The sequence below is a fragment of the Coregonus lavaretus genome (genome assembly GCF_964263955.1).
Source record: "Coregonus lavaretus genome assembly, chromosome: 7".
In the NCBI taxonomy this organism is placed as follows: Eukaryota; Metazoa; Chordata; class Actinopteri; order Salmoniformes; family Salmonidae; genus Coregonus; species Coregonus lavaretus.
Window position 1 is genome coordinate 10691858 of NC_139994.1, and position 51036 is coordinate 10742893.

At 42.7% G+C, this 51036-nt stretch overlaps 1 protein-coding gene and 1 pseudogene across 2 annotated transcripts; both read right to left on the reverse strand.

Moving 5' to 3' along the window:
- Positions 1–16465: 16465 nt before the first annotated feature.
- rp9 (RP9 pre-mRNA splicing factor) lies at positions 16466–24666 on the reverse strand. Its single transcript, XM_084165213.1, has 6 exons — positions 24349–24666; positions 23986–24016; positions 23557–23686; positions 19921–20012; positions 18964–19025; positions 16466–17347 (listed from the first exon to the last, which is right to left on the reverse strand). The coding sequence occupies exons 1-6, from the start codon at positions 24492–24494 to the stop codon at positions 17149–17151; spliced, it is 660 nt and encodes a 219-aa protein (XP_084021339.1). The 5' UTR covers positions 24495–24666; the 3' UTR covers positions 16466–17148.
- A 1382-nt stretch (positions 24667–26048) lies between these two features.
- LOC311132048 (UPF0711 protein C18orf21 homolog) lies at positions 26049–29132 on the reverse strand (annotated as a pseudogene). The gene is made up of 3 exons: positions 29030–29132; positions 27493–27680; positions 26049–27270 (listed from the first exon to the last, which is right to left on the reverse strand). The product of its transcript is annotated as a UPF0711 protein C18orf21 homolog (transcript).
- Between the last annotated feature and the right edge of the window lie 21904 nt (positions 29133–51036).

A 51036-nucleotide genomic window follows, 5' to 3' on the forward strand; every position in this document is an offset into this window, starting at 1 on the left:
TACCTTCTTCCATGTGTTTGGGGAGTCTCCCACATGCCTTTTAGCGAACACCAAACATGTTTGCTTATTTTTTTCTTTAAGCAATGGCTTTTTTCTGGCCACTCTTCCATAAACCCCAACTCTGTGGAGTGTACAGCTTAAAGTGGTCCTATGGACAGATACTCCAATCTCCGCTGTGGAGCTTTGCAGCTCCTTCAGGGTTCTCTCTTTATTGCCTCTCTGATTAATGCCCTCCTTGCCTGGTCCGTGAGTTTTGGTAGGCGGCCCTCTCTTGGCAGGTTTGTTGTGGTGCCATATTCGTTCCATTTTTTAATAATGGATTTAAAATGGTGCTCTGTGGGATGTTCAAAGTTTCTGATATTTTTTTATAACCCAACCCTGATCTGTCCTTCTCCACAACTTTGTCCCTGACCTGTTTGGAGAGCTCATTGGTCTTCATGGTGCCGCTTAATTGGTGGTGCCCCTTGCTTAATGGTGTTGCAGACTCTGGGGCCTTTCAGAACAGGTGTATATATACTGAGATCATGTGACACTTAGATTGCACACAGGTGGACTTTATTTAACTAATTATGTGACTTCTGAAGGTAATTGGTTGCACCAGATCTTATTTAGGGGCTTCATAGCAAAGGGGGTGAATACATATGCACGCACCACTTTTCCGTTATTTATGTTTTAGAATTTTTTGAAACAAGTTTTTTTTTTTCATTTCACTTCACCAATTTGGACTATTTTGTGTATGTCCATTACATGAAATCCAAATAAAAATCCATTTAAATTACAGGTTGTAATGCAACAAAATAGGAAAAATGCCAAGGGGGATGAATACTTTTGCAAGGCACTGTATTTGACAGAGATGAAAATCTCCGCTAGAAACGTAGAAAGAGGTGAATCTAAAGATGCTACAACTACGATGGGTTGCTAATATGACTAGGATTGTGCCTTTGAATTCTGGACAACAAAAGAAAGTTATATGAAAACCAATAGAACAGGAGATAAATGGCATATGAGGAAGTCATTCATAGGCAGCGCTAGTGGCAAAAGGCCTAGTTGATTATTTAGTTGCGGCTGTCAGTGAAAAGCATCTAAAACATGTGTGAAGATAATGTGTCTTGAGTATGATTTAATATGTTGAGTCAAGAAGAAGAGGGGTGTGTGGTGAAGATAGCCTATTGGCGCGTCTATCGTCATAATGCATGCGCTCAGATCTCCAGAATCCACTCAACTGTCTCCTGCCAATTCTTGCGCATTCATTGTTTCATTGTGTGAATTATTTTTCATCAATTCCCCATTACATACAGTGCATCCAGAAAGTAGTCACACCCCTTGACTTTTTCCACATTGTTGTGTTACAGCCTGAATTTAAAATGGATTAAATTTAGATTGTTTTTCTTGCTGGCCTACACACACACACACACACACACACACACACACACACACACACACACAATACCCCATCATGTCAAGGGGTGTGAATTATATTTGTATTTATTATTTTATTAATTAAAAATGAAAACCTCAAATGTCAATAAGTCTTCAACACCTTTGTTATGGCAAGCCTAAATAAATTCAAATCAAATTGTATTTTTACACCTAGTCACTACAAAGATACAGGCATCCTTCCTAACTCAGTTGTCGGAGAGGAAGGAAACCGCTCAGAGATTTTGTCATGAAACCAATGGTGACTTTAAACTCTGGCTGTGATAGGAGAAAACTGAGGGTGGATCAACAACATTGTAGTTACTCCACAATACTAACCTAATTGACAGAGTGAAAAGTAGGAAGCCTGCACAGAATACAAATATTCGAAAACATGCATGTTGAGGGAGAGCGCACGCCTGAGCACGCATAGATGTAGACAGGCTGGCCTGCTGTGCACAAAATTTAGGAAAATGCCCATTTGGGGATGTTTGATTTCCGATTGTCTTAACTCACCACATCCACCACTAATAAGCTGAGCTTCTCAGTATATTTTTTTCACCTTACACAGTAAGTCAACAAAGTCTGTTTTTTTAACATCCATTGCAAATAATAGCCTAATAGTTCCTCACAGTAGGCCTATTTGAAAAATCTTTCCAACAATCTCCCCCCTCAGTAATCACCAAGCCATCTGATGATCCCATATATCCAGTGGAAATGTCATAAAATACCTTTCCCTTAAGCAAAAACAGCTATCTGTCCTGTAAAGGAAAATCTGAGAGCCCGGAATAGGCTATAGTTGATACAATGTTGCAAGTTCTCTAGCTACAGTGTGGTGCTGGATCCAGTTGATTGATTTGATACAATGTTGCACTTCACAAAAAATTGCTCAAGTGAAGACAGATAGAAAAGGGAGTCAGACAGGCTAGGTAAAGAGATGAATGTGATTGAAAGAACAGGAATTTTCATCAGTATATTTTCTACTGTTTTTATTTGTCGGCTTTATGTATTTTTACTTAGTTGACAATTGAAGTTAGAGGCCAAAGGCCGCATTGTCCATATCGGAGTTCCATTCGCTCATTTAGGCAATTTAGCAGCCAATGATCACGGTGTACCAATGTGTCCATATGGCAGAGGCTGGTGCTCTCGCATTAGTTGAATTTTAACTTGAATATTTTTATCATTTTAATTACGATTTTTTATGATTAACCACTTGACAATGATTGAGAAACTAAAAACGTTATTATTGAAATGAAAAACTGTTCCACGAAAATGCACTTATGAAAATCATAACTGGCATGCAGATTGGTAGAAATGGTAGGATAAATTGTATGCTTCCTCAAACTTGAAACTCACGCGTAGCCTATGAAGTCTTCATAAGATATTTGCCTCCACGTTTCTATGGTCGGATTTTCAAACAAGGTAAGACATGCCTCATAATATGCAGTAAAACATTCAGGTTTCAAACAACTAAGTATGTTTTCAAAATGCATACTGCCTCCAGATCACATTGTAAAGTGGTGGGTGATGCGCCTGTTTACAGTTGTTTTTTCTCTGAGTCAATTTGGCAATAATGTTATTTATCTGCTTTTCTTTTTCTTTTTGGGCCAAAAGCCAGCAATTACCGGCTAACGAAAACCATGTTTGAGACGCAGTCCTTGCCGTGTTTTGAGCAGCCTTCTCTTGTTAAGACTCAGACATGAATGAGCCTTTCGGACTGTGGTTAAGGAATGTAATCCGTTGTTCAAATGGGGACCTGATGCTGCCAACGATAATGTCTGTATTCTCTCTAAACTCCATTGTAAAGACAGAGTTCCTTTAATCTGGGTTCTAGCTGAAAATGGAGAGAATACCACAGATACTGAGAGAATACCACAGATTCTGAGAGAATACCACAGATTCTGAGAGAATACCACAGATTCTGAGAGAATACCACAGATTCTGAGAGAATACCACAGATTCTGAGAGAATACCACAGATAGTGCATTACTTTTGACCAAAGCCCTATGGGCCTTCGTCAAAAGTAGTGCACTATATAGTGAATAGGGTTCCATTTGGGATGTGTCCACTGTTTTTCTTGATTCTTTATCATCTGACAGTCAGATTCCTGGTCCTGTGTCTGTGAGTTGTTGTTAACCTCAAGGTCAGCCTGCGATGAATGACACAGTCAACAAGACAAGATAGTGAGTGTATCACTGCCCTGGGAACATGACTCCACCACAACATCATAACACACACACACACACACACACACACACACGTACAGGAGCACACATGCAGGCACACGTGCGCACACACACAAACAGTAATAGTCTTATCCAGTTTTACTGGCATTTAGAATTAATTTAGCTAGCGCTACATCCTTAAAACCAATCAACACAATATTTCTCAAATATGAGTCTCTTTCAAATCAAACATCTATCCTACCCCCCTTTGGTCTCATAATTATTAAATGGAGGCCTTATGCAACATTCTTTCATTGATGTGGTAAAAAGGAGCACATCACTTCGGTTTCCGTACACAGTGTTGTTTCATTAGGCAACGGCTCTATAAATTTGCATAGCCAGACCGTACTGGAGTGGAAATGAGAAACAGATCAAAGAGATAACAAGAGGGTCAGCCAAGGGAGGGAGGAAGGAAGGAGTGAGATACACAACAGAGATAGAGAGCAAGAGAGCTCATGGTTTCTTAAAAACTGAGCAAACTGATCCACCCATCTCTACCTCCATCCAATCTAACGCCTTGCTTTATTTCCAGTTCAGATCACGATCCATCCATCAATCCATCCATCCATATGTGCTGTCCTCTCCCATCAGGGGCAAGCTGTGATGAGACGTGTGCTGTGAGCGGCAGGAGAAGAGGAGTGCTGTTGCTGTGACTCACATGCCACGGCCATGGTGCGTGGACGCGGAGCAGGCAGGGAGGGAGGGAGAGACGCACATACAGACACGCACGGCAGAGCTACAGTGTACAACAGTGGCAGTCGGTGCCGTTTAAGATGAGGGAGGACAATATTTTTTTTCATGAGCGTGGCCTTATTTCTATTACAGCATATTGGATGACTCTCATTCATATTCCATTCACCCAGTTCAATGTAACAGCGATAGGTTTAGGCTACGACATGATACAAACATTTTCCCTATACACATCATGAGGTTGCTACAACCTAGCCTATGAATGAAAGTTTACAACGTAGGTGCACACAGGTAGAGAGACAAATTTGAGGTGACAGACAGTGACATTCAATACCACCTTGCACACTCTTGCCTGCATCTAGCTGATATAGGGTGTAATCATTAGTCCAATAGTTGCAAACAAGAGTTTCTATTGGACAAATTCAGGTATGTTAATCCCCGTTTTGTTCCGTTTGCTGCCATTTAAGAAACGTTTTTCAACAGAATCGGTGGAATGAATACACCCGTGATCACGCGTAAACACAGTTCACTTTCATAGCAGCCACGTTGTATTCCTGCTCTTCCCTTTGCTTGTGAACTTCAATGCACAACACATCAGCTGTATGTGACCAGGCAGAAAAACCTTTCCAAGTCAAACCGCTACACACATCCTACATCGTTGTCACCATATTAAAGTAACGTCATAGTCAGCATAGCTAATAGGACTAACGCGTTAGTAAACCCGCTACAATCATGCAGTAAAGTTAGTGTAGTCAGTAAGCAGTTACACCGGCGGGCCCCGGTAGCAATAAATTAGTAATACCAAAAGCTTACCTTGACTTGGAAGAGTTCCAGTGTTGTGTTGGAAAGTTATAGCCAGCTAGCTAACATAACATCCCTCTGTTTGAGCAGGGTGTTTCAGTAGGCTAAACTAGCTAGCTGCATTTGCTAGCTAAGTAAGTGAAACTGAAAGTGAAAAAAAAATGATGAAATCTCTCTATTTTCTCTCTTGCTTCTCTTTCATTTTGGAAGAAATGAATTTGTTAAAAACTGTTCAACTATTGTCTTTCTCTTTGAGTCAGCTACTCACCACATTGTATACACGGCAGTGCTAGCTAGCTGTAGCTTATGCTTTCAGTACTAGATTAATTATCTGATCCTTTGATTGGGTGGACAACATGTCAGTTCATGCTGCAAGAGCTCTGATAGGCTGGAGGACGTCCTCCGGAAGTTGTCATAATTACTGTGTAATTCTATGGAAGGGGGTGAGAACCATGAGCCTCCTAGATTTTGTATTGAAGTCAATGTACCCAGAGGAGGACGGAAGCTTCGTCCAACTTCGACGGGGCTGTAGTGGAACAGGTTGAGAGCTTCAAGTTCCTTGGTGTCCACATCACCAACGAACTATCATGGTCCAAACACACCAAGACAGTCGTGAAGAGGGCACGACAAAGCCTATTCCCCCTCAGGAGACTGAAAATATTTGGCATGGGTCCTCAGATCCTCAAAAAATTCTACAGCTGCACCATCGAGAGCATCCTGACTGGTTGCATCACCGCCTGGTATGGCAACTGCTTGGCCTCCGACCGCAAGGTACTACAGAGGGTAGTGCGTACGGCCCAGTACATCACTGGGGCCAAGCTTCCTGCCATCCAGGACCTTTATACCAGGCGGTGTCAGAGGAAGGCCCTCAAAATTGTCAAAGACTCCAGCCACCCTAGTCATAGACTGTTCTCTCTGCTACCGCACGGCAAGCGGTACCGGAGTGCCAAGTCTAGGTCCAAAATACTTCTCAACAGCTTCTACCCCCAAGCCATAAGACTCCTGAACAGCTAATCATGGCTACCCGGACTATTTGCACTGCCCCCCCACCCCATCCTTTTTACGCTGCTGCTACTCTGTTAATTATTTATGCATAGTCACTTTAACTCTACCCACATGTACATATTACCTCAACTACCTCAACTAGCCGGTGCCCCCGCACATTGACTCTGCAACGGTACCCCCCTGTATATATAGCCTCCCTACTGTCACTTTATTTTACTTCTGCTCTTTTTTTTCCTCAACACTTTTTTTGTTGTTGTTTTATTTTTACTTTTTTTGTTAAAAATAAATGCACTGTTGGTTAAGGGCTGTAAGTAAGCATGTCACTGTAATGTCTGCACCTGTTGTATTCGGCGCATGTGACCAATAAAATTTGATTTGATTTGATTTGAAGCTAGCTGTCCTCTGGCTACACCATTGTGCTACCCTACAGAGTGCTGTTGAGGCTACTGTAGACCTTCTTTGCAAAATAGTGTCTTTTAATCAGTTATTTGGTGACGTGATTATATCTAGTATAGTTTTATCTCAAAAGGATAACTCATGTTTTACACTTTTAATTTTTATGAAATTCACTGAGGAGGATGGTCCTCCCCTTCCTCCTCTGAGGAGCCTCCACTGGTGTAGAGAGACTGATGTAGTGCTCTCCATTGGGCTAAGGGACAGGCCTGTGAATCACTGTCAGTGTACTGAAGAAAGTCACTCTCAGAACAGACGCTATATACAGGTAACTGCCAAAATAAAGGAAACACTTGAGTAAATGAGGGATCTGGCGGCTCTGTTATGGTGTGGGGTATATGTTCCTGGCACGGTTTAGGTCTCTTAGAGGGCAAGGTAAACACAAATAAATAAACAGCCTTTGAGTGATCACCTTCAACCTATGGTGAATGATTTCTACCGTGATGAGAGTGGTCTCTTCCAGGATGACAATGCCCCCATCCATAGGGCACAAGTGGTCACTGAATGGTTTGATGAGCATGAAAATGATGTAACCCATATGCCATGGCCGTCTCAGTCACCAGATCTCAACCCAATTGAACAATTATTTGAGATTTTGGAGCGGTGCCTGAGACAGCGTTTTCCACCATCATCAACAAAACACCAAATTGTATTATATTTATTAAGGATCCCCATACTCTTCCTGGGGTCCAGCAACATTAAGGCAGTTATAAACAATTAAAAATATTACATGACATTTCATAACATAATACATTAAGTGTGTTCCCTCAGGCCACTACTCTACTACCACATACAGTTGAAGTCGGAAGTTTACATACACTAAGGTTGGAGTCATTAAAACTTGTTTTTCAACCACTCCACACATTTCTTGTTAACAAACTATAATTTTGGCAAGTCGGTTAGGACATCTACTTTGTGAATGACACAAGTAATTTTTACAACAATTGTTTACAGACAGATTATTTCACTTATAATTCACTGTACACAATTCCAGTGGGTCAGAAGTTAAACAGCTTGGAAAATTCCAGAAAATGATGTCATGGCTTTAGAAGCTTCTGATAGGCTAATTTACATCATTTGAGTCAATTGGAGGTGTACCTGTGGATGTATTTCAAGGCCTACCTTCAAACTCAGTGCCTCTTTGCTTGACATCATGGGAAAATCAAAATAAATCAGCCAAGACCTCAGAAGAAATTTGTAGACCTCCACAAGTCTGGTTCATCCTTGGGAGCAATTTCCAAACGCCTGAAGGTACCACGTTCATCTGTACAAACAATAGTACGCAAGTATAAACACCATGGGACCACGCAGCCGTCATACTGCTCAGGAAGGAGACGCGTTCTGTCTCCTAGAGATGAACGTACTTTGGTGCGAAAAGTGCAAATCAATCCCAGAACAACAGCAAAGGAACTTGTGAAGATGCTGGAGGAAACAGGTACAAAAGTATCTATATCCACAGTAAAACGAGTCCTATATCGACATAACCTGAAAGGCCACTCAGCAAGGAAGAAGCCACTGCTCCAAAACCGCCATAAAAAAGCCAGACTACATTATGCAACTGCACATGGGGACAAATAACATACTTTTTGGAGAAATGTCCTCTGGTCTGATTAAACAAAAATAGAACTGTTTGGCTATAATGACCAACGTTATGTTTGGAGGAAAAAGGGGGATGCTTGCAAGCTGAAGAACACCATCCCAAACGTGAAGCACGGGGGTGGCAGCATCATGCTCTGGCGGTGCTTTGCTGCAGGAGGGACTGGTGCACTTCACATGATGGCATCATGAGGAAGGAAAATTTTGAAGCAAAGCACCCCCAGAGCATGATGCTGCCACCCCCGTGCTTCACGTTTGGGATGGTGTTCTGAAGCAACATCTCAAGACATCAGTCAGTAAGTTAAAGCTTGGTCGCAAATGGGTCTTCCAAATGGACAATGACCCCAAGCATACTTCCAAAGTAGTGGCAAAATGACAACCAAGTCAAGGTATTGGAGTGGCCATCACAAAGCCCTGACCTCAATCCTATAGAAAATGTGTGGCCAGAACTGAAAAAGCGTGTGCAAGCAAGGAGGCCTACAAACCTGATTCAGTTATACACAAAAAAAAAATAATTATGCACGCATGACTGTAAGTCGCTTTGGATAAAAGCGTCTGCTAAATGGCATATCATATCAGTTACACCAGCTCTGTCAGGAGGAATGGGCCAAAATTCACCCAACTTATTGTGGGAAGCTTGTGGAAGGCTACCCGAAACGTTTGACCCAAGTTAAACAATTTAAAGGCAATGCTACCAAATACTAATTGAGTGTATGTACATTTCTGACCCACTGGGAATGTGATGAAAGAAATAAAAGCTGAAATAAATCATTCTCTCTACTATTATTCTGACATTTCACATTCTTAAAATAAAGTGGTGATCCTAACTGACCTAAGACAGGGAATTTTTACTAGGATTAAATGTCAGGAATTGTGAAAAACTGAGTTTAAATGTATTTGGCTAAGGTCTATGTAAACTTCAGACTTCAACTGTATGTACTAAAATGTGTAGAGTGCGTGTCTTATCATGTGTTTCTGTACCTGTGTGTGTGTCTCTTCACAGTCCCCACTGTTCCATAAGGTGCATTTTGATCTTTTTTTTTTTTTTTTTTTTATCTGATTCTACTGCTTGCATCGGTTACCTGATGTGGAATAGAGTTCCATGTAGCCATGGCTCTATGTGGTACTCTATGTAGTGCCTCCCATAGTCTGTTCTTGACTTGGGGATTGAGAAGAGACCTCTGGTGGCATGTCTTGTGGGGTATTCATGGGTGTCCAAGCTGTGTGCTAGTAGTTTAAAACAGACACCTCGGTGCATTCAGCAGGTCAACACTTCTTACAAAAACATGTAGTGATGAAGTCAATCTCTCCTCCACTTTGAGCCATGAGAGATTTACATGCATATTATTAATGTTAGCTCTCCGTGTACTATTAGGGCCAGCCGTGCTGCCCTGTTCTGAGCCAACTGTAATTTTCTGAGGTCCCTCTTTGTGGCACCTGACCACACGACTGAACAGTAGTCCAGGTGCGACAAAACTAGAGCCTGTTAGTGCTGTTAAGAAGGCAGAGCAGCGCTTTATTATGGACAGACTTCTCCCCAACTTAGCTACTGTTGTATCAACATGTTTTGACCATGACAGTTGACAATCCAAGGTTACGCCAAGCAGTTTAGTCACCTGAACTTGCTCAATTTTCACATTATTTATTACAAGATTTAGTTGAGGTTTAGGGTTTAGTGAATGACAATGATTTTAGTTTTTTAAATATTTAGGACTAACTTCTTCCTTGCCACCCATTCTGAAACTAACTCGCAGCTCTTTGTTAAGTGTTGCAGTAAGTATTGGAGATGACCTGTATATAACAGAGAGAAATATAATCAACACATCCAACACCATCCTGACACACTCACACACAGTAACAGAGAGAAAAAACACAATTGCACCCATCCAAGCTATACTTAGATAAATGCCAAACACTAAATGTTTATCTGACTGGTTCATACTAACAGGGAACTAAACCCCAAAACTCTAAAAGGCTACATACTGTACCAGCTCTTCCACAGTCAGTTGGAAAGAGGTAGACCAAGTCAATAACTATTGGTTAGCGAACTGGTTCCAATATCTGTGGGGAGGGATGGTCTGTGGTGGTGGGATACTAAAAACTAAATAGACAGGAACATCTGACTAACACTCAACTCATTAGGACCAAAGTCTTCCTGAGTACAGCTGGAATATTAGTGGAGAAAGTGAATACTATCACTTAATAGATTATTTATCTGTGTACTGTACAGTTTAAACTCTGTTGAGCTGGCTGTACGATAACAATGTCAAACCTAATTGAGGGAGCTTTGTTGCCCTCAAATCAGACTCAGTCCTCTGGTCTCAGTACAGATTACAGAAGAGTACTTACTTACTGAAGAGTACAACCAATGATCTCAAGAACTGATCAGAGTACAGCAGAAGAATATAAAAGCAGTGAGCCCATTTCCTGACAGTTCTGCCATTTCCTTAAGCCGGTGCTTCTGTGGTATAGTATTAATAACAACTGTCACAAGATAAAGAAGTTCATTGTGTATTCAGTGGTTGCAGCATCAGAGCTTTACACTGCAAATGACTGGATTATCATCACCTCATCTCAAACTCTGTGTGTGTGTTACCTTACAGTATAACACACCTTCATTTACACTTACCTGCTGTTTCAATTAACACTATAATACTGCAGGGAGCCATTAAACGCATGGATACATAAATCTTAATTGGAACATCGAATCAATTCAACCTTAAGCTACATGAGGACATGTAGAGAGATTTACTAGTAGATTAAATGTTTTATAATGTTTTATAAGGTATTAAACACTGCCAACCCAGCGAGGTAAAAAAGACAGTGATGACAGTGAAGTTTGAGTCAAAAAGGTTTGGCAGCGGCAATTCCAGGCTTTTTAGAGAGGACTTCTGGTGGGGGAAACCATTAAAATTAACAGATAAAAAACGAGGGAGGAATACATCAATAGGATAACAATTTACATACCTCAGCCTCCCCTTGGGAGCAAGAACAGACGCAGAGAGAGAGAGAGCAAGAGAGAGAGAGAGAACTGCCAGGCGAGGTTTTCTACTCATAAATTGGCATGGTTGCAGTTGGAGGTGAGAGGGTGCCAAACTGCAGAGTAATTTATGTGCACCCAGGCACATGTGGTGAATCTGAATGAGCCATGCTCCCTTGGAACGATCTCCTTTCAGTCTGCAATCTAATCTGGGGCCATATGTATCAAGCATCTCTGAGTGGGAGTGCTGATTTGGGATCAGTTTAGCAGTTTAGGTCATAATGAATCAGATTATTATGGACAGGGGGGACCTGATCCTAGATCAGCACTCCTACTCTGAAACTCTTGGTGCCGACCTTGATCTCTAGATTATTACTGTGCTTAAAACAAAAGATACTGCGGTTTAACATAATTCCTCTTCATCAATGAGGCTTATACTGGGATATATTTGAGGGGGAAAACCAAGGCTGGAAAGAATTCACTTCTAAATACTATTAACTTTGTGTCATTTTCGTTTAAAGACCCTTTAGGGGTTTAGACATGTTTATTTGGGCAAGTCGAGAAGCGAGCAGGCGCTGGCTATGACCAGTTAAACAGTATTTTCCTGTGTGTGTGTGTGTGTGTGTGTGTATGACCATTAAAACAATATTTCCCCTGTGTGTACATTCCTTTGTCATACTGTTCTTCAGGTGTCTATAAAAGGGATGATATTCTGCTGACACATCACTTCTGGGCACCTAGTCAAGGCCTTCCAGACTGGACACCGGTTCTCCAGGTGTGAAGAAGAGTTAGGAGATTTAGTAAAAACACACATGCATATTAGATTTAGGAATAGGGTATGTGACTACATTGTTGTGTAGAGTTATGGAGGCATCAAGTGACACCACATCAATTGTGACAACGTATTGTACTCTGTTAGATGAATGCATACTGTAACACTACAACTTGATCAAATCAGGCAATTAGCTTAATCATAAGTCCCATACCAAATCTCCATAAGGCAGAAAATGTAGATACCACTGATGTAACCGAGGAATGAAGAATCGGTTGGCATCTTTGAGGAACTCAGTCCAAGGCAAGGCCAATATCAATACAAGGGATAGTGATACTCCATAAATACTTCCAATACAGCCACATCTGCCTAGCGCAATCCTGACACCCATTATCCCTGGCAGCCATCCTCAGTGGGAGCCAGTATCTTCTGTGTGTTTATAATAATATGACATGATGAAACAGGCATTCCTGCTGCTGTGCAATCACAACAAACACACACACACCACAACACAAGCATCTCTTCTGGTTAACGGAGCATGGATGAGGGGCTCACGAACTGCACTGCCCTCTGTGAAGAGGCCTCTGAGATCATCATAGCTGGGGTCACACTACTGTCACACACACTCACAGTCAGACGAAGAAGCTCCAAAAACATGGGATTGGTGTGTGTGTGTGTGTGTGTGTGTGTGTCAATCTTTTCAAGATAATGATCCAATCTATAGGATAGAGAAATCATCTATAGGATAGAGAAATCATCTATAGAGAAATCCTCTATAGGATAGAGAAATCATCTATAGGACAGAGAAATCATCTATAGGACAGAGAAAACATATATAGGATAGAGAAAACATCTGCAGGCAAACTGCTGCCACTGGATGCATCTTCTAGCCTACAATTACTCCCAAAATGCCATTGATTTCAATGAATTGAATTGACTGGGGGAGTCATTGCGTATATCCCTCTTAGAATAAAAGCAACTAAATCTGAAGGAGGTGAAAACGCTCAAAACCATGTGCATGGGAAACATAGGCAGGAGCGGGAAAGAGCAGACTCTCCTGTAGGTTAATTCAGGTTTGTTTACAGTGGCCAATGCTGAACCAGGGAAAGATGAAACCACTGAAAGCGGGTGGAAGTTTGACCTCTTTGATTAACTAAGAGAAAAAATACGATTGTATGCCTAGTCATTCCATAATCTTCTTATTTATATAAATAAGACATCTAAACTGATCTAGGATATATTGTAACTTGCCCTGTAGGCTACAGAACAGAGAAGTCTGGACAGAGCTATTTTTGTAAAGAAGTTATTCACTTGTGTTTCAACAAACAACGACTTCATACCAGACCTCTTTCATGGGAATTCCAGTGTTTAGGATGAAATTGTAAACTGGACGCGAACGAGCCAACTTCACGAGCGGCTGGATTGTTTTGAGCGAGCTTGTCAATCAACAGAACAGTGCCCAGAACCGCTGGCGGCCACTCCTGCTGAAAAGTAGCCGACTGATAAAATGTCCAGGGCGCGCAGACTAGGCTACTGTATATAGCCTACAATATAACACTGCCAGTAATATAAGCAACAGTAGCGAGGTGTTTCGGAGTCGAACTCAAGACTATTCACAATTTCTTGAGCAGTTCGTTATAGCGTGTAGCCTAAATCAGTAGAAGCAAAGAAAAAAACTCAACTGCATGCTTTCTGTTGAGGCTAAATGAAAGAACGTTTTGAATTTTTACGAACCTGGCAAAGCGCGGGGACTTCTCCTGTGCCAAAGCGCTGATGTTCGGAGTTTGTGTCACAGTCAGTTCTGTGTTTTCTGTCTCTCTCCTCTCCTCTCCTCTCCTCTCCTCTGCGCTAGATTGTGCTGATGTTTTAACTTCCTCTTTCTTCACGGTCTGTTGGTTGGCTCCACTCTCTTCCGAGGCTCGAGCACCAATGCGAGGGACATCGACCAATTAAAACACAACAAACCCCGACAATTGAATGGGACGAGAGGACACTCCCCGTTGATGGGTGGCAATTATTATGATGCCAAATTAATAATGTCAACCTTGAACCTCGGGATAAGCGGAGGGCTCGGGGAACAATGCATTTAACATTTCATAGCAATCGATTAATTAATACATAATATATCAAAGACAGCATAGGGGTGGGGGTTAGGCCTATAACCTTGTAGCCTACCATAAAATACCTTTATTTGAAATAAAAGGGGAAAACTAACTTTGCTTGGGTAAGACCTCCTTAAAAAGAATAGTAATATTGCACATTCAAATCATGATCTGCTACTATTGGGACATAGCTTCTCCTTATGTCACATTTCACAATAGATCGAAACTGACAGTATATAGACGAGAATAATAGACAATCATGAAAAAGCTACAGTACAGTTCAGTACAGTACAGTCAATACCAGACTTAATTACATTCATGTCATATAGCTACACCTACTGGTTCCAATATCTAAGCTACCCAGCAAGAGAGAGAGAGTGAGAGTGAGAGAGAGAGACAGAGAGAGAGAGAGAGAGAGAGAGAGAGAGAGAGAGAGAGAGAGAGAGAGAGAGAGAGAGAGAGAGAGGGAGAGGGAGAGAGAGAGAGAGAGCGAGACAGACATAAAGAAAGAAAAAGAGGGAGAGAGAGAGATAGAGACATCTAGGAGTGAGTGATCTGAACTGTTGCCACTGTGCCAGGCTCACACAGCTCTCCTCTCCACAGTATAGCAACAGGATTAATACAGGGCCATGTGCCTCTACTGTCTGTCTGGAATATAATCTGGGTTAATGGTGTCCAAACACCCATCCTGAGAAACCTGTCTGTATGACTGAATCCCATGGCTTTCTCTCTAGTACTAGATCACGGCTAGGTCAAAATGAATGAAGCCATGCAATATGAGCAGTATTAAGTGGTGTTGCATAATGTCTTTGATTGATATGAGCTATCATATGATACGGTTAAAATTGGTAAAAAATATTTGTATTCTCTTTTTAATACCCACAATAATTTGTCTGAGCCATCTAAATCCAAACAACATATTGTTTACACTTAGAAATAAAATAAAAACTATCCCAGTCCATGACCACAGTACCTTTGAGCCAAGTCAGAGCATAACTATAGCCAATGGAATCTGTCAAGTGAACTGTGTCAATTGTGCCATCATTCAATGTTAGGGACCGATGCGATGGCAGTTTGTGGCAGAGCAAAATGGCATACACAAACAGGCAAATCATATCTAATTATCTTTAGACTAACTTCCCTGATCTCAAGACTGTACTGATACTTCCTAACTGACCCTAACCCATTCTCCAGCCCCATAAGATAGAGTGGTTCAATATAGAGTCTTCTCTGCTCTAACTTAGCCAAAGTGGCAGATGACTCCCTCGGAGCAGCAGTGTCTCCGTGAAAGTCATCTAGGACATTCATGTCTGTTTCTGCTCAGAGGGCTACATGGTGCAGATGGGACACACTGTTTCAATGCTGTTGATTTATCGGAGGCCTTTGGCCAAAGCACCACAGAAAGGAATGGAGGGAGTTGCCATGGAAAGGAGGATAAGAGAGAGGGATGGGGGAGAGGAGAGATCAAATGAAGCTTTCAGTTACTAGGAAACACACACACACTAACCCATTCTGACGCACAAATAGATCCCTTCAGGCTTAACTACATGCAGAAACCACTAGGACGCTAATCAAAATTCAAATACATCTCCCCCCGAAGGACTGCTTAAACAGTCCTCTTATTGGGGTCATTAAAATAAGCAGTGCATATTTCTGGTCCTCCTCTAGATTTGATAGCACACTTCTCTAAATTAACATCCTATCAATAGGGAGGGGCAAAGTGGAGAAGTCTTTTGATGTGGCCTGCAAGGTGTGTGTGTGTGTGTTAGTGTGTCTGTTTTGTTGTTGTTGTACTGACAAAATGGCACATTAGTGAGTAATACTCCCTAGTCAGCCCTGGGCTTTCTGAGGTCTTTCAAGATCAAAGGAGAAGTGTCTTCTTTTTTGCCTTTCAAAAGGGGTCATTATAGTGGATAGAGATGTGTAATTCTAAGAATCAATGAAGGACAAGAAAGACCTACACAAACGTTGGCCGTGCGTTGGGGTGTCATTATTACACCCATTCTGTTGCAAAACGTTTTGCAACAGAAACCGTTTACTCAAATGGAGAAAAAAAAAACAAGTTTCTATTGGACAAATTCAGTTAGGTCGCACCCCATTTGTTTCATTTGATTCTTAAAGGTAAACGGTTTCCATTAGGAATACACTCCCGCTGGGTGTTGACGAACAGTGGCGATATAAACAGGAAATTACAGCCGATGTTCTGTGGTGATAGAACGGCCACCCACTGCAGATGGCCGATGTACGTGTTGGTCGGTCTTGTCCTTGTCACTATCAGACACTATGAGCCAAACAACATACATGCAGTTGAAAAATATTGAAAGACAAAGTGAATAATGACAAAACGAAAGTATATATATAATGTGAGGAGTAAGAGGCTTTCTCCTTGGTCACAGAGAACACACGGTCTCTCCCTTTCTCAAACTGGATTTAAATAAAACGTGAATTCCAACCTCAATTTATTCCAAATATTTATGTACAGTAGTAAGTATTCAAACATCCAGCAGCATCTTACAGAAGAAAATAAATATGGGAAAAATGTTGCTGCAATTTTTCCCACTCTTTTCGTCATACAACATGCCTACAATCAAGCTATTTGATACCTGCAATTTGAAAGCAAAACAAGAAGTTAAACACAATCTTTAACAACATGCTCTGTTTTGTAACATGTTTTCATTCAGATCTGATCCATCAAGCCAACATCCTTCATAACAGCTACAAACTGATTTCAACTCTTCTGGCTGGCTCAGGCGCTCCTGAGCCAGTCATGTCATTACCAATGCTGTAAGGGCTTTCTGAGTACCTCGCCTGAGGGGCCCTACATTCACAATCAGCACTACACGTCCATAGAATCTTATTCTGTATGATCTAATGGAATAGAGGCATCAACCATATGAGGGATGGGACAAGTCATGCATTGTTTAAAGGCTCAGATGGAGGGGAGAAGAAGGCTGAACCAAAAAGGGTCTTCTAGTGTGCACTTCGTAGTGTGCAATTGAGGCGACCCTGAGCCATTGGGTAAGAAACACCATAGCTGCTCACTGACTGATAGACACTGCAGTGTAGCCACCTCTCCCTGCTAGAACAATCCAGGTAGGTTCCTATGGCTCAATCGGACTCAGAACAGTCACTGCTTTTGGGGGACTTCTTCTTCCTCTTCCTCTTCCTCTTCTTCTTGTCCTTTTTCTTGTCCTTTTTCTTGTGCTTCCTCTTCTTGCGGCCGCCGGTGTCGGAGGAAGAGGAGGAGCTGTCCGAGTCGGAGGAAGAGGAGGTGGTGTCCTGCAGGAGTTGCTGCAGCTGCTGGATCCTGGAGAGAGGGAGGGGTTGAGAGAGAGAGAGGCGGAGAGATAGGGGGGAGGGAGAGAGAGAGAGGGATGAGAAAGATAGGGGGAGGGAGAGAAAGAGAGAGGGAAATAGACAGGGAGATGGGTTAGAACCATTCAAGGAGAGGTATGATGAACTGAAACACAGTATCTTCAGGCACAAACAAACACACACACATCCTCTTCTTGGAATATCCCAGAGAGTTTTCCTCTACAATCATTGGCCATCTCAGATTTAGCTCAGAAGTGTCCCTGGTTATGAATCAAGTCCTTTAACAGTGATGGTCAGCTGACAGCTGGTGAGTCCTGAGTATGGGGATTTGGATGGGCTACAGGTGCTTGCAGCTGGTGCTAAAGTGGGTCACGAGAGAGAGCGGGAGACAGAGAGAGTGCGAGCTCATTTCAGGCAGCCAGCAGAGTAGCACAGCACTGCAGCTCACACCAGACCAGACCAGATATCAAGATGCTGAAACACTGCCTGAGAAACACAACATTCTTCAATAAAATATGGATATAACACGAATGATCAAACAGTTCAGAGACCGAGGCATCCACTTCCTTTGATTAGCTCAAAACTTTACATTTCCATTGATTCGGTATGCTCAGAGAGGAACAAGAGAGCTTGTGCAAGTTGCAAGAGACTGAAAACAACCCAAACTTAAAACACGGTGGTTCCCGAGCAATCCTCAAACTTCATTAAGAATTCATCAGAGGAGCGTTGTTCTCTTCTATGTTGACAACATCCACCCAGAGAACAGTGAAGTAATCATAAGGACTGTTCAAGGCAAACACTCTGAGACAGAGCTGGGTTGACTCGTGGGTCCTTTGGCCAAGTCTACCACAAATACATTTCACTCCGTCTCTCATATCATCATAGCTCATATGATCTTGTAGAACATGTCCATCGCACACTCTCTCCTATCATACTCACATGAGTCTCTCATATTGCACCACAGTTCAGATGGTACTTTAAAACTTCTCTGTAGACACCAAAATTCACATTCAATGTCATTCATAGTAGTTTTTAAAGTACTTTTATTCACCAGTTTGATTATGTGCTGTGTCAGCTGTCAGGATGTGATTGATTTAGTCTAATTACATGTGGGCATTGACTTCAGTGTGTCCTCTGATGACTCAGAGTTTTCTTTCATGTGACTTTGTTGTTGTTCTTTCCCTGTGCTAAAATGCACTCAATTAATAATAGACTATTCTGACTGAGACAGTCGGAAAATGAAAGGGTTAGTTCACTCTAATTACAAATGTATGTCATCTTAACCTGATAACTGGAATGTAGCCTAGTCTATAAAAGCAGAGTATCGTCGTCAGTTTGTTTACTTGGATGTAGCTTAGCATCAGCATTGTTGGGAGCAAAACAAAGAGAATCGGAAAGTCCCCTGTGATCGTGCTCCAAAATAGCTTGTCTGAATCGATATAGTTACACAAGCAATGTCCTTTAAACGACCCCTATGCATCAGACTACCTTAACGATGACCAACTCCAAACAGTAGAGAAGGGGACATCTATTCAAACATTCTTCTGAAAAATAAGTTTTGTTTATAATAAAGTTTTTTGTTTTTTTAATAATAAAGCCAGAAAGTACCTTGTTTCTTTTTCATTGCGTTTGTTTTCTCGGATCAGGTCGTACATTGGGTCTTCGTGTGCCTGCAAGAAACACACGGTTTAGCTACATATTTACAACATTTCAAAGATAACATACATTGCAAAGCTCCAATGACAACAAGCACTGCAAGGTAAAACTCCATTCAGGCTTTTGGGCACATTATTTCCACCCATTCAACTCTCCTCTGCCGGATCAGCATTTTAAAATCCGGTTCTATCACAAAATATGATACACTTGCACTTATGATTATCATTGCAGTGGCATCGTTGCATGCAGGCCTACAGAAGAACTGCCCTGTGAATCTGCTGAGGAGTCCAGCTCCAGAAGCATCCAGCTGCAGCACAGATGCCTTCTGCGTCCCAAATGGCACCGATTCTCTATATAGTGCACTACTTTTTTACAAAAGTCAATATGGCTCCTGGTCAAAAGTAGTGCACTATATAGGGAGTAGGGTGCCATTTGGGATGCAACCATACTGTGTCCAGCTGCATCAATAAAGCATGCTCATGGTCCCAGGCAGGCAAGCACGCAGACGTCCCCACAGGGTTATGGTTGGGACCAGGAGCAGACGTCCCCAGGGGGGTTATGGTTGGGACCAGGAGCAGACGTCCCCAAGGGGTTATGGTTGGGACCAGTAGCAGACGTCCCCAAGGGGTTATGGTTGGGACCAGTAGCAGACGTCCCCAAGGGGTTATGGTTGGGACCAGGAGCAGACGTCCCCAAGGGGTTATGGTTGGGACCAGGAGCAGACGTCCCCAAGGGGTTATGGTTGGGACCAGGAGCAGACGTCCCAAAGGGTGTCTGCCAGTGCTAATCCTGGTCCTGGGGACTCATGTTTGTTTGAGCCCAGCAGTAACACATTTTATTTAAGTAGTCAAAAGGCTTGATGATCAGTTGAAAGATGGATGAATGGATGGACGGAAGGATGAGACTCACCACTCTGAACTGCTCCAGTTTCTGGTTTCCTTTGATGAAGAAGGGACACTCTCGGTCCCCTGTCCTGTGCCCATAGCGCTTGCATCTCCAACCTGCACAAGGGAGGGAGAATATAGTCATGTTTGTACCACAAGCACATTCACGTCTCCTGCCCGCTCAGAAATCACCCAAACAAGTTAGTGTTGGAAATTGGAAGAGATTCATATTTATTTTATATGGCTTGTAGGCTACACCTGTTTATGACTTAGCCTACATCTGACAAAATGTTTCTCAACTCCTTTTAATCTCTGAAACGCCACGCAATTAAAAATCACATTACAACATTTCGCCACCGTATTATCTGGAACATATTAGGATTTGGAATTCCACTGGAGAACAAATGAGAACTTTGTAGACTAACCCTGTATGATTTCTGTCCACTCGCATATCATGAAAACGAGTGGGACGGAGGGAGGGAGGGATGGATGGAGGAATTATTGGTGGGAAATAATGAAAGCCTTTGTTCTTTGAGGGACAAGCAGAACAAAAGTTAATCTCCGCTACACTGACTCGACCCTGACCTCATTAAAATGTAGTGCACTACATATTAGGGAAGAGGGCGCCATTTGGGCAGCAGCCATAGCCACTCTCCGGTCTCTCTCAGTGGGGTTGAATTAAAGTGACACCCTCTGGACTGAGGGAAGCATGAAGAGGATAAGGACCAGGACTATCCAGCGATGAAGGCAACTTTCCTTGACTTTCTGCTATATTTTAATAGTGCTGTGCATGCTCACATAAGCATGGATGGACCTCTGCCATTTCACGCTGTACATTCTCTATATCTGTGATAGTGACCGACTTACAAAGGAGTGGCTATTTCATCCCAGTCGGTGGCAGAAGCACTACGTTTTTAAGGTTCTATCACATCAGTGTAGTCAAATTAAGAATAAATTCTGGTTCCGGTGGCATGCATTGAAACGTGTGTCTTTCTTTTCCTAATTACTTTGAATTAACGGACATACAGCATTTCCTAAAACTTGTCAATACTTAACATCCTATTAGCGCGAAAGCCCACCTGAACTTTGATCATATTAAGGTGTGGGACATTCATTCAAGAAATAACTAGGTCTATTACACTTCAGCAGCTAGAATGTCTGTCCACAATTCAACTGTGGGAACATGGCGTCTCTTAATACCAGACAACAGAAAGAGCTGGCCATTACTATACGAGAGATTGTTCGTGAGGAGATTACCTCTGCCCTCGACTTACAATTAAAACCAGTAAATGAATCATTGGCAGTGCTCACTGCTAAACTGGATACCTATTCAACCAAAGTGGAAAGTCTGGAGAGGCCAGCCAATAAGACAGAGGTGCGACTCCATGACCTGGAAACAGCGCAAGCTAGGTTGGAAGGGATAATCAAACTCCCAAAAGAGAAGACGTAATCACTCGAAAGTCATTCCCGGAAATTCAATGTGCGGGTCACAGGACTTGAAATTGGTGTAACGGTCAACCCAACTTCCTTCATGACCAATTTGTTCTATGAACTGTTCGGGCAGGAGAAGCTGTGTACCATGCCGCTGATTACCATTGCGCGTCACACGGGTCCTCTCCGGTACGGATCTCGCTGTATGATTGTGCGGATCCACAACTTTGAAGTCAAGCAGTGAATTATTCGCCTTGCAGCGGAACCCGGGGGTCTGACCTATGCAGGGAAGAGGATCAGCATTTACCCAGACCTGAGTGCTGAACTGCTGAAACAGAGGGAGACCTACAACGAGGTGAGAACCCAGCTACGCAAGCTAAACCTGAGATGCTGCTTCATCCACCTGGCAAAACTTATCTTGACCTTCCAGAATACAACACATACGTTTTCTACTGCCAAGGAGGCTCAAGACTTATTCTTATTATTCGATAAGCACATCAAGTCCAACAAACAAGGGGACGAGCTGACAGATCTAGGCTAACCCTAATTTGGCTGGCTCAATATTCATCAAGAAAATAGAAATTCGGCATATGAGCCTATCTGACCATCATGCTTATTACTGCCAGATACACATTTCAGAAACTCCTAAAAGAGCAACAAGATGACTCTTTAATGTTTCCTTACTACAAAATCTGACTTTATGTGAACAATTTGAAACTGAATTGAATGAATTCATAATGATTAACAAAAATTAAGTCGATGAGGAGGCTGCGTGAATCAGGCCTTCATGGTCGAATTGCTGGAAAGAAACCACTACTAAAGGACACCAATAAGAAGAAGAGACTTGCTTGGGCCAAGAAACACAAGCAATGGACATTAGACAGGTGGAAATCTGTCCTTTGGTCTGATGAGTCCAAATTTGAGATTTTTGGTTCCAACTGCCGTGTCTTTGTGAGACGCAGAGTAGGTGAACGGATGATCTCCACATGTGTGGTTCCCACCGTAAAGCATGGAGGAGGAGGTGTTATGGTGTGGGGTGTTTTGCTGGTGACACTGTCTGTGATGTATTTAGAATTCAAGGCACACTTAACCAGCATGGCTACCACAGTATTCTGCAGCGATATGCCATCCCATCTGGTTTGCGCTTAGTGGGACTATCATTTGTTTTTCAACAGGACAATGACCCAACACACCTCCAGGCTGTGTAAGGGCTATTTTACCAAGAAGGAGAGTGATGGAGTGCTGCATCAGATGACCTGGCCTCCACAATCACCCGACCTCAACCAAATTGAGATGGTTTGGGATGAGTCGGACCGCAGAGTGAAGGAAAAGCAGCCAACAAGAGCTCAGCATATGTGGGAACTCCTTCAAGACTGTTGGAAAAGCATTCCTGTTGAAGCTGGTTGAGAGAATGCCAAGAGTGTGCAAAGCTGTCATCAAGGCAAAGGGTGGCTACTTTGAAGAATCTAAAATATATTTTGATTTGTTTTAACACTTTTTTGATTCCATATGTGTTATTTCATAGTTTTGATGTCTTCACTATTATTCTACAATGTAGAAAATAAAGAAGAACCCTGGAATGAGTAGGTGTGTCCAAACTTTTGACTGGTACTGTATATATCGCCAGGATGTGGGGCGGGGGGTGACTGACGAGCAACCCTAGTTGCTAGGGGTGGGGGGGTGGGAAACATGGTTTCCGGGAGTGGGGCGGTTGGATGGAGACATGTTGGCTGGGTGGGGTTGGGGGAATGGGAGGTTGGGGTGGAGGCCCACTAATGTTTTCTTTTCTTTTCCTGTTTATACTGAATTTATTATTTATTATTAAACTCTGCATGTATTTCTTACTGTTTTTCTTTTCTTTTGAGTGGCAGCCTACGGGTACAGGTTTTATAAACGTATCATTTAAAATGGATAATGTACCTGTAACTCCCCCCCCAAAAAAAGTATGAATAAATTGTGTGTGACTATAGAAGTACTCTCGCGACCAACCTCTTCTTACATGCCCAGGGCCCACTTTGGGTCCCGACCCATAGTTTAAGAAACCCTGGATAGATGAAGGACAGGAGACGAAGGACAAGGTGAGGAAGCTACATTAAACTTTTGAGATGCATCCCAAAGTTTAGGGATGTATCCCAAATGGCAGCCTATTCCCTATATAGTGCAATCCTTTTGACCAGGGTGCCATTGGGGATGCAGGACACTCATAATAACCCTCTGTGTTTATACTCACACTGCATGACTTTCACCTCCTTCCCCAGAGGCATCCACAGCCCCTTGGTGGGGGCGTGAGCCAGGAAGTCCCTAGCATCCTCATTTCCTGGATCAGCAGGAATACAGTCCTCTGGTTTGTACTCCTCCGCCTAAAAAACACAGTCACCGTGTTTCAAGTAGATGCAAGATGCCACATATTCCAGTTTCCATTATAATGCATGTTAGCCTGAGTGCCAGTCTGCTTGTGCTCTTATGCCAACTCCTTGTCACTCATCGTCATGCTTTGGCTTGACAACAGACAGACAGAGCCGGCAAGAACACAAACGGATCTGGGACCAGGCTAAATGCATGTCCTTCTACTGATAAATGAACTATTCCATATTATTTTATCTCAGTTATTAATTAACTGGTAATAAAGCAAGTAGACAAAAATGTGCATCTACTAAACCTTTATGAGTCCAGGAGGAGGTTTTTCATAACTGCATAGAGGGGAAAAGAAAACAATGCTTGTGAGAATCAATATGATGATAAACTTTGTGTGTAGGTAGCTAGGTACCCCTTGATGCAGTATCTGAGCAAAGGAGACGTTGAATATGAATCACGTCACATGCATCGTCTCCCTTGTCCAGATAGTGGTTAAGGTACAGTACCCCTGTGCAAGTTCTACCAGCCAAGGGCAAGGCACAGTATCAGAACTGAAATGATGGGAAGCGTTGCTAGCATTAAGGCTAAATCCCATGGCAGATCAACTACACTGTTATGTTTTATTAACACAAGTTCGATACCACCGAAAAACGTGTCCTTTACTTACAAGGTCTCCAAATGCTTCAGCTTTTGCACTTCTTGGTTGAGTTTTTTCGCTTGTTTCTTGAGTTTTTCCACATCGTGTTTTGATTCCTTGTGCCTTTTGCGGTCCCCTCTGTCCTCCGAGTCTCGCGATCTCTTTCTACTAGACATTGCAATGTCATTGGATAACTAGCTATGTTTATGAAATAACACTTTAATTTGAGTTTGATACGATTTCTAATCACAAATTCGTTGAAGTGAATCACTTTTTAGAGAAAATACATTCGGGACTAAGTCAGGACATCTTTCTCGAACTCTGCACAGCTACTTCCTGTTTCTGTTTGCGCATGCCATCTGTAAACGCAGCGCCGCCTGCAGGTCAAAGGGAGTCGAGGACGCCTGATCTACAGCCAGGTCTATGCTTAGGTAAAGGGAGGTCTGTGGTGGTTTATAAAGAGCAGTTAGTTATTCATTCCATTCTTCTTTGGAGTTTAATGGCAGTTATCGTTATTATCAGCAAAGTGTTGCCCAAGCTATATTATACACTATAATGTGCTTATAAACGGTGTATGTGTAGAAGCATTAAAGGGACAATCTGGGATTCATACTCTACATCAATGTTTGGACTTCAGATTAATGAGCCATTGATTCATATTACTTCAAAATGCCTCATGAGTTGTTAAACTGTCATACACCCACAAGCTTGCTTTCTAAACAATGTAATTGTAAACAAACAGTATAGTTTCAAAACATGGTTAAACTATCATATTGATCTCATGGATGGTCAGTCCAACCCCATTCCTGAGGTGTTTAATCAAAACAAGTAGTTGGGTGACCCTTTAAAGTTTTATCTGTAGCACTTAAAAATGTGTAAGTTGTGACTGTCTTCTGAAAACACGCATTGTGAATGCCAGTGGTGTAAAGTACTTAAGTAAAAATACTTAAAATATCTACTTAAGTCGTTTTTGGGGGTATCTGTACTTCACTATTTATATATTTTTGACAACTTTTACTTCACTACATTCCTAAAGAAAATAATGTACTTTTTACTCCATACATTTTCCCTGACACCCAAGAGTACTCGTTACATTTTTAATGCTTAGCAGGACAGGAAAATTGTCAAAATCACACACTTATCAAGTGGTCCTCTGTAGCTCAATTGGTAGAGCATGGCGCTTGTAACGCCAGGGTAGTGGGTTCGATCCCCGGGACCACCCATACGTAAAAATGTATGCACGCATGACTGTAAGTCGCTTTGGATAAAAGCGTCTGCTAAATGGCATATTATTATTATTATATTAACACCACTGGTCAGCCGTACTGCCTCTGATCTGACGGACTCACTAAACACACATGCTTCATTTGTAAATTATATCAGAGTGTTGGAGTGTGCCCCTTGCGATCCGTGAATAAAAAATGGTGCCGTCTGGTTTGCTTAATATAAGGAATTTAAAATTATTATACTTTTGATACTTAAGTAGATTTAAAACCAAATACTTTTACTCAAGTAGTATTTTACAGGGTGACTTTCACTTGAGTCATTTTCTATTAAGGCATCTTTACTTTTACTCAAGTATGACAATTGGGTACTCCCCCCCCCACCCCAACTGGTGAATGCATTGCAACGCTGACACGCAACATATCTGAGTTCTATCATGCAACACAGTAATAAGACTGAAAAACGTTTTTATTTCACAGAATATAAAATATGAGGTATTTCAGGATTCTGTGCAATGCTACATTGGATTAATTATGAACAAAGAAAAACATTTCTGTCACTAAATGCATTAGAAAGTGTGTTGGAACAAAGCAGACATTAGAAAAAGCAGTCTAATAGACATTGTGAATCTAAACTGTAACGTAAAAACTCTTCAAACTAACAGGTAAAAAGTGAAACCTTCAACATGAAAGCCATCTTCAACAAACATGAAACTACTGAAAGAAATTCATGACATGTTTGGTTTGTCATTGAAGTTCAGACATATAACCTATTTCATTGTAAACAGTTGATGCGTCCCATTCATCCAAATATGATCATCTCAAAACCACCAGTATATAAAAATTTGACCTTTACATAAAAGTAAAACATTTGGCACAGTGATCATAAGATAGTTGCACCACATTAACAAATGTGTAAACAGCTACAGATCAGCCCTACTTGGCTGGTGACCTCACAAGAGAAGAGTGAGAAAGTTAAGTCCGCGAAAATAAATCAACCAATAAAATAAGTGAAGAGAACAAAAAAAACAATAATACATAAATAAATACTTAAAGAAGCATGAAACTTAAGCGTGAATATAAACGTATAAGTCATATTTATCATCATATAAATGTGATTTTTATTTGTTACAATCACCCTCTCAATCAAAACATCCTATAACTCGAAACGAGTTATTCTGCTTGCCTCGTCATAAATAACATGGAAGAGAAGGGGGAGCTTCGCTTCCGATGCCGTTCGCGCCATCCATAGGGACAATGGAATTCCTCAAGGATGCCGTGGTGTGGGACCATTCTACGGAAGGGGGACCTCAGGGGCTGTTGGGGGGTGGCATGTGAAGAAACAAACATATCCCTTTAATTAGCTCAACAGGAAGCCCTGTAGAACTTATTGACTGACAGCTGACCCCTCCCCCCTTGTTGTTCTGAATTCCAGGAGGGCCATTCTGAATTCCTGCAGGGCCATTCTGAATTGTAAGCAGGCCAGCGAGAGCCTGGTGTATCAGTGTCATATCATGGTGGTGTAATGGCTGACTGTTGGGCCAATGCAGTGGAGCCAAGTGTTTGTCAGTCATTCAGAGAGAGGAGAGGAAGTCTTTGAGTCCTCCCCTTGGTCTTGGTCTTCTGGTTGTCCTCCAGCATGAGGAACCGCTTGAGGCGGGAGAAGGCAGACTTCACGCTGGCGGGCTTGGAGGTCGAGGAGGAACTGGTGGTCTCAGAGGATATTGACCTGGAAATACAGTCATGTCAGAATCTGCACACTGACACAGATTAAAGGTGACCTATTGAAAAGTATAGGACCACACATTGTCCATCAGTTTAGTGATATCATCTATTGCCCTCACTTACCAAGAAGTCCCTTAAATGCTGATTTTCACCTCGGCGAGACGTAGCCTATATCAATAAAATAGTTGACAATTTAGGTACCAGATGCCTGGTATTGTTTGTTTACCTTGGCGTACTGCAGGCTGTCTTGTCTTTGGAGGCAGACTTTGGTATGCCCATGGCATTGGTTCTGTTGGTGGACTGGGGAGTCTTGCGTTTGCCTGTGCTCCCGTGGCTCTTGGAGAGAGCGGCCATGAAGTCCCTGTTGACACCGTTGTGCCTGGCCGTGTTGTTATAGGTATGGCAGGTAGCCATCTGGGATGGGGAGAGGAGGATGGGATGAGATTATAAGCACGAGTAATGTTGACAAACTCATTGTTTCGATTAAATTTCACATAAGGAACATGATTCTCCTGTGGAGATTATGTTTCTTTCCAAATCGATCCTTAAGAGGACACAAAGACCCTATCGGCCCTGGTCAAAAGTAATGCACTAAATAGGGAATAGATTAATGATTTCAGAGGTTTAAAAAACCCCAGAAAGGAACAATATAAACCGTTACTTTTTTGGGGTTCGAACCGGTTCAGAACTTCATTTTGCTGGTTGGAACTGAACAAAAAAAAAAGTGTTATTTTCAGAGCTAAACAATTAGAAAAATAATATTGGTTCCAACCCCTGCTCAAGAGACTGTCTCTCAGTCATTCTCCTTTCGTCTCACCCTCTGCCCTCCTTCTCACAGCAGATCATTACTTAGAAGACAGTTTTCCTCCTGAGACCATTCACTTACTAAACATCTGCTGTGTTTTTATCTCTGCAACTATGCTTTAAAGGCTACAAAATGGCCTGTGTAATGTGTCATACGGACTTTTGCATTTCAAATATTTCCTCATTGTGCTTTTCCATTAAATATTGTGTACAAGTAAATCAAATGCAATGAGGCACATGCAAAGCCTATGAAATCTAGCCTAATATATTTATTATATGGCATTGGAAATGTAATACACACTTGAAACTAAGCCGCTGGGAGTCAATGTCAATGTTGTTCCAGTGATCCAATACTGATTGGCATCTACTGGAGCCCTGCCTGTCCTGCCCGACAACAACCATTTGTGGCCTGAACGTTTAAAGTGCGTGGGGTCGTTTTATGAGTTGGGTCTATAAACAGCGACACAAACGGCCTGTCACACGGTCCACTGAAACTTTACCAGCCTATAACGTGCCCTGCAGCACACAAACAGAACAGGCATCAGTCCGTCACCAAATCCTTACTCAAGCAGATCAAAAAGTGTTAGTGTTACATTTGTTGTAACATAACGATGACGAAATCAAGTAAATCTACCCCACCCAACGACGTCAGGACTCCCCTAATCTCTCGTGGATAGACTACGTAAACATACACGTAAACATGTACATCTGACCAAATTACGCAAGATTTTAGTTCTGTGTTAACCGAGATAAGGACACCCCAAAAACAACAAATTCAACATCACTGACAAGCACATCCCAAATGACATCCCAAACATTTGATACCAACATCCATAATTTCCCTGAGCCAAACTGCACCCATAGGTGTTACGCGAAACAGAAACAAAAACGCAGTGTCAGTAGATTCTGAGTCAGGCTGTTGAGCGTGCTGAATGCTGATGCTGTGCAAAACAACTCACCGAGACGAAGGTAGCCATACTGCTGAGGATAGACTATAGAGTCTAACAGATGGCAGAATAGTTTCTCTAAACCAGGTGACAGAAGTTCTCAGAGTAAAGTTTCGCTGATTCAGTGATGACCTAGCAGACGTAAGTATAAAAAAAAAACAGAGCTTCTCTCTATCTATGTGACTGTCTGAGAGAATGTTTATTACTGAGCCTGGTGTATCCAGTTTTATAAAGCAGAGAGCAGCCGAGCCCACCTGGAGCCCAACAGCTGTTCAGCCAATCTTTCAACAGCAGGGGCGGAAGGGGGCTGGGCGTGTAAATGTTTTTGACTCCCGCGGTTGTGTTGTCACGGACTGTCACTTCCCATGCCAACAATCCTAATCCATACTCACATCCTCCAGAAAACTCTGGATTAAAGTGCTCCCCCCCCCGAAAAGGTTGCCCTATTTAGATAGGTGGTGGTTGGCCGGGTTAGATAAGGCCATATAGGGAAGTTAGTCAATGGTGATATGTCCAAAAATCTGCACAATCAGGTGTGCTATTTTCACATATCATCATACACATCATATTTTGACCATATTAGTATTAGTTCAACCAATTTTCAAATGATAAAAGCACCATACAGACACAGTGACAGTCTTTGATAGTGGAACCTAGCAGGTGTGCCAATGACACTATGCATTTGTAAAGCTCATTTTCGTTGGTATCCACTTGTTTTCTCATCTGACATTTTGTGAAATCACATACAGTAAGTATTAAAGGGGAAGTTCAGTATTTTACAACATCATGTTAGATGGGTCCTCACCCTGAAGGTAGTCTATGGGCCAGACGAAACTGTAATCTATGGTTTGGTTTTCTCTGAACAGCCACTACAAACTTCAGCTAACTTTAGCCACAGATAGCTAGCTCACTCCCATTTATTGTTAGCTAGCGGTGGCTAAAATTAGCTGAAGTTTGTGGTGTCTGTTAAAAGAAAACAGAGCCATGGATGACAGTTTATCCTAGCCCATAGTCTACTTTCAGGGTGAGGAACCATTTAACATTGAGTTGAAAAATACTGAATGTATATGTGAACAATATATTTGGACTGGGGACAAGAACTGTGTGCCACCTACGTTGAGGGGAAAAAAACAACCCTGGCCTAAAAATGACCACCACTAGTACAGAATGTCCTACTGATCTACAGTGCCTTGCAAAAGTATTCATCCCCCTTGGCGTTTTTCCTATTTTGTTGCATTACAACCTGTAATTTAAATGGATTTTTATTTGGATTTAATCTAATGGACATACACAAAATAGTCAAAATTGGTGAAGTGAAATGAAAAAAATAACTTGCTTCAAAAAATTCTAAAAAATAAATAAAGGAAAAGTTGTGCGTGCATATGTATTCACCCCCTTTGCTATGAAGGCCCTAAATAAGATCTGGTGCAACCAATTACCTTCAGAAGTCACATAATTAGTTAAATAAAGTCCACCTGTGTGCAATCTAAGTGTCACATGATCTGTCACATGATCTCAGTATATATACACCTGTTCTGAAAGGCCCCAGAGTCTGCAACACCACTAAGCAAGGGGCACCACCAAGCAAGGGGCGCCATGAAGACCAAGGAGCTCTCCAAACACGTCAGGAAAAAGTTGTGGAGAAGTACAGATCAGGGTTGGGTTATAAAAAAAAAAAAAAAACTTTGAACATCCCACGGAGCACAATTAAATCCATTATTAAAAAATGGAAAGAATATGGCACCACAACAAACCTGCCAAGAGAGGGCCGCCCATCAAAACTCACGGACCAGGCAAGGAGGGAATTAATCAGAGAGGCAACAAAGAGACCAAAGATAACCCTGAAGGAGCTGCAAAGCTCCACAGCGGAGATTGGAGTATCTGTCCATAGGACCACTTTAAGCCGTACACTCCACAGAGCTGGGCTTTACAGAAGAGTGGCAAGAAAAAAGCCATTGCTTAAAGAAAAAAATAAGCCATGTGGGAGACTCCCCAAACATATGGAATAAGGTACTCTGGTCAGATGAGACTAAAATTGAGCTTTTTGGCCATCAAGGATAAACACTATGTCTGGTGCAAACCCAACACCTCTCATCACCCCAAGAACACCATCCCCACATTGAAGCATGGTGGTGGCAGCATCATGCTGTGGGGATGTTTTTCTTCAGCAGGGACTGGGAAACTGGTCAGAATTGAAGGAATGATGGATGGCGCTAAATACAGGGAAATTCTTGAGGGAAACCTGTTTGTCTTCCAGAGATTTGAGACTGGGACGGAGGTTCACCTTCCAGCAGGACAATGACCCTAAGCATATTGCTAAGGCAACACTTGAGTGGTTTAAGGGGAAACATTTAAATATCTTGGAATGGCCTAGTCAAAGCCCAGACCTCAATCCAATTGAGAATCTGTGGTATGACTTAAAGATTGCTGTACACCAGCAGAACCCTTCCAACTTGAAGGAGCTGGAGCAGTTTTGCCTTGAAGAATGGGCAAAAATCCCAGTGGCTAGATGTGCCAAGCTTATAGAGACATACCCCAAGAGACTTGCAGCTCTAATTGCTGCAAAAGGTGGCTCTACAAAGTATTGACTTTGGGGGGGTGAATAGTTATGCACGCTCAAGTTTTTTTTGTTTTTCTTAATTCTTGTTTGTTTCACAATTTTTTTTATTTTGCATCTTCAAAGTGGTAGGCATGTTGTGTATATTAAATGATACAAACCCCCCAAAAATAAATTTTAATTCCAGGTTGTAAGGCAACAAAATAGGAAAAATGCCAAGGGGGGTGAATACTTTCACAAGCCACTGTATATCAATACATAACTTTACTTAGGCTGATTCATATCTGCTATGCAGCCTTTGTATAAAAGAAGACAGTAAAAGTTATAGGTGATCATAACAAAAAATCTATAAATACAACAGTGCCATGGAGACAAGATGTGAACAGCAATGACTACTAACTTTATGTCAGTCCCAGAATAGGCCACCAATGGAAACTTCAGTTGACAGATGGCTGGGCTCATTTCAAGCTGTAGTGAGGAGAGCCCACAATAAAAGCCTCCCCATCAGAAACATTACTCCAAATCCCCCTCAAAATAGCCTATGCTCCCCTAAACGTTTAAATATAACAATCGGATCAAAAACAATATTAAGGGTGGATAAAACATTAAGAACACCTGCTCTTTGCATGACATAGGCTGACCATGTGGATCCAGGTGAAAGCTATGATCCCTTATTGATGACACTTGTTAAATCCACTTCAATCAGTGTAGACGAAGGGGAGGAGACCGGTCAAAGAAGGATTTTTAAGCCTTGAGACATGGATTGTGTATGTGTGCCATTCAGAGGGTGAATGGGCAAGACAAAATATTTAAGTGCCTTTGAACTGGGTATGGTAGTAGGTGCCAGGCGCACCGGTTTGAGTGTGTCAAGAACTGCAACGCTGCTGGGTTTTTCACGCTCAACAGTTTCCCATCTGTATCAAGAATTGTCCACCACCCAAAGGACATCCAGCCAACATTACACATCGGTGGGAAGCGTTGGAGTCAACATGGGCTAGCATTCCTGTGGGCAAAAGGGGGATGCAACTCAATATTAGGAAGGTGTTCCTAAGATTTTGTACACTCTGAGTATGTCTGATAATGGAGACATCGCTGGTACACTCACTCTGCAGGTTGTCCATACTTGGTATCCCCTTACACTTTTTGATCACGTAATGTCCATGATTGGCTAGTAGGGAGTCCACACACTTAAGCCCAATGTCCATACTGGCATACCATTTAGAATGCATGCCTAATATATTGCTTCATACCAAGAAATATGCAAGTGTGGATAGTTCTTTAGACACTAAAAGGGAAGAACTCAATCCAACAGAGAATGCTGCCTTTAAGGCAGGGGTGTCAAACTAATTCCACGGAGGGCCAAGTGTCTGCAGGTTGTTTTTTTTCCTTTCAATTAAGACCTAGACAACCTGCTGAGGGGAGTTCCTTACTAATTAGTGACCTTAATTAATCAATCAAGTACAAGGGTGGAGTGAAAACCTGCAGACACTCGGCCCTCCATGGAATGAGTTTGACACTCCTTAAGGAGTTTAGAGAGGAGGAGGCGAAGGGGGTGAGTGTGTCTAGGCTGCCCAGGCACCTCTGGTGGACAGGCTAACATCATCAGCTGGCAGGCGATACCATACTCTATCTAGTGACATGACAGATCCTAAGAAAAGCTTATTTTGCCCAGTGATGATTTGCACATGGTCTGGTATGACTGACTGAGAGAGAGAGATTGTAGCTAGGCTTTTTTCTCCCTCCTCTAACTTAGCTCTACCCAACCATAAATCCACCACGAAAATCAACACAAAAACACGCCAACCCCCTCCGGAAAGACCTATCAATGACATGTTCGTCGAATAGTGATGAAAACCATGACACCGACCCAATGAAATCTTGCCTAATCATGTGCGGTGTCAATCTAATTTAACCCTAATCCTGTGGCATGCATCGTCTGTGTTGAATACCTACAGTGGCATGTGAAAGTATTCACCCCCCTTGGCATTTTTCCTATTTTCCCTATAATTCCAGTTACAACCTGGAATTTAAATTGATTTTTGGGGGGTTTGTATCATTTGATTTACACAACATGCCTACCACTTTGAAGATTCCAAATATTTTTTCTTGTGAAACAAACAAGAAATAAGACAAAAAAACAGAAAACTTGAGCGTGCATAACTATTCACCCCCCCAAAGTCAATACTTTGTAGAGCCAACTTTTGCAGCAATTACAGCTGCAAGTCTCTTGGGGTATGTCTCTATAAGCTTGGCACATCTAGCCACTGGGATTTTTGCCCATTCTTCAAGGCAAAACTGCTCCAGCTCCTTCAAGTTGGATGGGTTCCGCTGGTGTACAGCAATCTTTAAGTCATACCACAGATTCTCAATTGGATTGAGGTCTGGGCTTTGACTAGGCCATTCCAAGACATTTAAATGTTTCCCCTTAAACCACTCAAGTGTTGCTTTAACAGTATGCTTATGGTCATTGTCCTGCTGGAAGGTTTCCCTCAAGAATTTCCCTGTATTTAGCGCCATCCATCATTCCTTCAATTCTGACCAGTTTCCCAGTCCCTGCTGAAGAAAAACATCCCCACAGCATGATGCTGCCACCACCATGCTTCAATGTGGGGATGGTGTTCTCGGGGTGATGAGAGGTGTTGGGTTTGCGCCAGACATAGCGTTTTCCTTGATGGCCAGAAAGCTCAATTTTAGTCTCATCTGACCAGAGTACCTTCTTCCATATGTTTGGGGAGTCTCCCACATGCCTTTTGGCGAACACCAAACGTGTTTGCTTATTTTTTTCTTTAAGCAATGGCTTTTTTCTGGCCATTCTTCCGTAAAGCCCAGCTCTGTGGAGTGTATGGCTTAAAGTTGTCCTATGGACAGATACTCCAATCTCTGCTGTGGAGCTTTGCAGCTCCTTCAGGGTTATCTTTAGTCTCTTTGTGCTTCTCTGATTAATGCCCTCCTTGCCTGGTTCGTGAGTTTTGGTGGGCGGCCCTCTCTTGGTAGGTTTGTTGTGGTGCCATATTCTTTCCATTTTTTAAATAATGGATTTAATGTTGCTCTGTGGGATGTTCAAAGTTTCTGATATTTTTTTATTACCCAACCCTGATCTGTACTTCTCTACAACTTTGTCCCTGACCTATTTGGAGAGCTCCTTGGTCTTCATGGTGCTGCTTGCTTGGTGGTGCCCCTTGCTTAGTGGTGTTGCAGACTCTGGGGCCTTTCAGAACAGGTGTATATATACTGAGATCATGTGACAGATCATGTGACACTTAGATTGCACACAGGTGGACTTTATTTAACTAATTATGTGACTTCTGAAGGTAATTGGTTGCACCATATCTTATTTAGGGGCTTCATAGCAAAGGGGGTGAATAAATAAGCACGAACCACTTTTTCGTTATTTATTTTGTAGAATGTTTTTAATTTCACTGTTTTGTGTATGTCCATTACATGAAATCGAAATAAAAATCCATTTAAATTACAGGTTGTAATGCAACAAAATAGGAAAAACGCCAAGGGAGGTGAATACTTTTGCAAGGCACTGTACATGTGAGTCACTGGCTAAGGAGAGTGCAGTGCGTTCATCAGCTCATTAAAACCTGTTGATTCTGGCTTGGGTGCAGGGGTAAAGGCATAGAGCAGTCTAGCAGCATGTAAACTGAGGGTAGGTAGATCTGAGGGGGCCTATACATCTGCTAGTTTGACAGGGCTCAGGATAGGCTAGATATGTGCCTAGTATGTGCAGTCCGAGCATTTGAAGGGCAAACTCCTAAACAAAAACAGAAGCTCCAATAAAATACCTAAAAGTTGAACCCTTCACCACTGAGCGTAAACAAACACTTCTAGAAGTCAAAGGTCACCAATGCATGCAGAAGAAAAAAAGAAAAAAACGTTGAACACTCCCACCTTTTCAGAATATCTATCCCTATCTGTGAACATAAACAAACACGACTAAGCAAAGATCACCATTTCATGACCAATCATTAAATAGCACACGTCAATCTACTCGATCCACCAACTGAAGACCAAAAGTAAACCCCTTCTACCTTTCCAGAATGTCTGTCTCCTCCTTTGAGTGTAAACAAACACGCCTAGAGAAAGGTAAACAATTCATGACCAATAACTTGGCTAACTGCACGTGCAACCTACGTATTTAAGCAATTAAAGAGGCCTTGTGATGAAATGAGGTCAACGTCTATTAATTCCATCCCAATTAAATTTGCATTGCAGTTTCAGGTTGTGGTGATGAGTGAGTGGGAACTCAAACCCTCCTCTCCTCTGGATTCCTATGCAGCCCCATACAGCCATACAGTCCTTCCCTCCTGTTCCCCAGCAACAGAGGCTCTGGGGTGAAGTTTCCCCTCCTCCCCAATCCTAACCTTAACCATTAGTGGCGTAAATGTAAAACTGACCCAAGATCAGCGTCTATCTTAGGGGCAACTTCTCCCTATGCTGCACCAGACCTCCAGAGAGAGACAGGTCAGCAGTAGCCTAGATCCTTTTGGACTAGACTGATGATCATGCCTGGAATGCCAACAGCACCTGCTGGGTCTTTTAGACTTTAGCATTCAAGCAGCAAAATGTACCACATATATTTATATGTGAACAGGGGTCATAATCAATTTCCTCCTTGCATATTTCATAAGTTATCTTCCTTTGATCTAAATCAGGGATGGGCCGGCGGATTAATTCCAAAATACATATAGAAGCACAGACACATACAGAGACAAGCACTTCCGAACAACATGCATGCTAACAAACTCTCAGACACACACACACCAATCAATCCTGCAGATGGGCTCTTTGTCTTCTATTAATAGGCTATGTTCCATAAATACCAGCCTCTCTCTCTCCTCCCCCCCCCCCCCCCCCCCCCCCCCCCCCCCCCCCCGCCTTTCTCTCCCCCCTCCCTCCCTTTCCTCCCTCCCTCCCTCCCTCCCACTCTCTCTCAGTCCTCCCTGTGCTGCCCCAGGCCAGGCCAGGCTGGTTGCTGTGCTGCGATGACCTTGTCTCTGGGGCTTCAACAGGCATCACTGCCCTTGACTCCTCCAGCATTGGTGGATGGTGCTGGCACACTGGGTTTACAGTGAGTGGGGAGATTCGGAACACATCGATACACCAAAGCCCAGAGCACTGAGGATGGATCGATACAAAGCCTGCACAGTCACAGCACTCCATTTCCTTAAACATGACATGGCCAATAGTTTAGTCCTTCTGCTCTAAACTATGGCAGTGTCCCACTTCTTTTAAAGCGTGCACTTTCACACTCCCCTTCATGGTAGGAAGAAGTGTGAAGAATTGGGATGCACACAGGGTTTGAGCTAGACTGGAAAACCCTCAGGAAGCTGGTTTGGAGACTGGAGAGAGATGCCCTTTGAGGGCGTTGACAGATGCATAATGTAGACAACGACGGGCTGGCTTTAGCTGGTTTTGGATGTCATGTTGTTGTTCTGCTTTCATTTCCAGAGGTAACGACAGGTGGACAGAGTGGCACGTGTTGAATGGATACAGGATGGTGTGACAGCGTCTGGAAAAAGAGGAACCCTTTTCCTTACCCTCTTGTTCAAAAGTAGTGCACTATGTGGGGGGATACGGTGCCATTTGGGACGCGGGCAGCGCATGTACTGACACAATCTGATACAGTACTAAACAGCAGGAGTTTGTGATGTAGGGGTAGGGCTCAAACAACATGCCCACCCTCCTGGATGCCCTTCTACGATACTGCCATATCACATGATGTCGTTATGATGCAGTGGAAAGAGAAGGAGAAGGGCTGAACCCTTACCGCTGGTTGGCATGCCATAGAGGGGGACAGGAGGTATCTGGTTGGCATGCCATAGAGGGGGACAGGAGGTATCTGGTTGGCATGCCATAGAGGGGGACAGGAGGTATCTGGTTGGCATGCCATAGAGGGGGACAGGAGGTATCTGGTTGGCATGCCATAGAGGGGGACAGGAGGTATCTGGTTGGCATGCCATAGAGGGGGACAGGAGGTATCTGGTTGGCATGCCATAGAGGGGGACAGGAGGTATCTGGTTGGCATGCCATAGAGGGGGACAGGAGGTATCTGGTTGGCATGCCATAGAGGGGGACAGGAGGTATCTGGTTGGCATGCCATAGAGGGGGACAGGAGGTATCTGGTTGGCATGCCATAGACGGGGACATGAGGTATCTGGTTGGCATGCCATAGACGGGGACATGAGGTATCTGGTTGGCATGCCATAGAGGGAGACAGGAGGTATCTGGTTGGCATGCCATGAAAACTAACACAGTGAGTGTAGATATAACACTGATCCCAGATCCCAGTGTGTGTGTGTATATATGTGTGACAGCATTGCATGTCAGGCAGCAGTGTGTGTGTGTGTGTGTATATATGTGCGACAGCATTGCATGTCAGGCAGCAGTGTGTGTGTGGCTGCAGTTTTGGTGTGTCGGTGTGAGATGCTTAAAATAATTCATTTAACACCTGGCAAATCCCTACACGTGAGCTAAGCGTTTTCATCTGAGCGTAGCGGGTTTCCTCCTGCGTGCATGTCTAAAATGCCTCCAAGGCCATCGCCCTCCCATCTCCCTTTGTCGTCTGGTCGCTTCTCACTCTCTCCGGGTGTCAAAGCCCACGAGTGACACATTGTTCCGCCTGCTCTCCTGTCAACTCGAGGCAGATGCTCCGGTTGGGGAGGAAGAAGAGGGGAAAGTATGACAGTATAGTAAAGTATGACATGACAAGGAGTCAGAGGAATGAGCTGAATGCAGGTCGGGGTACCAGACAAGGGAAAGGGGACCCAGGGGACCCAGGGGGCTCACTCTGTCGCTGGTATTTTCAATATACAGTGCATTCGGAAAGTATTCAGACCCCTTGACTTTTTCCACATTTTGTTATAAAATGGATTAACAAAAAATAAAATAAAACTCAATTTACACACAATACCTCACAATGACAAAGCAAAAACTGGTTTTTAGTTTAGTTTATAGTTTGGCAAATGTATAAAAAAAAACAAAAAACTGAAATATCAGATTTACATAAGTATTCAGACCCTTTACTCAGTACTTTGTTGAAGCACCTTTGGCAGCGATTACAGCCTCGAGTCTTCTTGGGTATGACGCTACAACCTTGGCACACCTGTATTTAGGGAGTTTCTCCCATTCTTCTCTGCAGATCCTCTCAAGCTCTGTCAGGTTGGATGGGGAGCGTTGCTGCACAGCTATTTTCAGGTTTTTCCAGAGATGTTAGATCGGGTTCAAGTCCGGGCTCTGGCTGAGCCACTCAAGGACATTCAGAGACTTGTCCCGAAGCCACTCCTGCATTGTATTGGCTGTGTGCTTAGGGGGTCGTTGTCCTGTTGGAAGGTGAACCTTGGCCCCAGTCTGAGGTCCTGAGCACTCTGGAGCAGGTTTTCATCAAGGATCTCTCTGTACTTTGCTCCGTTCATCTTTCCCTCGATCCTGACTAGTCTCCCAGTCCCTGCCCCTGAAAAACATTCCCACAGCATGATGCTGCCACCACCATGCTTCACCATAGGGATGGTGCCAGGTTTCCTCCAGACGTGACACTTGGCATTCAGGCCAAAGAGTTTAATCTTGGTTTCATCAGACCAGAGAATCTTGTTTCCCATGGTCTGACAGTCTTTAGGTGCCTTTTGACAAACTCCAAGCGGGCTGTCATGTGCCTTTTACAGAGGAGTGGCTTCCATCTGGCCACTCTACCATAAAGGCCTGATTGGTGGAGTGCTACAGAGATGGTTGTCCTTCTGGAAGGTTCTCCCATCTCCACACTCTGGAACTCTGGAGCTCTGTCAGAGTGACCGTCGGGTTCTTGGTCGCCTCCCTGACCAAGGCCCTTCTCCCCTGATTGCTCAGTTTGGCCAGGCAGCCAGCTCTAGGACGAGTATTGGTGATTTTAAACTTCTTCCATTTAATAATGATTGAGGCCATTTAATAATGATTGAGGCCACCTTCTCAAAAAACCAACACTCGACCCCTCTGATGTCAACAACTACAGACCAGTATCCCTTCTTTCTTTTCTTTCCAAAACTATTGAGCGTGCCGTCTTTAGCCAACTCTCTTGCTATCTCTCTCAGAATGACCTTCTTGATCCAAACCAATCAGGTTTCAGGACTGGTCATTCAACTGAGACTGCTCTTCTCTGTGTCACGGAGACTCTCCGCACTGCTAAAGCTAACTCTCTCTCCTCTGCTCTTGTCCTTCTAGACCTGTCTGCTGCCTTTGATACTGTGAACCATCAGATCCTCCTCTCCACCCTCTCCGAGCTGGGCATCTCCGGCGCGGCTCACTCCTGGATTGCGTCCTACCTGACCGGTCGCTCCTACCAAGTGGCGTGGCGAGAAGCTGTCTCCGCACCACGTGCTCTCACCACTGGTGTCCCCCAGGGCTCAGTTCTAGGCCCTCTCCTTTTCTCCCTATACACCAAGTCACTTGGCTCTGTCATATCCTCACATGGCCTTTCCTATCATTGCTACGCTGACGATACACAACTAATCTTCTCCTTTCCCCCTTCTGATAACCAGGTGGCGAATCGCATCTCTGCATGTCTGGCAGACATATCAGTATGGATGACGGATCACCACCTCAAGCTGAACCCTGGCAAGACGGAGCTGCTCTTCCTCCCGGGGAAGGACTGCCCGTTCCATGATCTCGCCATCACGGTTGACAACTCCGCTGTGTCCTCCTCCCAGAGTGCGAAGAGCCTAGGCGTGACCCTGGACAACACCCTGTCGTTCTCCGCCAACATCAAGGCGGTGACCCGCTCCTGCAGGTTCATGCTCTACAACATTCGGAGAGTACGACCCTGCCTTACACAGGAAGCGGCACAGGTCCTAATCCAGGCACTTGTCATCTCCCGTCTGGACTACTGCAACTCGCTGTTGGCTGGCCTCCCTGCCTGTGCCATTAAACCCCTACAACTCATCCAGAATGCCGCAGCCCGTCTGGTGTTCAACCTTCCCAAGTTCTCTCACGTCACCCCCCTCCTCCGCACACTCCACTGGCTTCCAGTTGAAGCTCGCATCCGCTACAAGACCATGGTGCTTGCCTATGGAGCAGTGAGGGGAACGGCACCTCTGTACCTTCAGGCTCTGATCAGTCCCTACACCCAAACGAGGGCATTGCGTTCATCCACCTCTGGCCTGCTGGCTCCCCTTCCTCTGCGGAAGCATAGCTCCCGCTCAGCCCAGTCAAAACTGTTCGCTGCTCTGGCACCCCAATGGTGGAACAAGCTCCCTCACGACGCCAGGACAGCGGAGTCACTCACCACCTTCCGGAGACATTTGAAACCCCACCTCTTTAAGGAATACCTGGGATAGGATAAAGTATTCCTTCTAACCCCCCCCGCCCCAAATTATAAAGTGGTTATCCCACTGGCTATAGGGTGAACGCACCAATTTGTGAGTCGCTCTGGCTAAGAGCGTCTGCTAAATGACGTTAATGTGCCCTTGAGCAAGGCACTTAACCCTAATTGCTCCTGTAAGTCGCTCTGGATAAGAGCGTCTGCTAAATGACTAAAATGTAATGTAAATGTGTTCTTGGGGACCTTCAATGCTGCAGAAATATTTGGTACCCTTCCCCAGATCTGTGCCTCGACACAATCCTGTCTCGGAGTTCTACGGACAATTCCTTCGACCTCATGGCTTGATTTTTGCTTTGACATGCACTGTCAACTGTGGGAACATGCACCCCCACACCATAACACCTCCTCCTCATGCTTTACGGTGGGAACTACACATGCAGAGATCATCCGTTCACCCACACCGCATCCCACAAAAACACGGCGGTTGGAACCAAAAATCTCAAATTTGGACTCCACCGGTCTAATGTCCATTGCTCGTGTTTCTTGGCCCAAGCAGGTCTCTTCTTATTATTGGTGTCCTTTAGTAGTGGTTTCTTTGCAGCAATTCGACCATGAAGGCCTGATTCACACAGTCCCCTCTGAACAGTTGCTGTTGAGATGTGTCTGTTACTTGAACTCTGTGAAGCATTTATTTGGGCTGCAATGAACTTATCCTCTGCAGCAGAGGTAACTCTGGGTCTTCCATTCCTGTGACGGTACTCATGAGAGCCAGTTTCATCATAGCGTTTGATGTTTTTTGCGGCTGCACTTGAAGAAACTTTAAAAGTTCTTGAAAGTTTCCGTATTGACTGACCTTCATGTCTTAAAGTAATGATGGACTGTCGTTTCTCTTTGCTTATTTGAGCTGTTCTTGCCATAATATGGACTTGGTCTTTTACCAAATAGGGCTATCTAGTGTATGTAAATGTCACATTATAGGGTATTGTGTGTAGATTGATGAGGGGAAAATAAACTATTTAATCCATTTTAGAATAAGGCTGTAATGTAACAAAATGTGGAAAAAGTCAAGGGGTCTGAATACTTTCCGAATGCACTGTATGCTGCTGCTACTCTGTTTATCATACATCCTGATGCCTAGTCACCTTACCCCTATACATATCTACCTCTATCACTCCAGTATCCCTACACATTGTAAATATCTTATTGGAACTGACTGACCCTGTATATAGTATGCTTACTTTCTCGTTCTTATTTCTTATTTTTATAGCTTGTGTGTTTTTGTTCTACCTTATGTTATTTTGAGTATTACATTGTTATTGATTACTGCATTGTTGGGGTAGGAGCTTGCAAGAAAGGCATTTCACTGTACCTGTGCATGTGACATTAAAACCTGAGAGAGAGAGAGAGAGAGAGGGCATCTTCAGAGTGCTGCGCCTGCTTAAGGGGTATCAGTTTTCTCACAACCACGTCTATGGGGGCCTGGTGGCTTCGCACGTACACAGCTTGTGGAGCTCTTCTACACACTGTTATTTTATGCCTGGGCGAGTGACCAGTGACCTTGAAGTTGAAGTTGGAGGGTAAAAATACCTAGGTGAAAAAGCAGCTAAGGAGGACTCACATACCAGGAAGTCACACGACGGAGGGAAAATATATCAACAATATACAGCCAGGTTCATAATTATTGGCACCCTTGATGAAGATGAAAAAAAAGACTGCATAAAATAAATTATAAAAATACTGAGCTATATTGTATGCTAAATTTTTTTGGGAAATTATATTATTTTATACTAACACAAATTCTCAAGATATATATATATTTTTTACAATTAATAAAGAAAATCTCACAAAGAAGGGTGTCAAAATTATTGGCACCCCTGTTTTCAGTACTCAATGACCCTTGGGAGGATAACGACACTGAGGCTTTTTCTCAAATGTTTTATGAGATTGGAAAACACATTGGGATGGATCTTAGACCATTCCACCATAGAGAATCTTTCCAGATCCTTGATATCCTTCGTCTGCGCTTATGGACTTTCCTCTTCAATTCAAACCACAGGTTTTCAATGGGATTCGAGTCTGGAGACTGAGATAGCCATTGAAAAATGATTTTTATGTGTGCTTGGGGTTATTGTCTTGCTGGAAGATCCACTTGCGGCCTCCTCCTGGCAGAGGCAGATCTGAAAAAATGATGTATGGCGGAATGGTCTAAGATCCCTCCGAACGTGTTCTCCAATCTCATAAAATATTTTTGAAAAAGGATCAGTGTCTTTATCCTTGCAAGGGGAGGGTGTTATAGTATTGAAAACAGGGATGCAAACCCCTATCTTTTTGCTATTATTTTTATTACTTGTTAAACAAAATCTCTTTCTCTGAGCAATTGTGTTAGTATAAAATAATATCCCAATTTTTTTTGCATACAATATAGCTCAGTATTTGTATTATTTATTTTAGAGTCTTTGTTACTCGTCGTTATCAAAGTGTGAATAATTATGGACCTGACTGTACATTAATCACACGTTAAAGACAAATGACTGTAAGTGTATACTAGGGGTGTACGTGTGTGCGTGCATTTGTTTGTATGTGTGTGTGTGTGTGGAGACTGGGGAACTCATGTAACCTTCAAAGACAAAACTATCCCCTACAATTTAGTCTTGTACCTTTTACCACAGAATTGGCCAAAATAACGACTTTCTCTGCAAACTACACGTGTCCAACTCTGACATAACCTATGTGCTAATCTCGTTTGGCCTTGTACTTCTCTGTCTCCATGATAGATACCGGGTCTGCTCTAACTAAATGCTTCCTGTTCCTCTGTGATCATTATCTGGATCCTGGCCTATCACATGCGGATCCTGGATGTGATTGTTATCAGACTGGCCTATCACACGCTGACCCTGGCTGTGGTCATTATCTGGCTGGCCTTTCACACGCTGACCCTGTATGCCCTTCCAAGGATTCCTCCTCAATGAGGCTGAACAGAGGAATGTAAAAGCACTGCCGTTGTAAAAAGGTCTTCATCGTTGACATTTGATTGATTTATTGACTCCCTTTTCCCCTTCCTTTCCATCTACAAAGTCAATGGGAGATGGGCCAGACATCGCTAGAGGAAAGGAAGGCGAATTCGTGTACAGTAAAAGAGAATACTGGACCTGATTTGAAAAACATTTGCAGTAGATGTTGCCAGAGATTTTAAATGACGTAGTGTTTCGAGCGATGTGAGTCATCATTAGGCCAATGTCAGATCAGATAGCCTTATCAATCAATGGTACTTTCCCCTTCCGTTCCCCTGATGGAGAAAAATGCCCCTATCTACCCTCTGACCAGCTTCTCAGGGCATGGGGTAGGAGGTTGGACATAGTTTCCTTATCTGAACTGGCTTATCAGTGAAGTGGACGGAAACTGATGAGAACAACTCCATTCCGTGTCTAGTGTCATCTATTCCGGGAATGGTCAATTTCCAATATTATGTAAAAGGTAGAGATAGTGTGGAATTCACTAGACACCCAACAGAAGAAAAGGGACCGGAATGAGGAGGGGCTACCTGAATTCGAAAACGCTCTTTTACGTTGCTAAATGTTTTTTCCTTAGTAAGTTTTTTTTATGTTGCACTAATGAATGACCCACTTTCAGGTACTGGGGATTGATAATGGAGAAGAGGAGTGTTATTAGTCTCACCAGCTCTGAGGAGGAGCCCCTGAACCTCCGTAGGATTTTCATCTGAGCCAGGCTGAGTCTCTTGCCCCTGGGCTCTACACCCTTGCTGAAGCACGTCACTTGGAACACAGACGCATGCGGTGGGTGTCTGGACGACGCCACTGGAAACAGAAGGGGCAGAGCTCTTCTTCAGGGACGGGCTCGAGCTTGGATGGAGCTGGGAGAGGAGAGGGGGGAGAGGAGGGAACAAGTTATATTATATAAACTAAATATTTGGAATTGAATTGAGAGTACAATAAATAGATTGAGTGGGGAACATGAGTATACAATAATAAATAAAAGTGAGGACATCCTGCTATTCTGAGGATGGTCTCTCCTGGGCCGGTTTCCTAAAAGCTAAGTGCATCGTTAGAACCTTTGTAGGAGTGTCGTTAAATCTCAGAGCTGTTTACCAAAACCATCGTTACTAAAGTTGCACTTGAAAACACTTGTTATTTACCAACTGCCTCAGACCACTCATAGAAATGCTACAGTGCCTTCAGAAAGTATTAATACCCCTTGACTTATTTCACATTTTGTTGTGTTAAAGCATGAATTCAAAATGGATTAAATTCCTAGTCCTTGACGATGACAAGCATACCCATAACATGATGCAGAAACCACCATGCTTGAAAACATTAACAGTGGTACTCAGTGTTGGATTTGCCCCAAACATAACGCTTTGTAGTCAGGACATAAAGTTAAATTTCTTTGCCACATTTTTTGCAGTTTTACTTTAGTGCCTTGTTGCAAACACGATGCATGATTTCTTATTTTCCATCTTTTCACTCTGTCATTTAGATTAGTGTTGTGGAGGAACTACAATGTTGTTGATCCATCCTCAGTTTTGTCCTATCACAGCCATTAAACTCTGTAAAAAACTGTTTTAAAGTCACCATTGGCCTCAAAGTGAAATCCCTGAGCGGTTTCCTTCCTCTTCATGAGTTAGGAAGGACGTCTGTATCTTTGTAGTGACTAGGGTGTATTGATACACCATCCAAAGTGTAATTAATAACTTCACCATGCTAAAACGGATATCCAATGTCTGCTTTTTTTTTAACCCATCTATCAATAGGTGCCCTTCTTTGCGAGGCACTGGAAAACCTCCCTGGTTTTCGTGGTTGAATCTGTGTTTGAAATTCACTGCTCGACTGAGGGGCCTTACCAATAATTGTATGTGTGGGGTACAGAGATGAGGTAATCTTTCAAAAATCATGTTAAACACTATTATTGCACACAGAGTCCCATGCAACCTATTATGTGACTTGTTATGCAAAAATGTTATCCTGAATTTATTTAGGTGTGCCATAACCAAGAGGTTGAAAACTTAACCTCAAGACATTTCAGCTTTTAATTTTGTATTAATTTGTAAACATTTCTAAAAACATAATTCCACTTTGACATTATGGGGTATTGTGTGTAGGCCAGTGACACAAAATCTCAACTTAATCCATTTTAAATTCAGGCTGTAACACAACAAAATGTGGAAAAATTCCAGGGGTATGAATACTTTATACACAGAAGATATCTGCTAAACATAGAATCAAAATGTTTATCTGTCTCTCTGTGATTGCCAATAACTTAGGAATGACGTTGACTACAAACACAAAGTTTCCAATGTCTTTGCAATTGTTTCAAACAAGCGGAGGATAGCCTAATGAAAACCGAAATGACAGTATTAACAGATACAGTATATGCTACATAGACCTATACAGTGCATTCGGAAAGTGTTCAGACCCCTTGACTTTTCCACATTTTGTTACGTTAGCCTTATTCTAAACTAGATTTTTTTTTATCTCATCATTTTACACACAATACCCCATAATGACAAAGCGAAAACAGGTTTTTAGATTTTTTTGCTAATTTATTACAAATAAAAAACAGAAATACCTTTTCAGATAAGTATTCAGAACCTTTGCTATGAGACTCGAAATTGAGCTCAGGTGCATCCTGTTACCATTGATCATCCTTGAGATGTTTCTACAACTTGGAGTCCACCTGTGGTAAATTCAATTGATTGGACATGATTTGGAAAGGCACACACCTGTCTATATAAGGACCCACAGTTGACAGTGCATGTCAGAGCAAAAACCAAGCATAGAGGTCGAAGAAATTGTAGAGCTCCGAGACAGGATTGTGGCGAGGCACAAAGGGTCTGAATATTTGCGTAAATGTGATTTTTAATACATTTGCACAAATTTCAAAAAAGTTTTGGGTTTGTCATTATGGGGTATTGTGTGTAGATTGATGAGGGAAAACATCTATTTAACCCATTTTAGAATTAGGCTGTAAGGTAACAAAATGTGGAAAAAGTCAAGGGGTCTGAATACTTTCTGAATGCACGGTATATTTCAATTATATTTAAATCAATTTCATGTTCAATCAATTGGGTTCTATTTTGCTAAGTGTAGGCTACTGTCAAATGTTTTGCCTCAATTAATATATTTAATAATAATAATAATAATAATAATAATATGCCATTTAGCAGACGCTTTTATCCAAAGCGACTTACAGTCATGCGTGCATACATTTTTGTGTATGGGTGGTCCCGGGGTTCGAACCCACTACCTTGGCGTTACAAGCGCCGTGCTCTACCAGCTGAGCAATGTGATTTAGTGCATTATTATCGGCTATAGTTGGTAATAGCCTCTCTCTCTAGGAGCTGATCCATTGTCAGGCCTATTGTGGAATAATTATAATGTTAAGGTAAAATGTGAATGGAGAAAGCTGATCCAAGACCAGCATTGCCTTTCTTTCGATCCTGTCAGTATTGTAATATGACTTTTTTTATTGCCTTGGCTTGCCCAGTGATTTTACCCACGCACTGCTACTAATCAGTATCGACACATGCTCCAACGAGGCACTTAGATCATTCGCTATCTGCGTGGTGTTTTGGGAAACGCATGTTATATTTTCGACCGTTGTAGGAACGTACATCGTTAACACTCATAAACCTAAATTCCATCGCTATCAGGAAACGGGGCCTGGTCTTTGTTTCATTTAGGGGTGCAAAGCTCTGGGACAACACTCTAAACAAATCTCCACCTTCCCCTTTGTCTTCTGTCTGACATTAGTCCTGTACAGTACCGAGAGTTCTGTGTGTGTGCGCGCGAGGTAAGGTCTGATGGGGACAGTTACCAGTACCCACCTCAGTGAGATTAGCATGGGATTTTAGTGTTTTATCAGCGACAATTCCTTCCCTCTTGCCTAGTGCTTACAGCACGACCTTGTCTGGGCATTCTCACACTGTGCTTCAACAGCAAGAGATAAATGCAAGATAAATTAACTAGCCTAAATTGTAACTGGTCATTTCCATGTAAAAGGACCCAGGAGCACAAACGTGCATGTCAAATTGGGGTTCAAATGAAAGCTAAGTCTATTTTTTATTTTAATTAAGGCATATATACATTTTTCTACCGAAGGCTTTGATTTCTGGTCAAACAGATGGAAAAAGGGTCTTAGAAAACATCTACCAGAAATTATTTAAAGGTATTAGAAATACAGTACCAGTCAAAAGCTTGGACACACCTACTCATTCAAGGGTTTTTCTTTATTTTTACTATGAAATAACATATATGGAATAATGCAGCCACCCTTTGCCTTGACAGCTTTGCACACTCTTGGCATTCTCTCAACCAGTCAGTGTTTCATGTCATAATGTCATAGCTGACACCCATTATTTTTACTCATTTTGTTCTTCCCATGTCTGTTTAATATCAAAATCGTTTTTTTTTTTTTTTTACAAGATTGTTGTTAATATAGTTGCTAATAAAGAATGGATGTGATTAATTGAAACTCTAAATATGTTATATCAGAGATGTTGACATTTCATCTCTGTTTCAGTGAGTCTAATGATCATTTATGACCCTGTAAATTGAATTTTGGTACTTTGATTTCGTTTGGTATGGGTCTCTGTTCTGTTTTACATGAGAATCCAGCCACTGAATGGATTCCGGCATAGCTGTAGTCAAGGTTTTGGCCTGATTTATAGCAACTTCATCTAAACCTAGTCTTACTGTCACAGGTAACCAGGTAGCCAAATGTAACCAGGTGGTCCAACTGCTAGAAAAATGGCCAGTACACAGAACCAGACCTCAACTCTAGTGAATAACATCTACACACACTTTACATTTACATTGGGGTCATAGTGCAACAAACCGTTGGTGGAATTCTGTGTCAGGGTAGGAGCTGCAGATTTATTTTTTCCTTTTTGGAGAACAAAAATAAATGTTGTTTTACATACAGTACATGGCTTTAATTTTTTTTACATTAGTTACATAGCAAGAATAAAATAATTTGATACACATTACATCTAGATAGATAGTACTTGTACATTATACATCGTGTTTTCAGTCATAACTATTACAGAACACAAGCTTTTAAACCCAACTCTCAGCTACTCTCAGTCCATCCCACATATCTCTGTGATCCGCCCTCTCATGATATGTGCCATCTATTTTTCGACTATGATGTTTCACATTAATTCTGCACGTCATAGCTGACACCCCATTCTTTCTGCAAACATCGTTAACTTAATTCTGAGCAGATATTTAACAGAGTTTTTGGAAAATGTGGAGACACAAAAAACTGAGGGAGATTTTACAGAAATTCTGTTACCAAACTTTGCACAGTTCTTCCAGTAAATGTGTTTTTGTAAAATGTTCAGTGTAAATTGTTAAAAGTAGTCCTTGTGCATAGAGTTTGTTAAACTTTGAAATCAATGGGGTTTGGCATACATTTTAAGTGAAAATCTGAGTCTCAGCGCAATTCCGTTAACGTGGAATTGCCCATTGTCAACTTTTTACTTCTTTTAACTTAGGTTGATCATCTAGGCCTATTCCCAGCATGAAGCCTCTCAAAACCTTCAGAAGTGAGATCAATGGCGAAGTGACCTAATTCATATAATTTCAAATCACTCCATATTGGAAGTTAATTCATAAACTTAAATGGCCCCATTCTGTCACCAAACTAAGCCCTCGAGCCTCTACCCAGCAGACATTAAACAGACATCCCATCCAGCTCTCTTGACAAGCCACCCCCTGGAGATGTGATACAGGAAGGGGGGCTCTCTGCTGTGCTAATCTAATTAACATTATTTTAAGTGCACACTTAGTGGGAGATAAACACTGCCCTCTACTACCCAGTCAGAGCCCACTCTGGGCGAGATGCTATCAACAAAGAGTTTAAAGTCTAGAACGCAGCAAGGCTCCTTCTCGGGCCTCTATAGACATTTGATACAATCACAGAGCGTGGAGGAGAGATTGAAACGTCCTGTTTACTAACCAAACCTCCAGAAATAATAACTCAGATGGGTTGGCTAGGGTGGCAGGGGAAAAGAGGGTGAGGGGTAGGGGGTGAGCCCCTCCCAAACTACACTGAACGAAAATGTAAACGCAACATGTAAAGTGTTGGTCCCATGTTTCATGAACTGAAAGAAAATATCCCAGAAATGTTTCATACACACAAAAAGCTTTTGTGCACAAATTTGTTTACATCCCTGTTAATGAGCATGTCTCCTTTGTCAAGATAATCCATCCACCTGAAAGGTGTGGCATATCAAGAAGCTGGTTAAACAGCATGATCATTACACAGGTGCACCTTGTGCTGGGGATAATAAAAGGCCACTCTAAAATGTGCAGTTTTGTCGCACAACACAATGCCACAGATGTCTCAAGTTGAGGGAGTGTGCAATTGGCATGCTGACTGCAGGAATGTCCACCAGCGCTGTTGCCAGAGAATTAATTTCTCTACCATAAGTCGCCTTCAACGTCGTTTTAGAGAATTTGACAGCACGTCCAACCGGCCTCACAACCACAGACCACATGTATAGTGTCGTGTGGGCAAGCGGTTTGCTGATGTCAACGTTGTGAATAGAGTGCCCCATGGTGGAGGTGGGGTTATGGTACGGGCAGGCATGAGCTACGGACAACGAACATAATTGCATTTTATCAATGGCAATCTGAATGCACAGAGATACCGTGACGAGATCCTGAAGCCCATTCATCCACCGTGCCATTCATCCACTGCCATCACCTCATGTTTCAGCATGATAATGCACGGCCCCATGTCACAAGGATCTGGACACAATTCTTGGAAGATGAAAATGTCCCAGTTCTTCCATGGCCTGCATACTCACCAGACATGTCACCCATTGAGCATGTTTGGGATGCTCTGGATCGACGTGTACAACAGCATGTTCCAGTTCCTGCCAATATCCAGCAACTTTGCACAGCCATTGAAGAGGATTGGGACATCATTCCAAAGGCTACAATCAACAGCCTGATCAACTCTATGCGAAGGACATGTGTCGCGCTGCATGAGGCAAATGGTGGTCACACCAGATACTGACTGGTTTTCTAAACCATGCCCCTACATTAAAAAAAAAGGTATCTGTGACCAACAAATGCATATCTGTATTCCCAGTCATGTGAAATCCATAGATTAGGGCCTAATTAATTTATTTCAATTGACTGA

Coding starts and splice junctions, on each gene's coding strand:
- rp9 (XM_084165213.1), bottom strand. CDS start 24,494: ATGTCTAGTAGAAAGAGATCGCGAGACTCGGAGGACAGAGGGGACCGC. Junction 20,013..23,556: donor GGAGGTGAAAGTCATGCAGT/GTGAGTATAAAC, acceptor TCCCTTGTGCAG/GTTGGAGATGCAAGCGCTAT. Junction 17,348..18,963: donor CGCAATGAAAAAGAAACAAG/GTACTTTCTGGC, acceptor CCCTCTCTCCAG/GATCCAGCAGCTGCAGCAAC.